Source organism: Miniopterus natalensis, chromosome 6 (genome assembly GCF_054644295.1).
Source record: "Miniopterus natalensis isolate mMinNat1 chromosome 6, mMinNat1.hap1, whole genome shotgun sequence".
NCBI lineage: Eukaryota > Metazoa > Chordata > Mammalia > Chiroptera > Miniopteridae > Miniopterus > Miniopterus natalensis.
The window spans coordinates 86,870,170-86,932,677 of NC_142086.1; the positions used below are offsets into that span (position 1 = coordinate 86,870,170).

The 62,508-nt window shown below is 51.1% G+C and overlaps 1 protein-coding gene across 2 annotated transcripts; it reads left to right on the forward strand.

Annotated features, from left to right (window-relative positions):
• The first annotated feature begins 19,924 nt into the window (after nt 1-19,924).
• Nucleotides 19,925-59,788, forward strand: ABCG1 (ATP binding cassette subfamily G member 1). Of its 2 annotated transcripts, none has more exons than XM_016221030.2 (15): nt 19,925-19,995; nt 25,667-25,916; nt 42,914-43,031; nt 44,032-44,164; nt 46,585-46,635; nt 50,554-50,699; nt 50,925-51,048; nt 51,840-51,954; nt 53,905-54,089; nt 54,199-54,300; nt 55,352-55,520; nt 56,346-56,446; nt 56,562-56,720; nt 57,504-57,622; nt 58,776-59,788. In XM_016221030.2, the coding sequence occupies exons 1-15, from the start codon at nt 19,954-19,956 to the stop codon at nt 59,002-59,004; spliced, it is 2,043 nt and encodes a 680-aa protein (XP_016076516.1). In that variant the 5' UTR covers nt 19,925-19,953; the 3' UTR covers nt 59,005-59,788. The 2 variants fall into 2 exon arrangements, with proteins under 2 accessions (XP_016076516.1, XP_016076526.1); XM_016221040.2 differs by having other exon boundaries at nt 53,905-54,053.
• The last annotated feature ends 2,720 nt before the right edge of the window (nt 59,789-62,508 follow it).

Consider the following 62,508-nt stretch of genomic DNA (forward strand, 5'->3'; position numbering starts at 1 on the left):
GGGATGCACAGAACACAAGAGTAATGCATCTAAGGACAGATCAATAGAGGATATCCAAAATGAGTCCCAGAAAGGAAAAAATTATGGGTAAAAACAAAACAAAGGGTAAGACAGGATCCATCTCAACACAGGTGTAGCCCAAGTCCTGGAAAAAGAAGGGAGAGGAGAGGGAGAGGAGCAACATTTGAAGAAATAATAGCCAAATATTTTTTTAATTTTATAAAAAGTAGCAACCCGCCCTGGCCGGCTTGGTCCGTGGTCAGAGCGCCAGCCCTCAGACTGAAGGGTCCGGGCTCGATGTCGGGACAGGGCACGCACCTCAGTCCAGGCTCGATCCCCAGCCGCAGCCGGGCGTGTGTAGGAGGCAACCGACCGATGTCTCTCTCTCTCTCCCCCTTCCACCCTCTCTGAAAAGCAATGGAAAAAATATCCTCGGGTGAAGGTTAAAAACAGCAACAACAATAATAATAAAAAGTAGCAACCTACAGATTCAGGAAAATAAACCCAAATAAGCATGAGTAATTTAAAAAAAAATCACACCTGACCACACCGTGGTCAAACTATATAAGTGCATCGATAAGCTGTCATCGTTCGTAAAGTATCTTAGGAAATTAATTTATACGTGGAAATTAACACCCATCTAAACAACCAACAGTCCAAAAAGAAAATCACGAGGAAAGCGGAATACGCTTCGCGATGAAGGACAGTAAAGCACAACAGGCCAGAGCGTAGGGGATGCGGCAAGAACAGCGCCGAGAGGGCAATTTGTCGCTATAAACGCCAATAGGGGAAAGAAGAGCTCAGGTCAAGGACTTCAACTTCCACCCTAGGAACCTAGGAAAGAACCCACAAAACCCAAACAGCAGAGGGAAGGAAACGACAAAGACCGGAGCAGAAATCAGCGATGTCAGCAAGGTTCCAAGATACAACGTCAATATGGGAAAATCAATTCTATTTCCACGTTCTAGCAACAAGCAACCGGACAGTGAGATGAAAACTCACAATAATATAAACTATCAAAGCGAAGGTCTAACTAAGGATGTAGTCAGTGGACGGGAGCCCCTCACCGAAGGCGTTAGAACATCGCTGAGAGGAACCAAAGCAGACAAGCAAGAGGAGCGAGGCCCCGTAGCCATGGATTTGGACAGTTAGTGCTGTTAAGATGTCTGTTCTCCCCCTTCTTGGTGACAATCGACAAGCCGATTCTAAAATAGACATGGAGCCCCGCCGGGCATGGCTCAGTGATTGAGCGCCAACCTAGGATCCAGGAGATCAAGGTTCGATTCCCGGTCAGGGCACATGCCCGGTTGCGGGCTCCATCAATGACTCTCTCATCATTGATGTTTCTATCTCTCTCTCTCTCTCCTTTCCTCTCTCTGAAATCAATAAAGATATATTTAAAAAAAATAAAATAGTTTAAAAATAAAATAAAATAATAGAATAGAATAGAATAGAATAGAATAGAATAGAATAAAATAAAATAAAATAAAATAAAATAAAATAAAATAATAAAATAAAATAAAATAAAATAAAATACATGGGAATACAAGGGATCCAGAACGCTGTCCTACTTCAGGACTCATTTGAATGAAGATGGTGTGATCCTGGTGTAAAGATAGACGCAGACCAATGGAAAAGAGCAGAGGGCCCGACACGGACCTTCCCCCCGTGGTGGCCGCTGGGTGACGTCGCGGGAAAGGATGGGGTTCAGCCACCTGGCGCTGCAGCAACGGGCCCGCGGGCACCGGGGATACGCGGGGGACCGCCGCCTGCAGCGCGCAAAGTCAATCAAAATGGAAAAACACTGTGAGACCAAAATTCCTAAACTCCGGTGTGAAAATGCGAACAATGGCCCTTCCAGAAGAAAACACAGGAAAGTATTTCCACGTTCTTGTGGTAGGGCGAGATTTCATAAAGAGGCCACACATGCAAAACCCCCCAGAACTATGAAGTAAAATATTAAAAAGTTAGATTTTACTAAAAGTAAGAACTTCGATTATTAAGAAAAAATTAAGAAACGGACTGGCCAGCTGCAGGGGAGAATGCGTTCTCAGTGCGTCTACGGGACAGTCTCATCCAGGGTGTATCAAGAAATCCTACAAATCAATACTAAAAAAAAAAATCCTATTTATTTATTATTTTTTGGTGCCCCGACCAGCGGTCGAACCGGTGACCCTTTGGTGTACAGGGTGACGCTCAATCAACTGAGCCACACCGGACCGGGCAAAAAAAGCCAATTTTTAAATGGGGGGAAAATTGAACAGATACACCGACTAGTCAGTAGGGAAAGGAAAATTAAAACCTTGGTGATGCAGTCCCCACACGCCTGTAAGGACGGGCACATTTAAAACGCTGAAAAGGCAGAGCAGTAGCAAGGACGCAGACCAACCGGAGCTCTTACCTGGTGGTGGGCATATAAATTGGCTTAACTTTGGAAAACTGGCTGGTAGCCTCCACGCAAGGGCAACAGCCCAGAGCTGCGCTGCTGAGGTTCGTCCTCAAGCGCTACGAGCGTTTCCCCACCAAGGCGCGTGTGCAGGAATGTTGACGGCACCTTCGCTGTCACAGCCCCGAGCTGGGAACAACTCAAGCGTCATCCACGGGGGAATGAAACAGTCCGCCGTGGCATAACGCATACGCGTAACAACACGGGTGAGTCTTAAAAACATGACGCTGAGTGAGAGAAGCGGGGCACGAAGTGGCGTGTGCCGTACCCCAGTCCCATGCAGGTCGAGAATCACCAGAGTCGTGTCCCCCCCGAGAGGCAGGAGTTGACTGGGACCCGCCGCGAGGACCATTTCACACCATGGAAATGTCCTCCCTGGTGACTGATCTGGGCGGTGAACACACAGGTGCATGGATGCGTAAAAATCACCAGGCTTTACGTTTAGATGTGTGTGTTTTACTCTAAACAGGAAAGAAGGAAAGAATCCTTTTTACAAAAAGAAAAGGAACACGTGACGCGTGGACCCAGACCTGACTGTCTTGGATCTGAGGTTGGCTACTTTCTTGCTCTGTGACCTCAGGAAGTCAAATAACCTCTCTGTGCCTTACTTCCCCGTGTGCACAATACACAGTGTCTGGCCCACAGAGTTGCGATGTGAATTAAGTGAGTTGGTGGCTACAGAGTTCAGAGCACGGTGCCTGGCCCCTACCCTGGCCTTATGGCTATTAATCCCTGTCACCAGCTGATGGCCAACTCCCCTCAAGCTCTGAGGCCTCGGACACATCAGCAACTCATTTTACAACAGGAATTATTGGCCAGAGCGATCATAATACGATGCTATTTAAGTTATTCTGGAATTTCCTCTAGGAAATGCTCACAACTACGACCCCGTGGGCCCCGGTGAATTTCCATTTCGGCTGTTGTCAGTGTGTGTTATAAAAAAATTAAACCCCACCAGGTTCACAAATGCAAAATCTTACATCAAGTGGCAAATCAGCAGACTTCGTAGTTGGCCAATCTGTGGACAGATAGGTGGTGGGTTCTCTGCTGTGACAGTAACCTGGGAGGGAGCAGATGCCCTTTAGTAACCTCGGCTGCTTCCTGTTTTCTGCGCCAGCAATTGCATTGGGCAATGTTATCATACATGTGATTGCATCATCCATATTTAAAAACCTGGAGCATAAAACAGAAACTGAATCACTGCTTGTGGTTTGGGCTGTCTCACATGTCTGCAGTGGTGCAAACTGAACTGTCCCACAGAAGGCAGGGGGTCCTTCCCTTTATGAACTGCAAGATAAATAGGCCCCACGGCAGACGCGTTTGCAGAAGGAGGGCTCCTTGGGGGTGTTTACACCCAAGCTGGTGGGTAAGTGACTGACCAAATGCTTTTAATTATAAAAATAGTTTGTAATGTGAATGTATGGGGTAAATGTAACTAGTTGCACATCAAAGGAAGGAAGTCATGCCTCTTATATAGGCAGCAAGCAATCATTTGGATTTAAACTGTGATGCAAAGTGCCGGTGGCAGCAATCAGTCAGTCAGTCAACAAGTATTGGAGAGCCAGTCAGGACCAGGCATCTGCTAGATATTGGGGATCAGTGAAAACAGGTCAGAGCTTCTCCAGCCTCTGGCCCGGACACTAGCGAGAAACGCAACGCATCTGTAAGTCTGGATGGGCTAAAGTAAGATGCCTTAGTACTTTTTCCAGTTTTATTGAGATATAATTGACATATGGCATTCTGTTAGTCCAGGGTGTACAACATCATGATTTGAAATACGTTTGCATTGCAAAACGATCGCTACGATGAGTTTCGTAAACATCCATCACCTCACGTAGCTACAATTGTTCTCTTGTGATAAGAACTTTCGTCTCTCAGCAACGTTCAAATCTGCAATACTATCTCGGTAACTGTAGTCACTGGGCTTACCTCACACCCCCAGGACTTACTTATCTGGTAACTAGAAGTTTTTACCTTTTGACCACCATGCTGATGTCTGAATATTTAATACTGAAATACTGTCGCTCTGGGGTTGGTGACCTAGGAGTTCCTTTGGACGTGTAATCTTCCCATTTTCCCTTGTAGAACGTCCCACCCAACGGCTCGTCGTAGGAAGCAAAGCCCAGAAAAGCCACTGGGGAGATGGTGAGCGGCGGGACCAGTGGGGGTGCAGTTAAGGGGGGGTGGAAATGTTGGATGTGCACAGGCCTCCTTCTCTCGTCTCTTCTTGGCTCCCACGTACCATCGCTACCCCACCTCGTTCAACTGTCACAGTGGTGGTCCTTGTGTGCCCATTTTGCAGAGGAAGACAGGCTTTGAGAGGTTAGGAGCTGGCCCAGCATCACAGACGCTGGCGACGGGGCTGGCATCTCCCCTGCGCTCTGCCTGCAGACGCCTGGCCATATTCTCCCTCTCTCTCCCTCTGTCTCCCGGTAAGGAGGAAGGGTCTTCACCTTATCAAGTTGACAGTGGACAAAGGACAGTCGCAAGCACGCCCTCGCCTGTGTTCTCCCCCCGTGCATCCCCCAGCCCCCTCCGCTTGTTTCTCACTCCCCACACTGCACATGGTGTCTATGCTCTGCTGCAGGTTTGGTCCGAGGCCACCTCACCCAGAAGGGCCTCACCGAGGACTGTCCTGTGACTTCTAAAGAATTATTTTTAATGTTGAGATCATTGTAGTGAGATCCCATGGACCCTTTACCCAGATTCCCCAGGGGCGGCATCCTGCCCAGCTCTAGGTCAGCATCACATCCAGGATGTTGACGTCAACACGGTCCAGGTAGAGAACATTCCATCCCCACAGGATCCCTGCTGCTGCCCTCCTGCAGCCATACGCCCCTCCCCCCCCCGCCTGAACCCCCACCAGCCACCACTCTCGTCTCCGCTCTATAATAGTGTCACTTCAAGAATGGTACATAAATGGGGTCACACAATATAGATATATAATTTCTCGGAATTGGCTTTTTCCAGGGTTCTCTGGAGACCCATCCAGGTTGTTGCGTGTATCGGTCGTTCATTCCTTCTTATTGCTCAGTCAGGATCCACAGTGTGGATGGATCACATTTGTTTTATGAGTCACCCATTGCGGGGCATCTGGGCTGTCGGCAGTTTGGAGCTATTACAAATGAAATGGCTGCAAACACTTGTGCGTGGATTTTGGTGCGGATGGAACTTCACACCCCTCTGAGATAAGTGTCCAGAAGGGCCACGGCAGGGTCGAATGGTAGTAGTTGCAGGTTTGGCTTTTCAGGAAACTGGCAGACTGTTGAGCAGACTGGTTGTACCTTTTACACTCCCACCAGCAGCGAACTGGTCCCAGTTTATCCGCACCCTCCAATGTGGGGTGTTGCACTGTTTGTTATTTTAGCCTTTCTGACAGGCACGCAGTGCCATCTGATCTGGTTTTAATTTGCATCTCTCTAATGGGCAGTGATGCTGAATTTCTGTTCATGTGCTTATTTGCTGTCTGCTTTTGACACAAGCAAGGAGATGTCTGCTTATGTCTTTGGCCCATTTTCTAATCGGGTTGTTTGATTTTTTTTCTCACTGTTGAGTTTCAAAGCTCTTTATACAGTCTAGGATTTTTTGTTGGGTATGAGGTTTACCCGCTCCCTCTTTACTATTGGTAATTTGTGTCCCCTCCCTTTTTTCTTTGTCAGTCTGGCTAGAGGTTTGTCAATTTTATCGTTTATTTCTAAGAACCAGCTTTGTGTTTCATTGATTTTCTTTATTGTTTTATTTTTAATTTCATTTCTTTTTTTCTTTTCATTTCTTCATTTTCTATTTCTTTTCTACATTCCTGAGGTGGAATTTTAGATTATTGTTTGAGACTTTTTCTCATCTTCAATGTATATGCATTGAGTGCTATAAATTGCCCTCTCCGTGCTGCTGTAGCTGTGTCCCACAAACTTTGATATGTGTACCTTCATTTATCTTCCGTTACCTGTATTTTGAATTGCATCTGAAGACTTTCTCTTTGGCTTGTGGGTTATTTAGAAGTGTGTCATTTGGATCCAAGTCTTCAGAGGTTTGCCTATTATCTTTCAATTACCAATTTCTTGTTTGATTCCATTTGGATTTGAGAACACACTCTGTAAAATTTCAGTTATTTTAAATTGGTTATTTTAAATTTGTTTTATGGTCCAGGATATGGTCTATCTTAGTATATGTTCCATGAACATTTGAAAATGATGTCTATTCCCCTGCGGTTGGATGGAATGTTCTATAAATATCAGTTGGATCCTATTGGTCAGTGGCATAGTCCAGCTCTTCTATGTCCGTGCTGATTTTCTGTCTAGTTGTTCCAGCATTATTGTGAGAGAGGAGTGGAAGTGTCCAACTGTAATTGTGGGTTTTTCTATTTCTCTTTGTAGTTCTATCAGTTTTTGCTTCACATATTTTGTAGCTCTGTTGTTTGGTTCAAACATACAGAGTGGGGTAAAAATAGTTTTACGATTGTATGGAAAATAATACAAAAATTAATAAATAACAATGCAAGAATAAACTCTGTGTTTTGCATACTCACAACTGTGAACTTACTTTTGCCCCACTGGGTATTTAGGATTGCTGTCTTTGTGGTGGATTGGCCCTTTTATCGTTATATAGTGTCTCTACCTCTGATAAGGTTCTTTTCCTAAAGTCCACTTTATCTGGTATTAATATAGCCATTCCTGATTTCCGTTGATTAATGTTTGCATTATATAGCATTTCCATATTTTTACTTGCATGCTGCCTATATCATTATATTTGAAGTGAATTTTTTGTAGACAGTATTTAGTTAGGACATATTTTTAGTCCACTCTACCAATCTCTGTTTTTTACTGGTATAGTTCATTTACATCTAATTGACATATTCAGCTTAACTATGCATTTTATTTTTTGTTTTCCCTATTTTTTTTCTTTTCATTTTCCTATTTTCTTTTTCCTGCCTTCTTGGGAGTTACTTGAACATTTTTTAGAAATCCATTTTGATTTATCTATGATGTTTGTGAGTGTATCTCTTTGTATAGCTATTTTAGTGGTTTCTCTGGGTATTTTATTAATGTACATGATTTATCAGTGTACTGGTGTCATAGTTTTACAAGTTTGAATGCCATGTAGTAACCTTACCTCTCTTTATCCTCCTTTGTTTATAATATAATTATCTTAAATATTTACTCTACATACATTTAGAAGCACATCAGACAGTATTGCAATTTTTGTTTTAACCATCAAATGTGATTTAGGAAACTCAAGAGCAGAAGAGAAGTCTATTTTATTTACTCATATTTTTTACTTGTAGTGTTCTCTCTTCATTCTTGAGATACAAAGTTTCCTTCTTTTACCATTTTCTTTATATTTAGAGAACTTCCTTTAGTCAGTATTTTTGGGTGTGTCTACTGGTGACCAATCTTGGTTATTTTTTCTGGATATAGGTATCTTGGTTGGCAATTTTTTCTTTCAGCAAGTGAAAGGTGTGCCAATTCTTTCTGGCCTCCATTGTTTTCAATGAGAAATCTGCTGTCATTTGAATTGCTATTTATCTCCACCTAAGATGTCATGTCTCGCTCACTGCTTTCAAGATCTCTTCTTTGTCTTCAGTTTTCAGAAGTTTGACTATGGTGTGTCTTGTAGTTTCTGAGTTTATCCTGTTTGGAGTGTGAACTTTTTGAACCTGTAAGTTTCTGTCTTTTGCAAAATTGGGGACGTTTTTAGCCATTATTTCTTTGAATACTTTTTCAGCACCCCCAAGCCCCTTCTGGGCCTGTTAGAGCTTTTGGTCCCACGGGTTCTCCAGGCTCTGTTCATTTTGGGTGCAGCCTATTTTCTCTCTGCTGTTAAGACTGGGTAATTTCTATTGTTTTGTTTTTCAGCTCATTGACTCTTTTCTGCCCTCCACTCTGCTGTTGAACCCATTGCTAAGTTTTTAATTTTGACTTGTATTTTTCAGTTCTAAATTTTCCATTTTATTCTTCTTTATATCTTCTATTTCTTTGCGAGAATTTCTATTTTTTTTATCTGTTTCAAGGGTGGTCATAATTGCTCATGAAGCATTTTATAATGACTGCTTTTAAATCTTTGTCAGGTGATTGTGACACCTTTGTTCTCTTTGTGTTGACATATACAGGCTGCTTTTTTTTTTTTTTTTTTCCATGTGGATTGTTACTTTCTTGGTTCTTGGGAGAGGAGTAATTTTTGATGGAAACCCAGATATTTTTGGTATCATGTTATGAGACTAGATCTTGTGTAAGTCTTTTGGTTTCTTCTCAGATCACTCAGGCAGGGCCACTTCCTCATTGCTGTTCAGTGAGGGAACAAGTCCAAGTTCCTCACTCATTCTTTACTGACATCCAAGAGAGAGGCTCCTCATTATTGCTGAGAAGGGTCAGATCAGCTCTCCACTTGGTCACTACCCATATCTCCCTGGCTGGGACAGATAGCAGGCCTCATTGTTGCTCCCCACGTGAGTAGTGTCCTTGTTAGCACTGGGCGGTGGTGAAAGTCCTGACTCTACTGGGTCTCCTCTGCCACCACCCAGTGAAGAAGGGAGGGGCTTCTCGTTACTGACTGGGGGTGGAGTGGGGTGGATTCCAGTGTCTCTATTTGGTCTTCGTGACACCAATTTGAGTGGGGGTGGGAGCAGGTTTGGGTGCCTCATTGCAACCTGAGGGAGGTGGAAATCTGAGCTCCTCACTCATCTTTGGCGTGCGTAGGGTGGGACCACAGTTCATTGTGTGGTGTTGGGCTGGAGCAGAGCAGTACCTGTCTAAACATTTTCCGTGTTGCTCTTCTTCCATTCTTGGACTAGAGAAAGCAGTGTTTGTTTGTGCCCATTTGCACTTCAAGGTTGTTGGCTTCTTCCCCTGAAAGTCTGAGATATACGAGGCAGAAAGAAAACAAAAACCCAAAGACCTCACCACAGTGTGGTTCCTTGAGTCCCAAGGTCCCTGGCCAGACTTTTCTTGTCCTCCCCACCTTTCAGAGGCTCCTCATGTTTGTTTATGTGTGTATTTTTTTAAATGTTTATATTGATTTTAGAGAAAGAGGGATAGAGAGGGATAGAGAGATAAAAACATTGATAAGAAACATCATCCACTGGCTGCCTGCTGCACACCCCCTACTGAGGATTGAGCCTGCAACCCGGGTATGTGCTCTGACCAGAATTGAACCAGTGGCCTCTTGGTTCATAGGTCAACACTCAACCACTGAGCCACTCCAGTCAAGCCCTCATGTTTGTTTTGTGTAATGTCCAGAGTTGTGCTCAGGGGGAGGAGTAAAGAAAAGCACGTCTATTCCATGTCCCAACTAGCCTGCCCTGAGACATGTAACAGATTGAATTTGGGGCTTCTTGTAGATCTCTCTCCCTATGTGAAATAGATTTGGCCTATTACCCAACACATATTTGACAGCTGCAGAAAACTGGTGCTTGGCAGGAGTCAGGAGTCTGGGTTTTTGCCTGGGCACTGTGGCCCTGGGCAGGTTTCAAACCTCATAGAGCCTTCGTCTCCTTATTTCCATGTGCCAGAGTAATTTACTGAGATAATTTCCGATACTAATTTTTTGCTCTAGCTATTTCCCCCTCCCCTCTCTTAAACAATAGACAAGTCTATTTAGAGATTATTTTTTAATCGAATTGTTTCTTTCTTGCCTTGGGGACTTTTGAGTTGCAGGGATGTGCCCAGAAGTTTCCAGGCATGCAAAAGATAATCTCCCTTACCATACTTTTGCTTTCACAAGCTGGGGCTCAACAGGGTAACTGCCCAGTCTTCCTGGAGGGGTGGGATAGAGAGCTGGGCTCTGAAGTAGAGAGGCAGGAGGTTCAGGAACAGATTGCCAGGCCAGGGAGGGGAGGAGTGGGGTTTGCAGGTCCCAGGAGATCTCAGGTGTCTCAGGGAGATGGTGACCAGGGTGCTGAGCACTCTGGACTTGAGCTGTGGTCTTTGGAGGCAGGAGAGTTGATCTGTGCCCAAGCCGGCATGAAATGAAGGCATTGTCTTCCAGGGGTGGACCAGAGACAGATGATCTGACCTATTGAGAAAATAAAACATGGCCTTCCCTGCGCCTGGGGCTGAGAAGTCAGATTCATGCGTGTTCCAGTGATGGCAGCTGCCCTCCTACCCTACAGGGTGTTCTGAGGGTCACATGGGTTAATACATGTTACAGAACTTTTCAAACCATTAGTGGCTGTTCAAATGCAACTCATGCCTTGGCCAGTGTTTCTCAGTGGTTAGAGCATTGACCCACGCGCCGGAGGGCCATGGGCTCCATTCCCAGTCAAGGGCACATACCTGGGTTGCAGCTTTGCTCCTGCTCCTGGTCTGGGCGCATGCAGGAGGCAAGCAATCTATGTGTCTCTTTCACATCGATGCCTCTCTCTCTCTCTCTCTGAAAAACAATGGAAAAATATCCTCAGGTGAGGATTAACAAAAAAAATACCAAAAAAAAAAACACCTCATAATTTTTATCAAGCACCCCTCTGCCTAGTTGCCATGCTAAGAATGACGCTGGAGGCAAAGAAAGATCCAAGAGATACTGGGACTTATGATCTCCTTGGGGAGATAAGACATATGCCGTGGTGAACAAAGGCTAAGGCAACCAAGGCTTAAGGGCTGACCTATAACCCATTTGGACGGATTTTTCCATAAACTGGCTTCTGACCCCTGACTTTTAACAACACTGGAAAACTGTCTTAATCACAGCTCTTTAAGCTACAAGTGACTGAAACTTAATTCATGCCAGCTCAAAGTCAGAGGGAGAGTACAGGGTCCCATATAGCAAATAAATAACGAGAGTGACCAATATCTATTCATAAGACACACTATGAACTAGATACGATTTTCAAAAATTAACTCGTTTAATCCTCACAATATTCCTATGAGATAAGCACAGTTGTTACCCGCTTCACAGCAGAGGTCTTGGAGGCCCTGGAGATATGAACCTATTCAAGGAGCCGGTTGCCTGGCTCCAGAGCCCAGAGCCTACCAGCATGCTGCCCAGCCTCTCGGTTGTTTGTTTGTTTGTTTTGTTAATCTTCTCCTGAGGATATTTTTTTCCATTGATTTTTAGAGAAAGAAGAAGAGAGAGAAAGAGCGAGAAAGAGAAAGAGAGAAACACATTGATTCGTTGCCTTTCGAACACACATGCACCAGGCTAGGGATTGAACCTGCAACCCAGTTACGTGCCGTTGACCAGGAATCGAACCAGCCACCCTTCAGTGCGTGGGCCGATGCTCTATCCAGTGGGCCATATCGGCCAGGGCATGCCCAGCCTCTTGGAAAGGGCCCTGTGACCTTCTCCATCTCTCAGCTCTGCCTCCCTCAGAGTGGTGACATCATTGTCACCTAGACACTCTCCTCCCAGCAAGAAAGATGGCCACTGCATGTGGCTGCCAACCCCAAAAGGGAAAGAAACCCTCCACATCTCGGGGCCCAGGCAAGTACCTGAGAGCTCTGACGGCCCCACTGGTTTGTAAATCCTTCCCAAACAACCAGTGGCCCGAGGAGGGAGGCGCCTCAGAAGAAAAGTGGGCTGCACAGAGCTGCCAGTTATTTCTCAGCTGGGACCTTTTATGGGGGTGATGGAGGTTTTATGTGGGCGAAAAAGGGACCACATACTAAACCTGACAAGTTCAGGGGAGGCCTGTGTGGTGGCCTTGCAAATTCAGAGACCGAGAGTGACCACATAGATGGTCTGAAATTAAAACTTTCTAACTAAAAATGAGTCTTGGCAGGTGGTTATATCCTAGGCCAGTATTTTTCCCTAACAAAGGTCAGTCTGGTCAGTCTTTGTCTTAATTGAACCTTCCTATTGCTGTCTTTTTTTTTTTTTTTCATCTAAAATAACATACCTGATAACATACCTTTGGAATATCACAGTAATTTCCTTTCTCTGGACCCCTCAAAGCACAACCTCCTCACCAGAGTAGAGACCACAAATCCCCTCATTGTTATTGTTACCATGTTAATTGTTAACTGTTAACTATCTTGTACCCGCTCTGTAAAAGCTGCCCATTTGTTTTACTCTAGTCAATCCCAGAGATCTCCCAGCTTTGCTTTTCTCGCCTCCCTAATCTACTGCCAATGAATTCGAGTCTTCCCACTTGATTCTGTTATGTAAAATAAGTGCTAAAACTGCCATTTTCCAGAGCATTTTCTCAATTCATTTAGATTTTGCTTCCCTGAAATTTTTGCTCAAATACCCTCATAAAAATTCTCTGCAGGTTCGGACAATTTTTTTTTTTCTTTTAATTTATCTTCATTGTTGAAAGTATTACAGGTGAACCATTTTTCCCCCCAATTGACCCCCTCCACCTAACTTCCACCCCTTCCCCAGGCCTTCACCCTGTCATTGTCTGTGTCCATGGGTTATGCATATATGCATATAACTTCTTTGGTTAATCTCTTCCCACCCTCCACCCTCCTTCTTTCTTTCCTCTGAAATATGATCGTCTGTTGCATGCGTCAATGTCTCTGGATCTATTTAGTTCGTCAGATTCTTCTGTTCATTAGCTTCTTCTTAAAGAAGACCCTTCAACATTTCTTGTAGTGCTGGTCTGGTGGTGATGAACTCCTTTAGCTTTTTCTTATCTGCGAAGCTCTTTATCTGACCTTCAGTTCTAAATGATAGCTTTGCTGGGTAGAGTAATCTTGCTTGTAGTTCCATGTTTTTCATCACTTTGAATATTTCTTGCCACTCTCTTCTGGCCTGCAAAGTTTCTGTTGAGAAATCAACTGACAGTCATATGAGTGCTTCCTTGTGGGTAACTAACTGCTTTTCTCTTGCTGCTTTTAAGACTCTCTCTTTGTCTTTAACCTTTGGCATTTTAATTATGATGTGTCTTGCTGTGGGCCTCTTTGGGTTTCTCTTGTTTGGGACCCTCTGTGCTTCCTGGACTTGTAAGTTGATTTCTTTCCCCAGGTAGGGGAAGTTTTCTATAATTATTTTTTCAAATAGGTTTTCAATTTCTTGCTCTCTTTCTTCTCCTTCTGGCACCCCAAGAATATAAATGTTTGGCCTCTTGAAGTTGTCCCAGAGGCTCCTTATACTATCTTCATATTCTGGATTCTTTTTTCTCTTCTGGTTGGGTGTTTTTTGTTTCCCCATGTTCCAAATTGCTGATGTGATTCTCAGCGTCTTCTACTCTACTGTTGATTCCCTGTAAATTATTCTTCATTTCAGTTCGTGTAGCCTTCATTTCAAATTGGTACTTTATTATGTCATCGATTTTCTGTTATTTTCATAAAACTCTTACTAATATGGTCGAGCATCCTTATAAACAAAATTCTGAACTCTGTATCTGTTAGCTTGCTTGGATCTATTTCATTTAGTTCCTCTTCTAGAGATTTCTTCTGTTTTTTCCTTTGTGACATGTTTCTTTGCCTCCACATTTTGAATGCTTCCGGGTGTTTGTTTCTATGTATTAGGTAGAGCTGCTATGTCTCCTGGAATTTGTAGGGTGGATTTGTGTAGTAGGTGTCTTGTAGGGTCCAGTGGCTCAGCTTCCCCAGTCACCTGAGCTGGGCCTTCTAAGTGCTCCCCTGTGTGAGCTGTGTGCACTGTCCTGTTGTAGTTGAGCCTTGGTTGTTGTTGGCATCACTGAGAGGAATTGCCCCCTGGCCAATCATCTGTGAGGACCAGCTGCAACTACAGCCAAAGAGCTGCTGTGTTAGACACAACCCTATGGAGCAGGATTTACTTCAGTGGAGCTTGGTGTTCACCAAATGTGCCCCTTGAGTGTGTCACTCATGGGTGTGGAAGGGTTGTAATCCAGCATGGTGGAGTCTGACCACCAGGTGCACTGTCTCTGGGGCCTCCCGGGAGGTGCAAATTCAGCCTGTGCCAGTGCCTTGCCCTGGACCACCCAGCATGAGCTACACAGCAAACCATAGTTGGCTGCTACTTGTGCTGGGCTTGGTGGTGTCCAGGAGAGGCCAACCTATGAGCCAATGCATGCTGTCACTAGTGCCAGGCCTGGGGCCACTTATCAAGCCATATGGGGCTTGTTTGAGAGATTTTAGGAAAGTCCTAAGCATGAGGCTCGAGAGGCCACTTGCACAGAAAAACCACTAGAAATGGCCTGGATGAGCTTGCAGGTGGGGAGGGGCTGGGCCTCCAAGAATCACGGGGTGGGGCCAACGGTGTGAGTCAGGTGCTGGCAATTCAAATATGGCACCTGTCTGCGGGCTGTGAGTGTTGGACTCGCCACAGGAGCAATGGCCTCTGCCTGCCCTTCTGCCTGGGAGGAAGCCGCCCCTCCAGCTGTGGCCCGGATTTCAGGCAAGTTAGTTCCTCCCCAAGTGTCCCAGGTCCTTCCAGGCTGCTGCCCAGCGCTGGGCTCAGAGGGTGCTCGTCCGAGTGAGGCCGTGAGGGGGCCCTTTAAGAGGAGCTGCTGAGCCTCCACAGCCTCCAGGACCCTCAGGGACAGTCCCCGCTGGTTTCACAGCCCGGAGTTGTTGGGACATCTCTTCCCCAGCCCTGGAGCCCTGGGCTGGGGGCCTGATGTGGGGCTGGGACCCCTCGCTCCTCCCAGAAACCTCCACAGCCAAGATGCCCTCCCGGGTTTACCCTCGGCACCGGCTGTGGGCCCACGGCCAAGCCTCCGCAATTCAGCCCTGATCCGCCCGCGTCTCCGCCCCTCCTACCGGTCTCGGTGCTTCTTCAGTTCCCTGGTTGTAGGGCTTCTGTTCAGCCAGGTTTCAGGAGGCTCTGAGCGATGGTGGTTCTGTATTTTAGTTGTAATTTTGATGTGGTTGCGGGAGGCAGCCGGTCAGCTGTTACCTGCGCCGCCAGCTTGTTTCCTCCCCCCGGACATTTCTTATGTGGACACTTAGGGTGGGAAAAAAGCCTCCAGTAACTTCCAGTGTCTGTCTCTGAGACTTCGGTCCTCATCTTTAGCTTTGAAGGTCATCTCAATGCCAGATGTGATTTCCACTTTCTCCATCTGTATAAATATTTCCCTAGATCTTTCATACCACTCTTTGTTCCGTGCTAATAGAGGAAAACAGAAACGAGCTGTTTGCAATACTTTGCCTCTTCCTAACTTAGTTTATGAAATAGCTACTCACATTTTCCCCTGAAAAAGTATCTCATTAATCTCCTTTTTTTCATTTCAGTCTCTGGGTACTTCCCCTCTTCCTCCCTCAGCTCTCATCTCCTGGCCCCTCCTCTGCCCCCACCTCCTGGCAGGCTGGGGGCAGGGCTCCCAGAGGATACCATAGGCGGGGTTTCCGGACATTGGAGACAGAACACCATGGCAGTCAGGCCAGGAGCAGAATCCTCATACCAGAGACCAAGTACTCAGTGTGCCCCTCTCCCCGACCCACCCTCCTCACTTCCCAGCCACAGTAGCTCAGTGGCTGGGCATCTGGCAGAGATAAAGTGGACTCTCCCTAAAAATGGAATTTGGGGGATAAGGTGCACACCAGGTAACTGAAACGATATCATTATAAGGTGCAGGTCGCAGGAATGGTGGCCACTGTTAGACGGGTGGGGTCAGACAAGACCTGGGTTCAGCAACCTCAGCACATGAGTCCTGGCCAAAAAAGAATTCAGAGACAAGACTCAAGCTATAAGAGAACATTTATTTATAAAATCACAGGGGTAGAAGAAGCAATTCCTAGAAGAAATGGGCTTAGGAAACAGTTATAGAGGCAAAGGAAGGGCCCTTGAGCTTCAGTGAGGATGGTAAAGGTAATGGGCCTGGGGGGTTGGGAGGGGGAAAGGAAAGGCCCTGTTGTGCTCTGGGGAGGGAGAGTACCTAAGGGTTTTAAGGGTGGAGTTTTTATGGGAGGTCCCAGGTGAAGATCTCAATTGAACATTTAGCAGTTTTCCTGGTGTGTCCTTTTTGGGGTCTCCACTGATGGACAGGGGGTCATTATCCAATGCAGCCGGTCCTGAGGTCAGCCAGTGGTGTCACTTGCCTGGTTTTGCTGCTTTTTTGGACCTGGAGCTGAAATACAACTGAGGCTTAGATGTTATTTCTAGGGAGGAAAGGTCAGAGGGTTCAAACAGCATGACCAATGATGTGCTAGGGGAAAAAAGGTCACCCAGGGGGCGAGCTCCCACCCTACAATTGTCCTTTGCAAGGCACCTAAGGCTTTCCACCCTAGTGACCTTCTGAATCTGGCCCATCGTCCTTGCTCTGCTGTTGTCTAACTGCCTATCGCAGAGGGAAATGAATGTAGTGGGCTGCTGATCGAGCACGTGGACCTGCATGCCCCCAGGACATCAGATCAGATCCTTGGTTCAGCAGCAGGGAGGCTTGTCCTTAGCAACAGTGTGAGTGGACTGGGGAGAGCTCGCTCATTAGCGAGGAGGGAGTACCCTGAATAGGCGTTCAGTGGTAGACCCCAAGTTTCACAAGGGGCACTGAGAAAATGGAACTCATGCAGAAAAAGGTGAACAGGAAGAAAGGGCATTTCCATGAAGCAATGCTGGAGGGACCAGGGATGTTTGGTCATGGAAGCAAAGGCCTCCAGAGAAATATGGTACCATCATTAAGCAGCTCAAGGCCTGTTGTGCGGCGGAGGGGCTGATGCTGTGTGACTGTGGAACACCCAGCACTGGGGTGACAGTGAGTTTAATTAGTTACAGGAACTCCTTGCTAACAATGACAGCTACTTAATACTGGAAACACTGCCTGTTGAGGCAGGAAGTGCCTCCTGACTGGAAATTCTCAAGCCCAGCCCTGCCCACCTGTCTTAGCAGAAATTCTCACTGGGGTTGGGGTCTGGACTGGACAGTCCTGGGATGAGCTGCTCTTGTGTTCACCTGCTTGGCACCCACACTTCTTCTCAGAGCACCCTAGAATGGCCTTGGTGAAGCACCCACATCCCAATCTTTCTGCACAGTTCTGTCAGGACTGACTTTCCCTCCTGCCCATTCAGCACATGTGACTCAAGCCAGGCCAATCGGTGTTTGGCAACGCCCTGGGCACAGTGGCTGGCTGCCAGCTGATAGGATACATGCCTGGACCTGCTGGGCAGGCCTGGCAGAGACAGTCGGGCTGAGGGAGAAGCCAGCAGAGAGAACATAGAGCCATGGAGGGAACTCCAGACCAGGGGCTGCAGACACGGAATGGGTGCCCAGCCCTGGCAGGCCTGGAAGAGTGCACCTGGAACCTCTGTCACCTAAGACCATGCACTACCTTTAGCATAAGCAGGTTGGAGTTGGGTTTCTGTCCTTTACAACCAGGAGTCCTGATACAGATGTCACATGTATGACCTACTCTACCATTTGTTTATCCCCTAATTCGGCACAGAAGGTAACATTAGAGAGGATCAGAATTGGAGTGCTTGCTACGTGCCGTGCATGGTGAGGGAGCTTGACAGGCATCACTTCCCATGTGGCTGAGATTATTGTTATCATTGTGATAATAGATGTGTAAGTGGGGGCCCTTCTGGGGGCCCATAACAGAAAAGCCAGCAGCTCAAGCCATGCCAACAAGGACCCAGTCTGTCACTGTCTTCCCTCTCTGGCTTAATCCTCAGGCTCTGCACACTGTCCCCTTGGCTATTCCCAGGAGCCCAGCAAGCATCCACCTCTGGTTCCTGACCAACCACTGCTACAAATCAATCACATGGCATAGAACGGGGGGGAGGGGGGGCTTCCCGGAGGAAACTCTGCATGTATTCTTAGGAGTGAGGAGACTAGATATTGGACAGAAAATAGATGGCAGCTCAACAGGACCAGTGTGGTGTCACTTGTCCAGTCACGTAGCTGTGCAGTGTTCAGCAAGATTCTCACAGCTGCCTTCTGTGTCATCCTCTCCTGATTTATGTCCTCTCTGCCCCTGGAGCAGGGCTGTACATGACCCCAGGCCCCAGAGATGAGGCACCTTGGTCTAGAGGTGGTTGCCTCCCCTGGTGAGTACGTTTAAGGTACCTCATGGCCTCCTGGGCCTGGCATGTGGAGAGCGGCACCTGGAAATACAGCAGGCAGAAAGAATTGAGGTAATGCATCAACTCTCCAAGTGAAACTATTCAGACAAAAGCAAGGCCGTCTCCCCTGTGAACTCATACCTCATACCCCCTTTGATTTGAGGGGAGAATTTGGTTACGGTCATCAGACCTGTGGGTGTGGGTGTGAAGTCCACCTGCCTGGCATGAAAAGCTGTGTTCTTTTCTAGGTGAGAAGAAAGACAGAGGCTTGCTCATCTGAGGTGGGGATGGTGATGGGAGACCCAGGTGTGCCAGAGGTGAGAAAAAATGCATTCCCGTGCACGGTCCCAACCTGAAAACTACTGAACAAACGGCATTAGCCTCTGAGATTGGGAGTAAAGAATGCCTTGTCACCATGGTTACCAAGAAATGGTCCCACTCATATATAATAAGGGCTTTAGCAGACGCCAGGACATCTGATATTCCAGTCTGGGGCTAAATGAGAGGGTGTCTGGAGTGTCATTCCTTATTCAGTTACATGAACACAGCTGTGGACCAGGTACTGAGCAGGGCATTGGAAATACCACTTTGCAAAAGCAAGCTGGAGTGGGGGGGAGGGGAGGGAGAGGGGGAGGACAGAGGCCTGGGCGTTGTCACCTAAGTTACCAGCCCTTTGTTACCAGCACTTAGTTCTGCAACTGGCACAAAGCAATGTTGCCTGTATGAGTGTGCATTGCCTCAGTGTGTGTGTGTTGGGGGAGGGGTTACACCAGATAAGGAGCTGTGGTGAGGAAGGGGGCGTTGGAGCTGTCATCTCTCTCTATTTAAAAAACTATCTTTTTTTTTTTTTTTTTTTAATATATCTTTATTGATTTCAGAGAGAGGAAAAGAGAGGGAGAGATAGAAACATCACTGATAAGAGAGTCATTGATCGGCCGCCTCCTGCACATCCCCCACTGGGGATTGAGCCTGCAACCCAGGCATGTGCCCTGACCAGGAATCAAACCACGACGATCTCTTAGATCACAGGTCCATGCTCAACCGCTGAGCCACGCCGGCCGGGCGATCATCCCTTCGTTAGTCTCCAGGGTCCTACCCCGCAGAGAGGTGCCCAAGAAAGAAAAAAGAAAAGAGAAGATCCCCTGTCCCTTCCTCTCCCTCCCCAGACTCCTGGTCTGGCCACAGCCGCTCATGCTTGGAGGTGACGGTCCTAGAGGGGGACCCCACTGTCTGTAGGAGCCTTCGGCCGCTGGCCTAACCCCTCGAGTTTCCAGACTCCGGCGCTGGGGAAGGCCCCACGGCGTCTGCTAGGCCCGGGGGCGCGGGTGGCTGGGGTAGGGGGATGCCAGGGAGCTGGACCAGCTGCCCCCAGCAGGAGCAAAACAAGAGCACGCGCACCTGCAGGCCCCGCCCACCCCGCCCCCTGGCCAATGGCTGGGCGTGGGCGGGGCCTGCGCGGGGCGGGGCCGGAGCAGCAGCAGCCCTAGGAGCCGGAGCCCGAGCCCGAGCCCGCTCAGCGCGCAGCGGCCGAGCCTGCAGCGAGCGCAGCCTGGTGCGCGCCGCCCATCCCCGCCCATCCCCGCCGCTGTCGCCGCTGCCGCCTGGTCCCCGCCGCCGCCTGGTCCCCGCCGCCGCCGCCGCCCCCGGGGCATGGCCTGTATGATGGCCGCTTTCTCGGTTGGCACTGCCTTGGTGAGTGAGCGCATCCTACGTCCCCGGGGCTTAGTCCCGTTTCCCAATAGAGCAAGAAACACAAAGACCCGCAGTCTCACCTCGACACCTGCCCCTGGGTCCCCGAGGAGGTGCCCGTCTCCCATCGCCCACGTCCTGGCCACCTGGCACTGCGGGATGCTCTTTGCACCCGCGGAGGACGCCCGGAAGGTGGAGGGGCCAGGAGTGGGCGGGACGGCCTTGACCTCGTCTCCTCTGGCGGAGGGGCCTGGGGCCTGGGGACCTGGAGCGTCCTGCGGAGGGCAGGGCGGCAGCGGGGCCTGAGAGGGTCCCGTCCCCTGCGGGCGCGGGCGGCCCGCGCTCCCGGAGCCGGCACTTCTCGCTCCACCCTCTGGAGCGCCGGGCAGGATCTGGGGGAACAAAAGAGGGAGCAGCTTCCCGCAGCCGGAGTCCGCACTGCCCCTGATCTCCCCGGGGCCTGCCTCCCTGGGACCTGCTCGGGAGGGGGCGGCGGAGCCCCGGGCTTAGGCAGGCGAGAGCGAGTCTGGATACCTGCAGGCCACCTTCCTGCACCCTTGAGAGACTGGGTGGGGACGCAGGCGCTCGTTTAAGGTCTCCGGAGGGTACCAGCTCTGTAGGGGGACCACCGGGTGCCGGCGAGTTCATTGCTAGATACAGCAAGTGCTTTTCCCAGGGGTGGTGGAGTCTCCTCGTGCTCGTTTATAATAGCTCCATAAACTCACATTAGGACAAAACAAACAACAAAGTAACCATCGACCCACCCATCCTAGGGCCTTTCATTTCTACGCCCAGCAAGCCGGCACTGCAGCTGGGTACTTCTGAACTAGATTCCAGGTCACCTAAAGTACAAATAGGGAATGTTATGTGTTCCAGCCCGTATCGCCCTCCCTACCCATCCCTTTTTCCACCCTCAGTGTATTTACTATCCCGCTAGTTCGTCCCCACGGGCTGTAAGCCCACAGTGCACAGCGGCGCCGATCTGTCACCCCCGCCCCGCGCCTTATTTCATTTTTAGCATCCTGTATTGAAGTCAGCGGAGCTCAGCGCTATGTGACCGACAGTTACCTCTTGCTTTAAGCTCAAGAAAAAAAAAACCCCTTGCCGGGTGTCTGCGCATGCTCCGCTCTGCCAACTGCATCCTATGATTCCAAACAGGTTACTGTAGCGCATGCCGCGCCCGCCAGCTCATTATATAATGATTTCGTGTAAACCCAGAGAATGGGGCCGGGCGCGTTAAGGAGGCTGGTGGAGCAGGGGACAGCGGGGGCCTCACGGCCAGGTCCTGTCCCTGGGCTTGCTCTGCCTTTTTTTTTACTCGGCTTCTTACAGATAAGAGGGGATGAAAAAAAACAGGAAAGGCAATTTCCTCCTCACAACATTTGCTCTGATGTGGTTGAGTGTTTGGGTCACACTTGGCAATTCTGCCTTTTACATCTGCCCACCTCTGGAATTCCTAAATTATGCGGACCATGGAAAATTAAGGAGATTATCACTGTTAGTTGTAAGTAAAGAAAGTTCCAGGTCTTTCAGGCGCTGGGTAACTCTTGAGGTCCTGTAACGCTGCAAGAGTGGCTTAAACATGTGGGAAAGAATGAATCTGAATGTTCTGAGGTACAGAGGCTTTCATGTCAAGATTGTTCGTATGTGATGCTGTGGTTGATACAGCCCCAGAACTCAAGCGTTTTGTTCTCACTCGGAGGTGCTAGTGGCTGGGCTCATTTTTTTTTTTTCTTCCTAGGGAACTTTTTTTTTTTTTTTTTTGAAAATCATTTTCCTCCCTGAAAACTTTGTACTTTTATTATTATTATTATTAAAAAAATTCTACTCAGGTCATAAACAATGGCACTGGAGAGCTCCCTAAGACCCTGAGGTTTGCTTTCCCATCGCCCTGGCTGTGGGGTTTAGCCCAGGCTGACTGGACAAGGGGAGAGTTTAAAGAGCAGCCAGTACCATCTGGGTAGTGGAGTCCCTGAGCTGGTGGGAGGGCTGGGCACGGGTTCCCAATGGGATCCTGGTATTCGAGGCTGTTGGAAGCCGGGATTTGGTTTGGGTGAGGTTGGCATCCCCAGTAACCATGCAAGTGGCATCTGCCCTTCACTTAGTTGAGGGTGTGCTGTTTGGGTTGTTTTCCCGCAGGCAGTGGCCTTGAGAATTCTCCTCAGTACATTTTTCTCTAACGTGCCCAGGGTACCAGGGAAGGATCTGCCCAGGTGGGAACCAAAGCCAGTGGTGATAAGCTGAGAAGTGAGAGAGTGCGTGCCAGCACCTGGTACCTCTTCCCTTCCTCCCTTTCCCACACTGCTGCTGCTGCATGTGTGTGCGTGTGCGTGTGCATGTGTTTCTGTAACTATGTTTCCCTGGGTAAATAGGCATCTCTATATGTTTGCATTCAAATTGAAACCAGCACCCCAGGAAATATGCTCACCAACAGCAGGCAGGATCACTCCAAACAGGGGCATTCAGCACCCCTGAATGGGTTTACTGTTACTTACCACTTATTATGCAGCACAAATTGTACGTGGAAGGGCGAGGTCAAGACAATGCTTCAGTAAGGTAGGGAAGCAATGAGGAGGAACCAGTGGGGAGGGAAGATATATTTCTTTCATTATTAATGAGCTCAGGAGGCTGAGGACGACAAGCTGTAACCTACATTGCTGGTTGCTCTCATCTGAGGGTGTTTCCAGAGAGCCGGTCTATTTCAGAGTGACAGCCACTGCCTCCCATCATACAGGATGCTGTGATTTTATTAATTGGGCGAGGCCGTGGACACCCTTGAAGGAAAGGTGGATGGATAGTGGTGTGCACAGCTTTGGTGTCAGCGTATTTGGGGGTGGGGTTGTATGGTTTTTTCTGTGTGTTTTTTTTTTTTTTTGTGTGTGTGTGTGTGTGTGTGTGTATGGCTTTCCCTATAATGGACAGGGGCTGCGATGACCAGGGTCACCTACAACTTGTCTGTTAAAAGCCAAGCACTGCTAGGGATGCTGGCTGGGACAGGGTGCAGGTATGGAAGCCACACAGAGCTGGACACTGGCTTGGCTACTCACTAACCGTGGGGTCCTGGGCAGGTCCGGCATCTTTCTGTGCCTTAGATCCGTCCTCCGAAATGGATGAGGGGGGAGATGATAATACCCCCTGCTGGAGGCGGGGAGATAGTAAGAGGCATAGTCTATGCAGCCTGGAGTTTAATGGGCACATTGTACTTGCTGAATCAATAGTCATTGTTTATAGGCACTTGCCTACTATGCAGGAGGCGCTATTCTTTAATACTTGAAATAGTGAGTCCTTGACTCTGGCTTCTCTCTCTCTCTCTCACTCCCAAATCACTTGGTCACCCAGTTTTGTCCTGCACAGCGTTGCACACCCCTTCTGAGTCTCTGCATCCTCTCCTGGTTGTTCTTGCCTCACAGTATTGTAACTAATTGCCTAAATTCTTGCCTGGGGCCCAATCTTGAACCGGAGTTTGCTGAGGCCATAGGCCAAGTTTGTGTGGCTGACTGCTAACCCCCAGGGCTTTATTTGGTGCTCAATTTGTAAATGAATGAGTGAGAAAAGATAGCCTTGGGCTCTGGAGGGGAAAGCCAGGCCCTCATCATAATACAAGCCAGGCATCCCCTACAGCGGTCCCGTCCTGGGTGGTTGGAGTAATGGTGTTCATTCCCGTGTTCATCAGAAAGGAAAGCTGTGACCTATTCCTGGGCCTCCTCAGGGGTTGACGCCTGTGGTGGGTTCTGGGGGAGGGTATGGATGGTCTGTGGCAGCCAGAATGCTGGGGTGGAAGTCAAGGGGGACCATCACTGGAGAGGTTGCTGGGTACTCCTCACCCACAACTGATTACAAGGCGATTCAGGATCCCAGGTTAGAGCCACACCTGCCAGCAGGATGTGGGCTTGACCACACGGTTAGCTTTTTCACTTGGGTGGTATGGTGAGGTTGAGAAGAAACCTGGGGGACCGGGCCTGGAGCTAACTGTCTTGCCCATTGCTCCCTCCACTATCCACAAGGCCAGGATTTGGTGTTTCAAGGGCAATTATGGAGTTAAAGTGGGTTATAATCCTGGGACGGCAGCATGTGCCCCAAAGGACAAGATGGGTGGGCAAAGGGATGGCATTTGGTGCCTGCTCTGGTGTCAGAGCTGAAGGTACATAATTTCTCCCCATCAGCCAAAGCCAAGAGCGTGCTGAGCTGTGGCAGGGTCTGCTATACTCCTTCAAGAGGCCCAGACACAGAAGGCCGGGGCAAGCTCAGAGGCAGAGTTGGCACCCTGTGGCTGCCTCTTGGGAGCTGGAGAGGCACACTGTCATGCCAAGGCTCTGAGGAGCCCCGATGTTGGGCCAACACAGACCTTCCCTGGTTTCCGGCGTGAACAAACCTACTTATGTTTGCATTTGAAACATTTCACATGCTTGGTGCCAGAAGCAAACCAGGCTTAATTTTGTCAGTTTTATTCTGCACTTTAATTTTTATCCACAGAGTGTTATAGTCAGTATACTGGCTGAGTTTTTATTTGGGTAAGCTTTCCAGGGGTAGGAGATGCCTGAGACGTGTGTGCGTGCATGCGCGTGTGCACCCGTGCCTTTTTCTGAAATGTCAAAGCAACATTTTCAAACATCACAAGAACCAGAAACCCCTATGCCCACATCTGCCCATCCCTCTGTGCTTTAGACATTTGAAACCACCAAGCCCTCTAAGACTTGTGGGCCCTTAAATACCACGATGGAAAAAAAGGCCAGGTCTTCAGGACACAGTCAGGTGCCCTCAGTAGGGCATTCCAATACGGGGACGGCTTGTTTTGGCCGCATGAGTTACTAGGTTTATAAGAATATTTCTCATCCACTCTCAAGTTTTGTTTTGGATGTTTGATTAGAAACAATTATGATCCAAAAGCTATCAGCTCTAAAGCAATGGCTAACAAACCTATGGGGAAAAAAAACCTCAAACAACAGCACCACGGTGTGTCCCCAGTCCTCCCGCAGTCACAAGGGCCCGAGTTACTCCAGACGGTTATCCATGGCCCCTTCCAATCAGGTCAACTGCCTTCAGCAGTATGAAGAAGCGTTGCCAGAGGCCCATGCTTTGGGACTTTTGGAATGTTCCCTCTTTAAAAAAAAAAAATATATATATATATGTGTGTGTGTGTGTGTGTGTTTTATTAATTTCAGAGAGAGGAAGAGAGAGAGAGAGAAATATGAATGATGAGAATCATTGATTGGCTGCCTCCTGCACGCCCCCTACTGTGTGGGAATCGAGCCTGCAACCTGGGCATGTGCCCTGACCAGGAATCGAACCATGACCTCCTGGATCGTAGTCAGTGCTCAACCACTGAGCCATGCCGGCTGGGCTGGAATGTTCTCTCTTGATTCAAGAGACAGCTAGAGAAAGCACAGTATAATATTTTCCCACCCCAGGGTTCCTCTGGGCTTTGGCGGGGCCTAAAGCATATTGATTTGCCCATGGTCACCGAACCTTTAGAAAAAGATATCTTTTTCTTCATATTGTTTTAATAGAGTAAAAAGCGGTGCCTAGAGATAACAGATTCCTCGAGGTGAGTTTGCTTCTCTTGCCAAAGTCACTTTGTGGTGTAAGAAGCAATGACCTTGAGCCCAGGGGTCAGTCCCCGGCGCTCTTTTCCCGCTGCGGCTTCTAACCTCTCCTGGCTCCCCCGTCTTTCCAGAACGCCAGCAGCTATTCTGCAGCGATGACCATGACGGAGCCCAAGTCGGTGTGCGTCTCGGTGGATGAGGTGGTCTCCAGTAACGTGGACACCACCGAGAAGGACCTGCTGAACGGGCACCTGAAAAAAGTGGACAACAACCTGACAGAGGCCCAGCGCTTTTCCTCGTTGCCTCGGAGGGCGGCTGTCAACATTGAATTCAAGGACCTTTCCTACTCGGTCCCCGAAGGACCCTGGTGGAGGAAAAAAGGTAGGGAGGAGGCTGCTGTGTGCGTCCGGAGGCGGGAGGGACCTGGGAAGGAAGCGACAGGCTGTTTGGGAAAAGCTAGGCCTGGCAGTTTCGGGCAGAGCCTCCTTCCCACTGTCACTGCCCCACTGTCACTGCCGCGGCCGGTTGACCTCATTGCTCGGTGCCTGCTTTTCCTCACCTATAATGTGAACAGGCGGATTAGATGATCCAAGGTTCGCAGTGGCTCTTAACTCCTGATGTGAGTACAGAGAATTTACAAAGGTCGGCCAGAGCCCACGAGTGCTGGTTTCTGGAGTGCACTCGGAGGGCCCCCTTTACTGGAGGCTGTTTACGTTAGTCTTTCAAGATGGGACTATTTTTTAATGTTTCAGAGCAAAATGGAAGACGAGGGCTCCCTCCCAGGTTTGAAGTGTTACAAGGTAGCCAGTGACTTAGCCTGACCCCTCAAAACCAATCATTTACGTTTAAAGATCTTTAAAGGACTCTCATGGGTGGCGTTGATGGGATATTAAAAAAACGTAAATTGTTGTCAAATATACCATAGAGATAAAAGTAGAAGAGATAGGGAAGAGGGAACGCGAGGGCTCTCTGGAAAGCCATACAGTCCAGGAGTTTGCCACAAGCTGGTTGCATGTGAACTGGAATTGACAAATGATGGTATTTTAAGTTTTCTTAGCAACCTGGATGCTCCTTTGTCAGCTCTAGATTTTCAGAGTGTGTGGAGTCAGTGCCCCTGGGTTGGTATTTCTGACCTATTCCTATGGCACTTACTCACCTCCCTCTGCTCCGGGCACCCATCCATCATCCCCCCACCGGGAGAGGACACTATACGTCATCAAGAAACGATGGTCCCTGGTTTCTAACGAATCATTTAAAACACCTTGAAAATCTATGAGGTATTTGGGACAATGAAAGTGACCTGCATACCACTGGAACATTGTAATTTTTAAATCCAGATCTGACCCTTCTTATTTTTAGAAAAAGACCGACCAAGACACTTTTTAACTTTTCTTTCCCTTTCCCCACTCTATTACATTTATTTTCCTCCTCTCTTGAAGCTCAGCGTTGAGGCTGTTGGCATGGGCACTCGGGACTTCTTGGTCACCGGGATTTTAGAACCTGGGCTGAGTGGTCGCTGGGACCTGCCAGCCAGGTTGGCTGTTGGGTGACTTCATGTCTGTTTGCACAACCAGCAGCAGATCCTAAACCTTCTCACCCGCTGGTTGTACAGCGTTGTTATCTGACACTTACATTTTCACAGTATCCAGCCTGTTTTGTTAAGAAATTCTATGACAGGCTCAGGGTGGGGCTCATTCATTTGAGCCTATTGAAATTTCAACATAGGGTTTCAGCCTTTTTCTCCTGAACTTGACAAAAGCTTTTACCGAAAACATGCACCAGGCGACCTTGTTATGGTTGGCTTGGTTTGTCTGTGTAGACAAATTCTAGCAAACCTGTGGGCAGCATAGATCAGCTTCTGTCCCTCTGACACATGTGGCCTTAGAATGTGTCCTGATGGTTGAAAACGCTTGGATGGCTCCCCTTTAAGGGAAGATAGCTCGCAATGCAGAAATGCAAACATCTGAAAACTGTGGCAGAATCTTGGCTTGAAACCCAACACAGCAGGTACTCAACCAACATCTGCAAGTGGAGGGTATCGTCTCCCAGTCAGGTGTATGGCTTGTCCACCCCGTATTCTCTGAATGTTAGAACTGGTCACACTAACTGTCCAACGTCCCCAACCCTGATGGGTCTTAATCAGTGAGGGAGGGGCCGCCACTTGGAAGTTCAGCTCAAGTGGCTGCTAGATAGACACTTGCCCTACAGTAACCCCTGTGGGCTCCAGAAGGGAGGCGGAGGCAGTGACCCCAGAGGGACCGCCCAGAGTCTGCTGTGGTTAAGGCCAGAGGAAGCTGGGCACCATGGGGCTTCTGTATCCCCGTGGCAGTTTGTTACCCAGCAAGGGCCAATTTCTGGCTTCCTCCCAGGCCCCCTCCTTAGCAGCAGCACCTGTGTCTGCCCTTCCCCCACTGTGTGCACCATCATTTCTTTTGCTCTTGGTACCCTGCAATTCAGAATTTAGATGGGTTTTCACTCCAGCATAAATTCAGGGTGGGAAATACTTGTCCACCTTCTCACTAAATACCAGGAAACCGAGTGGTTAAGGCTTGCCCATGTGGCCCAGCTAACCAGGCAGGCCTGGGACTGGGGGCAGTGATTTCCGACCCTGCAGTCTGCCTTGGGCCTTAGGGGTACCAGGGGCTCTGTAGCCACAGGGAAGCAGCGCTTTCTTTCCCAGGCTTGGTTCCCATGGGGCCTGCTCTGCTGCTGCTTGCTGGATTGGCTGCCCCACCAGACTAGAGGCCGCACCCAGGGAAGCCTAGAGTTTTCCTGGATAAGGGGAGTTCGCCACTGAGGTTCATCTCAGTGCCCACTGCGTCCCCTCACCAGCAGGCTCCCCAGTGCTACATCTCCAGTGAGCTTGTAACTTGGAGGCCATATTTCCCCAAAAGAACCACCCCCAGGACGAACAGTACAAGCCAGCATTGAGTCTGGGCCCAGGCACTGGGCTGACACCTGTGAATTCCACCTGTACCTTTCCCACCAGGTTCACCGTCCCCCTGCTTGCTTCCCAGCCCCCCTCAGGTCTGGCTACTTTCGCTCAACGTGCCTTTCTCCCTTTGTCCCTCTCACTGCTGGCAATTGTCTCTGTCCCCAGCAACAATGAGGTTGAGCTGAGAAGTCGGCTGCCAGCCTCTCTCTCATTTCCCTTTTTTCTCGATGTGCAACTGTGTATTTGGCACCACCTCAGTGTGACACCAAGTGTGACCGGCCTTTGGGGAAGGAGGTCTTTCTCTTACCTCTCTCACCATATCAGTTTTGCTGTCTCTATCAATTTGTTTTTAATTGTTTAAATTCAGCCTTACATGTGGAGCTCACTGTAATGGCCACACTGGGGTTGGGCGCCCCGGGAATCGCGCAGGAGAGGCGCATCTCTGGATGTGAGAGCTGTGAGAGCTGTAGCTCCTGGCTGCATAGCGAGGGGAAGAGAGCTCGAGAGCAGAAGGTCAGAGCCAACGCTGGGCTCTGGCTGTCTGACTCCCAGCCCAGCTTTCTTTCCATCACAAAACCCCAGGACGACGCCAGTAAATTCCAGGGAAGTCTTTTTCTCACATAATTTCAGCCAGAACATGGTGTGGGACACCGACTCGACACAGAATCCTATAGCAAGGCTTGCACTGTGATCAGAAGAGTCTTATAAACTCCTACGTAATTATTTTAAAGAAAGAAGGCAGAACATCATAGTCCTTAGCACAAAGGTGTGAGTGGTCAATGGCTTGTTGCAGGAGGAGGGGTCGGGCACTGGTTCTTCGACGTTCTTGAGCTTGACTGTTGCCAAGCAGTGATTATGGCATTGCACAAGGCATCTCGTATTTTCAATCGTAATTACATTTTCACCATATGATTAATGATGCCTTTGGAGGAAAAACTAGATCATATAATAGATTCCTAGTAGAAAGGAACCATTCCCCAGAGAAAAAAGTACGCCCCAAGGATGATTTCACGGGCTTCTCACAGTAATTACTATCCCTTGAGGAATTCACAAACGTAGCAGCATAAGTTGACAGGACGAAAGATTTGGAACAATATGGACTCTGGTGCCAGCACACAAGCTATTGTGTCGGGGACCCCACCTGAACAATCTAGGTTGGTTGTTGTCACTGAGCCCTTTGGACGGCAGCTTCTGCTTCCTGTAGGCAGACACTGTTGGGAGCGTTTAAGACCCGCGCTAAGAGAACCCGCATCCTGAACTTCTGAGATGATGTGGGTGGTGAGGCCTGACACTTACATAGCACTTTCTGGCTTTCGGGGCTCGTCACACAGGGGCCTCTTTTTATTAGGATGTAACTGGTCACAATTTACAAGTGGAATGCGCGGGGTCCTATGGATAGTGCTGACCCCCCAAAGGAGACCGGAGCACTTTCCATTTGTGAAATTAAGGCCGGTCCTGGGCTCAGGGGCTAATTCTGCCCTTTGTACCCATGGACTACATGAGGTTCAGAGACATATCCCAGGTCACCGGAACACACAAGGTGGGACGTGACAGCAGGTCTGTGGGATTTGAGGCTAAGGTCCAACAAAGAACCCAGTAGGCACCTGGCCCTGAGGAGGGCGCACCACTGGACCATCCACCATCACATGGATGGGCGGCACCCCGTTTTACGAAACTATTAGTGATTGCCTTGACAATTCCAACTGATTTCCCTTTTAACTGACCTGTTTTGATGTCAGTCACCTCTGCCATTCATAAGGAATCTCCTGGTCCTTTGGACAGTCTCCAGCTGTCCTGTCCCCTCATCAGGGAAGGGAGGCCAAGGTGCATGGCATGCTGTCACATACGCAGGTGACATGATTCTCAGAAATTAAGCACCCTTCCCAGGATTACCTTGTGATGACATTCAGGTTGAGAACAAAAGTAATCGTACCTGGGGCTTTAGCGAGTTCTCTCCACTAATCCTCAGCCAGGCTGCTGTCCCAACATGGTAACTCTCCGCGGGGATGAAACAGCATCTCCTCATTTGGAACCCGACCCTCCAGCCTCTTCCTTGCCAAAAGCCAGGGAGGAGTCAAACAATCTGGGCAGCCCCCCCCCTTATCTGTATTGGTTTGCATCTAAGCTCTAGAAATGTGTTTCAACACCCTTCTCAAATTCAAGTTTGCCTTCTCTTAATTTCCATAGCTATTTCCCAGGGCCTGTGATGACAGGCTGGTTAAAATGAGTGGAATGTGCCTTTAATAAATGCCTTTCAGGAATTCCATTAAGGGAAGACTGGAGTCGAACCAAGTGCCAGTGACTTGATCCAGCCCAGTGGGGCAGGGATGGGAAGGGTGGCCAGTTAGAGGGGATGGCAGCAATCCCAAGGCAGCGATGGGGTTTCAGGGGGAGGGCTGCCCAGGTTCGGAAGGGGTTTCTACTCCCCCAGCCTGAATGGATTTACTCCGTGCTTCTTGGGAACCATCATGCTCAGGTGGGGGTTTTTTTGGGAGTGTGAAAGGAAAGTGCTTTTAAAGACTCTGCCTTTGTCCTTGAGGCTGTGGCTGGTCTTTGATGTGGTGCAGTGTGGTGATCCTAAACCTCCCTGGCAAGGGCTCCTTGCTGGGGGCTGGGTGTTTATGAATGGAGCCAAGTGGACAACTCCTCTCTTCCCCTCCAGGGCCAGTTCTTAGGTTCTCAGTTCTTGGAGGCTCCCTGGGGAGGGCAGGCAGGACACCCATGCAGGGCGCTTTGATGATGGATCTTCCGGAACAGTTCTGATCTTTTGCCTTATAGGCTTGGAAAAAGGCTTTGAAAAACTGCTGAGGGTGGACTGGCTCTCACGGCAGACTCACGACATGACTGTATAGTGACTATGTATGAAACTAAAGGGTTTGCTAGTTTACAAGGAAAACTTTACATCCAAGGGGTCTAGTCACTTCCCTCTCCAGCCAGAACACCCTTTTCCTTTGAGCAGCTGCATGGAAGCCAAGCCATCACCCACTGGGAGCTGGGGTCTGGGGCATGGTTCAAAAATGTGCCACCGTCAGTCTCCACATCCCCCATAGAAATGGCTCAGGTGGCTCTGCTAACATGGGCCTGGAGGTCTCCCTTCCTCCTGTGCTTCAATGTCTGGCCAGCCCTGTTACCTTTCGACTGGCAGGTTCTTTACTCGGGCATGCTCACACTCTGTCACTTGCCCCAAGAATGTGCCTGTTCTTGAGCCATCTGGTCTCTTCTGTGGGACTTTGCAGGCCTGTGCTCTGCTCAGTGGGGAGTTGGTGTCACTGTTTCACTTTTTGAGGACATTCTTGCCACACTTATTCTTATTTTCACCTGCTGGGTGGGTGCCCCCCGCCTCCTTTTAACACCTCAAATAAGCTTGTATCTTGAAAACTTCACATTCTCCAACTAAAGTCCTCTCTTACAAACCAGAACCTAATCTGCCAAGGCCAGGAAATAACCCAAGGTGACATTTTGCTGAACATGAAACCATTTCTTTTGTTTATAAATTGGCAGGGGGGAAAAAGTTTAGTAACCATACACCTGCTCTTTTTTAGTTCAGTTCTAAAATCAACAGATTTGCTTATTTAAGAAACAAAGGTACCACATGGGTCAGATTAAATAGTATGTTTATAAAGAAGGAACCATACAAAGTAGGGGTTTGTAGAATGGGGGTGATTCTCTTACCAAACCCATGCTGATGAAGTTTCAGAACCTGTGAGGAAAGCTTACCTTCAAATAAAATATATTGAACACAAGTATTTCTGCCCAAAGTGTGAGCAAAGGCAGCCAGAGAAGTTTGCAGAGTCAGGGCTGGTGGCTGGTCTGCCTGGAGGGTCCAGTTGACCCCAGCCAATAGTTTCTTTTCTCACGTTGTTAGTGACCTTTCTGCTTTGTACGGTGACACTTGATGTCAAAATGAAAACATGCCAGAGTGACTTCAAGACTGTGGTTACACCTGAGACCTATATTTAGAATCCGAATCTTGGAGCCCAAAGGGGCCTTGAAGCATCCTTGGTCTGACCTCTCACCTGAGGAGGAGTCCTCCTTGAGCCATCCCCAATAGTAGGTGGCCAGCATCTATCTGAGCCCTTCTAGTAACCAGGGGCTGACACTTCTCTGGGCAGCCGGGCCCATATTTGAACAGTCTAATTCTTAGAAAAGGCTTCTGTCTGTTGAGCTGAAATCTGAATCTAAGTAATGTTCATTGGTTGACCCAAGTTCTGTTTTTTGAACTCTGCAGATTAAATCTTGGTCTTGGTTTTGAAATAAGCTCACAAATCGGAAGGGATAAAGCCTGACCAAGTACAAAATAGTATACAGGTGTGTTAAGAGCCGAACTAAGCCAAGCTAAGTCAAAGTGAGTCAAAGAAAGAAATAAGCATTTGGCCCTTGGAGGAAACAAGGAGAATCCTCTTTGGGAGCAGGCACCAGAGCGGCATCCTTGGTGGCGGGGCATGAGCAGGAGCCCCTGCTGGAATGTGCTGCTTCTCTGTTTGTAAACTGGTAAGGGTGGGGCGCCATAGACCAGCAGATGTGAGTCACTCTGTTTGTTTTATTGCCACTCAGGCAAGCTGTTCTGCTCAGAAAAAGTCCCTGGCCTGATATCTCAACTGCCTGTCTCGAAAGTAAACCTGTTAGCAGGAGTTTTGTGAGATTTCTCAGTTGTTACTTCTCTCCTTCCATTTTTGGGGGGAGAGTGCCTATTTTTAAATTAAGCACTATCTTTTACTAAGCAAATGCTGTTAGCTGCAGCACTCTGCATCACTGAGTGGCCATGGGAAAGCCGTAGGGGCATGTCAGTATGGGCTCTGACCCAGGAGGCAGGGAGGGGGCTACATTCGGCTGAAACCTCCAGGGTGACTACCTGCCTCTCCACTAGCTCACTGAGAACTCCCCCTTCGCCATTCCGCAGGCTCCCTACCATGAGCTGTGTTGGGTTTACTTGGCCCGTGACATACGCAACCCCAAACCCCCTGGCAGCAGAGGTGCCACAAAAGGCCTCCCACCTTTCCCGGGGAGGGGGTTCCCAGATGTCCTCCATGGGCTGTGCTGGGCACCTCTGCTGCCCGCTCCCTCCGCGATGGGGTTCAAGGGCCACCTGTCTGGCGCCCAGACGTTGCTTCCAAGGGCGCTGAGACTGGCTTGTCTCAAAGGGGCGCATTCATTCGGGCCTTTGTTCACCAGCAGGTTGTGGCAGAGGGGAGGCTCGGGCGGCTCTTCCGAGGGCCTTAAATGGGGAGTACCCCCCCCCCCCCCTTTCCCAGTGCGGTGCCCGCTGCCTCTGCAGGCCTGGGGCCCGGGGTGGCGTCTGCGCTGTCCCCGCCAGATGGCCGGACGCACCGGCTGCGGGTCTGGGGGAGGCTGTCTGGAGGACTTTCGTGCTCCTTGGGAACCCTAAAATCCGGCCGGCTGGAGGGGAAGAGCCTGGAGGTGCGGGCCTGGCGAGTGCGGGAGGGGCAGGTGTGCGCTGCCGCGCGTGCGCAGTGGCCGCCGCCCCGCCTCCGCCCGCGCCGAGGTTACTCCCGGTCAACGCTCGCGGGTAACCTCGGCGGCGCCGCGCGATTGGCTGCGCGCGGGGCGCTGTTGCTGAGCTGGAGCCGGGGAGGCCGAGCTCCTGGGGTGCGGGGGGTGCGGCCGCCTGCCCTGGACTGGGGCTGCCCTGTGGACCCCCCAGGGGTGCAGACCCCAAGCTCCACCCCAGGTCCGTGGAACACGTGGCCCCTGACAGCGCCAGGACCTTACTACAGCCAGATTTTACCCCAGAAAACGTCTCTGAATTGGATCCGATGGATGGAGATTTTTTTTTTAAACTTATTATTTTGATGTCTTTTTAAGCGTATTTGGGAGGCTTCACTGGAATGGAAACAGCATACAGATATTTAGAAATGTCATCCTAAGGAAACGGGCTGGCATTGCCCGCGGTGACTGTCCCTGCGTCCTTGCAGCTTCCAGCCGAGTGGGGAGCCTTCAGTGTTCCAGGCTTCTATTTAAAGCGCAGGTAGCACCACACGTTCAGGTCCAACACGTTTTCCAGAGACAACTGATATCTGAATCCTTATAAATGTTCTTGTTTTTGTTTTGTTTTGGGTTCACCGTGTGGGTGAAGTGATAAGAGGCAGGGCCTCTTGGGTTGGGTCAAGCAGGTTGGGCAAGAAGCACCCAGCCATAAATTTAAAAATGACTGGGGTGGCTTGTGGAATCCCGGAATTGCCCTCAGGAATCTGAAGCGGGGATCCAGTCAGCTGGCTGGAATCCAGCGGTCACGCTGCAAGGCGGCTGCTGCCCTGCTCCCTGCCAAGTCACTTCCATCCTGGGCGTGCCAGTGAGGGGTGTTTTCTGAGGCACCTGGTGCACATTTTTTGGTGACTCCACAGATGTGATAAACATGATCTCTGCCACTTGGGCTGCATTTTAACGCCTGGAAGGCCTGGGACCACCCTGGCGGAATAGGACGTGCAGTGCATTGCCTCTCCCGGGGGACCAGGGCCTTCTCTAGATACCTGGCAGGTCCATTACTTTGGGCTTAATTTCTGTGTGCTAATGAAAAGTCAAACACCATCATTTATATGCTTTGCTCAACCTTTTGGGTTTTTAAATAAGTGCAAGTTGCCAAGGGCAAATGATTTTTCTCATAGTCTTGGGTTTTACTTGCTTATTTGTTTTTTATTGCAGAGTTGACAGTTGTGTAAGCCTATGTGGAGATTATAGTTCTCAGGTCTCTGAGACTCACTGAGCTGGGGTGGAATACAGGAAGCTAGAGGTGGCAGTGGGTAGCCGACGTGGTAAATTCCCTCTATCTTTCTGAGGTTTTGCTGGTGAGGCAAGTAAAAACCGGTGCGAAAGGAAGGCAGTGCACTTGGTATCTTAGGCATTCCATTACTATAAACAATCACAATGCACGTTACTAACATAAGAACATACTCTATACAAAAGTCTAGTTAAAAAGTGGGAGCCCTTACATTTAGTTTCATATTTTATCAGTGTCCCCATTAAGACTTGTAGAGGAAGCTTTCATATTCTAAAGACCTGCATATCAGCTTGTCTAGAAAATAGTTAGGTCCTAAATGGTGAGCAGGAAGCCTCTAACCATATGCATCTAGTTGTCACAAATGTGTCATGTGTGCTGTGTGTGTCCTGGGTCAAACCATGCAATCTTTCCGCATACCCGATTTTTATCTGGCTTAGAGAGGAGGGTGGCAATTTTCATCTGGTCAGTTTCTCTCTTCCAAGTGGTGTTCTGTGCTTAAAAAAAATGTTTTTATTGATTTTAGAGAGAGATGAAGGGAAAAGGGGAGAGAGAGAGAGAGAAACATCTATGCGAGAAACATCGATGGGTTGCCTCTTGCGTGCTCCCTTCTGGGGATCAACCCTGAAACCCAGGCATGTGCTCTGACTGGGAATTGAACCTGAGACCTTTGATACATTGGGCGATGCTCAACCAGCTGAGCTACACTGGCCAAGGCAGTTCTATGCATCTTGATTTCAGAATTGGGTATGTCTCTAGAATATAAACTTCAAAGGTCTTAGCCTGGCAGAAGGGGTTCAAGGAGAGCCCTTTTCTGCCTGTCTCCCAGACTCTTTTCTCTGCAGCCACTCCCTGTGGGTAGCCAGGAGAACTGCTGTTAAGAAAGGGGTGTGCTCAATCAGTATTTCTGTGTTCTTTTCCTGGGCTGCACCCTCTGCCAGGAACCTACCTTGCCTCCTGGCTGAGGGAAGGGAGCCTGCCTTCATTCATTCTTACCTCTGTGGCTAGAGCCCTTCCCAGGTACCTCCTTTTGAGCTTCCCAGTAGGGACTGTGTCAGTATCCCTTGTCCCTATGGCACAGCTGAGGGCCTGGCACTCACTAGACATCTGCCAAGTGAATGAATGAAATAACAGAAACCTAAATTCCAGGAGAAGAGCGTATGCCTTTACCCCAGAAGAGATCTGAGGAGAAGTGGGGAGGAAAGGCAAGGGATTGGAGGAAATGGGATGTTTTGGTCTTCCCTTGCTGTGTCAAGCTCATGAACCGCCTCTGACTAACCATCTAGTTGGCAGTTTCTGGGTGCCATTTCCTTGGGTTAGCCCAACCACTGGCCTGCTCTAGGCATCATGGACAGGAGGGCAGGCAGGGTATGGGTGGTGATAAGAGCCTGGATTTGGGGTCAGGCGGCCTGCTCTTGAACCCTGGCTCTACCCCTAATTAACCATGTGGCTTTGGGCCTCAGTTTCTGCATCTGCAGAATGGGGCTGGTGAGAATCCTTCTCTCGGAGGGGAGTGGCTAAGATCCACTCACCAATACTCCAGGGGGCTCAGTGCATTGCAGTGTGTAGGTCAGTTGGCTGAAGGGTTGGTTTTTGGCTTCATTAAGGATTTTACTGAATAATAATAATACCATCAGCGTGGTAAGTTGTTCTCGTGAGAATTTCTATACTCGCCCTTCTCTACGGCTTCCCAGCTTTCTTGCTCATTGGGACTCAACCCCAACATTGAAGAGATGTTAATAAGCGCAGCTGCTTTAAGGCTGTGAGCTTTCAAGCACCAGGTGGGCACAGGCTTCATCTTTCCTGGGAAGCCCCTCAAGAGCTGCACACGCCCGCCCGCTGGTGAGTCGCTTTTCCATCGAAGCATCTCCATTTGTCGTTGCTGGATGGAAATTTCCACGGCCGGAACAAAGCTCCCAGCAACATTGTACTTCAGAATTTGGCCCAGGAGGAAGGCTCAGGGAGGTTATCTTAGGAGGATGTGAGGTTTGGTCAGGGCCTGTGCCTTTTAGTCTTGTGGCTGGATTTTCAGGGCTGGAGCCTTGCCGGCCTTGCCGGCGAGCCAAGGTCTCAGCGTGGCCGCAGCAGCCTGGTGCACGAACGCTGTTCTCGGATTTGCAGGTGTTTAATGTGAAATCGTCAGGTTGTAGTTTTGTAGAAAATACTAAATTAATGTGTAACAAGGAGGTTAAGATTAATTGAACTGTATGTGGGGCTTAGTTACAATTTTCTTTTTTCCCTCTTTTTCTATGTTTCTTTTAATAAAATGCTTCCAGGCCTAGCACCTTAGAGCAACATGCGCTCAGTGGAGGACGGGGTGGGGTGGGAACGTGGGCTCCAGGATGAGAGAGTCTCCGTAAACCCCGCTCTCCCACCTAGTAGCTGGGAGAAGGGCATATTAATAATGATAACCCCCATCTTACTGGATCAAATAACTTGTTACATATGAAGCACTGTGCCCGACGTGTACTGCTTAATAAACAATCCTTATGAATGGTGTGATGTGTGATATAAAATAATAGCTTAGGATCAATAGGACAGATCAAAGCCTTTTCATTGTCATTCTAAAAGTAAGTTTGGGGTAAAATCTTAGGCTTTTAAAATAAAAGGATTAGAACTAGTTCATAGTTGTAGTAAATGATGACTCAGCTTAGTGTTTCCTGGGTGCCAGGCATTGTTCCAAATGCCTCACCCCGATGGGCCCCATGAGAGAGGAGAGGGGAGACGTGTGGAACTTGCCCAAGGTCACAGGACTGCATGTCTTGTCTTAGAGGGAGGGTCCGGCCGGCCCTGTGTGCTCATCGTGGGTGGGTAGCCTGACCCGCCTCATCGAGTCCCCAACAACCGTTGGGCATTGTTCCCACATCATCAATGAGAAAACCAAGGCTGGAGAAGTGTAAGCAACAGGTTCAGAGTTCCTGTGAGGGCCACTAGGACCTCAGGATCAAGTGCAGCCTGACCGACCCTCACACTCCTCCTCAATGCCCTGTGTCATGTGACACAGACCCAGGGACCACCCAGGTGCACAGCTATTTTTAGTGAACTCAAAAGTGATGGCCTCTTGGGACGATAGGCCACCAGGTTTCATGAAAACCAGTGCAAAGTGGACATCCTTCCTTCATAGTGACGTCAGTGAGCTCGCCGAGCCTGAAATCCAGAGGGCATTAATAATTCCAGACTTTCTTAAGAAGTTCCACGGTATTAAGAATGCCCGGCTGCTTGGCTACTTGAACAGTGAGCTGTGTTTCTAAGAAACGTGGGGCCAGTGTTAAGGTAGATTCTGGTGCATTTTAAGCAAAATTATCAAAGCACGTGCCATACTTATTAGCGTATTTTGACTCTCTGAGTTTCTATTAGGGAAGATTGGCTTTTAAAAAACTGTACTATGAGAGGGGAGGAGGGAGCTGTAGCAGTTTAAGGGCGTAGGTGGCTGATGTCCAGAACCAAATGGTAAATGTAAGGGCGGGATAAATGCTAAGAGATAAGTCAGGTGAATTAGCTGCAGGGAGAGCACTGACTTCTTAGGGGCTGCTTCACTTTCCCCAGCTCTGTGCTATTTTGCACCTGCCACATTCCCAGTCCCTCTCAGAGCTGACCCTTGGCTCACGTTAGAAACTTCGGCCCTTTCCAAACAGCAGCTCGTTAAATGAAACTTGAGTGAGTGAGTCACTGGCTAGAGTCTGAGGGACAAGCTGCTTATTATTTTCTGCAGGTCACCAGGATCGGGGCCTAATGGTTCCCCAGGGGCCCGGTGTGCTGTGAGCTGTGAGCTGCTCCAAAACGCCGCTGCTGCTCTAATCCCCGTGGTTGGGCCGAGGTGGCAGGAAGCAGGGGCATTTTCATAACAAGGAGCCATGGGGTGCCCCATGTGAGTCTGAGGGTGTACATTTCCTCACGGATGTACCGAGGGGTCCTGTACAGGGTCCTGAACACGTCAGGGTTTGACAGAGGCCTGGCCACCCCCTGGCAATTTTTTTCTTTTTTTCCTTTTTTTCTGATTTGAGAATGTTCATAGAAAGAAAAGGAAAATGAAGGATGAGGGACGATCGGATGAGTTAAGAGCCCTTTGGGTAACGCAGGGCCTGTGGCCTTAGTGTTCCGAGCACCTTGCCACACCCATGCGGGGAGCCGCTCTGCCTGCACCCAGGTGGCAGCAAGGGCGAGGTGTGCACCGGGGCAGTTACCGGATGCCCGGGCTCCTACCGGGCACTCAGTTGGGGCTGGCTGACCTCAGGTGGAAAGGCTTGCTCGGACCTCTTCTTCAGTTCTCCCCATTGTTCAACTTCTGGAACCTCAGGCCACTGAGACCCGGGGCATCTGGACAGGCTTTTTCTGAATCTCGAACATTCTAAAGTAAACCCTGCAGGTGTAACTAAGGAAGCCCTTTAGTTTTCACTAAACTGTTCAGAAACATCTTTCTCCACATGGTTTTCAAAATCTACCCATGTATGTTTCCGTTCAGCAAATGCGCTAAGCACGCTTGCTGGGCAGGGCCGGGTGTCCTGAGACGGAAGGCCGGGTGTCCTGAGACGGAAGGCCGGGTGTCCTGAGACGGAAGGCTGGGTGTCCTGAGACGGAAGGCCGGGTGTCCTGAGACGGAAGGCCAGGTGCCTGCTCTGACAGCTTTTCCTTCTCAGCTGCCTGGGTTTGAATAGTCTTTCAGCCAGAACCAAACATCGCATTTTACGTTTGTGCTCTTTCCCATGAAGGCCCCTCCCCCAGTCCCCACTTGTAAAGCATCGGGGTCTCTGAGACAAACGAGAGCCTGTGTTTCCAGCTGCCCCTCCCACGGGGCCTTTCTCCTGCCCATGATCCCATTTGCCCCAACGCTCCTGATGCCAGTGTGGGCCCAGCACTCCTGCCTTCGGTCCCCTGTTTTCTCCATGCAGAGCGTGCCCATCCCATCTCAGAGGATGGGACCCTGTGTCTGAGCAGAGTTCTCTTCCCTGTGATGGTGGGGCCAGGGCACTGTCATCTCTTGTCTGTCTGTCTCCATTTCTCTTTCTCCACCTCTCCATCTCTCTTCTTTTCTCTGGTCTAGGTTTTGACTTGGGTTCTGGTCTGGCTTCTGGCCTGGCTGTTTTAACGATGAACTACCTGCACCCTGCAGGGCTGATGAATATCCATGGCCCTGCCTGTCAGGCGATCTTTCCATTATGCCAAGAAAATGAGCTGAGTAGGGCTCGTCGGTGGGAAAGTAGAGCAGCGGAGTGTTGGCATAGGTCTGTCTGCATCTTTCCTTATTATAAGGAGAAAAAGGCAAGACTCCGAGGTGAAAAGCAGCTCGTTACATAAAACTAGGGCTGTGCATGCACTGGACACGCTAACAGGTGTCCCCTCCCTCAGCCTGGCACTGGGACCCCACTTCTGAGTGTGCGATGCCTCCTCCCTCACTGCTCTGTGGGCCCACAAGATCGACGCCTCCTTGACTTCTGTTTCCAGGGTCACTTTTAAGTCTTAAATCCCAAGTGTGTGTTTGCCATTTTTAAAGAAAAACAGGTTTCTAATGTTAGAGAAGGGAGCCCCAAGGTAGGTCCTTCTCCACTACTGAACTCCACATGGGTCCCACACGTTGAGACCCACACGTGAGGACCCTTCCTGGGCGGCTCTGCAGCATGTCACACACACGCCCTCCCTGTCTTTCCACGTCACCCTGGAACCAGTGCCCCTCTCTGAGGCATGAGTCTTCGCTTTGTGAGTCCACGTAACTCACATGACCCAACAGTGTATCTGTTTAGCACCAGGGCTCACGGGCAGACCCACAACTCCGGTCTAGTGGCTGTAAGGGAGAAGACTATGGTCTGTCCCCCACTCTGGCCACTTTTCCCTTGAAAGGGCCAGATGCTCCCCCAGCTAACACACCTGTGTCTGTTCCTGACTTCCTAGCCATGGACATCACAGCCTTCCCAAAGCCGCTGTTATTATCTGTGCCCCTGTGTGAACCCCAACCCCAAGGGCTTGCACCAGGTGACGTCAGAGTGAGAGCAGTGCCCATGGACTCTGCCCGGAGGGAGGGATCTCTCAGAGTCCTGGAAGCAAGGCTGCCTCCGGCCATCGTGACCCACGTGTAGACTGTGCTTGGCCTCCGAGTGGCCATGGACATCTCAGCGATGCGTCGCCTTCCTCAGGCTGCCCCCCTGGTTTACAGGGGACCAGCTGGGGATCAGCCTTGAACTTTGAGAAAAAGAACTTATAGGAAGGTTTGCTCTGGAGTGACCCTGCTCTGGACCCAAACTGACAAGAGGCAGTAATGAGCAGATGTCTGGTGTGCCTGGCATTTAATGCTCCCTCAGTGATGTCAGACGGACCCCCTGTGGCCCAGGTCCCAGAGCCCCTGGCCCAGCAGAGCTCCATCCTGATTCAGAGCTGCTGCACTGGGAGTTTGACCTTGCAGAGGAGGGGTCTCTGCTCTCCCCAGCCCTTCTGTCTGTCCTTTGGGGTTCCTGTCCCCTCACATGCGTGAATCTCCTTTAACTCTCACCTGCCAGCGTTTGCTGACCTAGCGTCATGGATGTCCCATTGGCAGGCATCTGGCTCATTTGCAGTTCTGAGCTACTCTTCTAGGTGCTCTCCGGTTGTTCCTCTGCCCCTTTCCCACGGGGACAACTATCTCAGCCCTCCCCAGGCGACGGTCGCTCTCTGTAATGAGCCACATCGCAGGGCCACAGGCTTCCTGCCTTTGTTTCCGCTTCTCTCTGCCTGATTAAACAAGGCCTTGGGGACTCCCCATCTGAATCAAGGTGGCACCTGGTGACAGTTTGGGTGTTCAAGTGACTTATCAGTGGAAGACAGGAACTCTCCGGTCCCTGGCCAAGGCTCAAATAAACATTACAGGTCTGGGTCCCAGGGAGCATCCAGCCTTGAGCTGGGGAGAGAATGGGATCTGGTGGGGCACCCCCCGCCCTTTTCTCATCAGGCCTCTAAGCATCATGCAGGAGCAGAAAAGCTGCATTTGTGTGGTCCTGGTCAGTTAAGGGCATGTTCTCGGAATGTTTCTCAGGAGCTAAGAAATGGCTCTGAATTAGGAGTCTTGGTCCACAAATCCAGTTTCTTCTATTTTGTTCTTTATCGCACCTTCGAACAGTCCACTAAAAAAAGAATTCCTGTGGCTCTGGGTAGGACATGTACATTTTTGGTCCTTTTACAAAGCTTTCGGATGGAGACTTGGCAGAAACTCCAAAGACATTTGATGTGGCTGCAGAATGGTACACTTTTAATTATCAGTTAATTAATATATTAGAGTAATGATTTACAAATAAATCCTACATGAATAATTTGTATTCGCATAAATTATAAATAAAAATTCATAAATGAAAAAAATAAAATAATCATTTAGTTAACCACCATGGGAGCAGAAGCAGGGTGGCCGGTGGCATGGCCCTCGGTCAGGATCCGCTCATGCTGGCTGTGGGGGCCTGGACAAGCCCCTGGCCCCCGGGACTCCTGCTTCCTCACCCCGGAAGGAGAATGGTGGACTCCTGGCACCCCAGATAGTGCGTGTGAGAGCGCCTTGTCCAGTCTAAAGCACTGTGCACCTACTGGGAACTGTCAGTAACGTAGCCCACGAGATGCAGTCGAAGTGTGAAAAATCCAGCCTTTGGCCTGAGATCCACGGTCAAATGTACTGTGTGTTTACCTGAAGGGCACTGGGGATAAAATCGACAGGTCCCGTGATAGTAAGAGAGCGAATGTGGTCTGTTTTTTTTGCAGGATACAAGACCCTTCTGAAAGGAATTTCTGGCAAATTCAGCAGCGGGGAGCTGGTGGCCATCATGGGTCCCTCTGGGGCTGGGAAGTCCACGCTCATGAACATCCTGGCCGGATACAGGTGAGCACACCCTGCCGAGAACACGATCCCCGCCATAGGTGGCACTGTGGCAGCCACTGCAGTCTGCCCATCACTTCTTAAGGTTCTGTGTGGGCTCCAGTGAAGCCTCGAGGGGATGGGGGTGCTTAAGAGGCTTTGTAATCTGTGAAGGAATCAGCCCGGGGGAGAAAACAACATTGAAACATCCAAAGGCAGCACCTGGTCATTGCGACATGGCAGTGGAGACGGATGCTCCGCGCCCCGGGGAGGGAGGTCGTGGGACAGACTGGCTGTGGTTCCCACCGCCTCCCCAGGCTGAGCTGACGCACCCAGAAGAGCCTCTGGCCATGGAGATGCACCGGGTCTGCCAATGAGGGAGGGGAGCAGTGCCCCTTCTGTTTCCAAAGTACACATGGACGCCCAACCTGTCCCCTATGGTCACAGAGCACAACTTTTCCCGTGGAGAAGGACCGTGCACTTGGCCGAGTGGGTCCAGGGCGCAGGCCCCCTGCTCTTGGAGCCACGTGAGCCCAGGGACCCTGCTGTGTTCCCTCCCAGTCAGCATCGGAGCCGGGCCCTGGGGAACTGGGTCTGACGTAGCGGCCACACCCCTGACTGCAGAGTCTTGGCCTTTGGGGCAGCCAGTATAACCTCAGCTACATACAGGATTGCTCAGAAGCCAACCTCAGAACCACCCCGAAAAGCCAGGGGTGTGCATCTAACCTGTGGCTGCGTGCGGGAGCATCCGCTCCCATCGCTGCCTGCCAGCGGGCACCTGTTACACCTATGCCATCCCAGGGAGGCCTCCCTCCACCCCTTTCTGTGCCGGGCATTTTCTCCCTGTGGCTCCTTCCTGCGAGTGCTGAGGCTGTCCTGGGTCTCTGTCCTTCCTCCCCCGTCTCTGTGGCAAACCATCCACGTGGGAAGGGGCTGGGCGGGGCCGCCTCTCTCTCAGGCCCCCCAGCCCTGGGGGGAAGCAGGAGCAGGAGCTGGGCTGACCGGCCCTCTCCTGGCCTTGCAGGGAGACCGGCATGAAGGGGGCCATCCTCATCAACGGCATGCCCCGGGACCTGCGCAGCTTCCGGAAGGTGTCCTGCTACATCATGCAGGACGACATGCTGCTGCCGAACCTCACGGTGCAGGAGGCGATGATGGTGAGCTGCCGCCCCTCGGGTAGCGGGCAGGGCCCAGTGTGGGACGGGGCTCTGCCGGCCCCGTGCCTCCAGCGGAGTGTCACTCCAGCCCTGCTGGTTAGACAGCTGCACTGACAACTAACCCCCAGACCCTGGCTTCTCCTAGACCCTGGATGGCAAAATTAAGGTCAGATTCCTGAGAAAGCTATTGACCTGACTGATGTGGGTGACCCCTTCCAAGGTGACCCCAGTCCTACCCCTCAGACCGAGGGTCTGCCCTTCCAATCAGCCTGGTGCTGAGTTAGGGCCACGAGGGTGTCATCCCCTGCTGGGCGGGGGAGTGAGACCAGCGTTTGCTGACCACCTGCTGGATCCTAGGCCCTGAGCTCATGCAGCCCAATAGTCACCAAACATGTAATCCTTCAAAAACGTGTGAGAAAGGCAGCCTCCAGAGTGAGCTGGTGGCCCAGGGCATCCTGTACATTGGGGTTCAGTATGGCGTGGCCCTCATGCTCTTTGAACAGACCACGACCCAGCCAAGTGCCCTGACCTGAGCTTCCAGAGCCAGTTTTTTAAAGGCCCCGCCCACGCCGACAGGGACCACATTTACCCACCTGTGGACAGTGGAAGCCGCTAGAATGTCTCCCACTGAGAGGAGATGGGAAGGCCCATAAGCCCCTCATTGCTCATCACGGGGCGTTTGCCACAAGGCTGCTTGGTTTCCTGCTTTCCCCTCATCTGCTGTGAAAGGCAGGGCCTCTGGGTCACTCCTGGCGTGTTACCCACCATTCTCAGCCTGTCTGCCTTGCACCCTGGTCAATGGACGGGGTTCGCCTTGGTTTTCCAGCCTGGGAAAAAGGTCTTGCCCTGTGCTCTTCACTTCCTCTCCCTGGCATCAGAGAGTGGTGGCTGCCCAGCCTTTCCTCCCAACGCCAACTCCAAGGAGATCTTAGCAAAGGGAAGCAGAGTAGGGTGTCAGATATGTGATTTGGTCCCTTACCTGCTTTGTGGGGAGACAGAGAGAAGGGCCCTGCGGGGTTGCTCCTCCCGTTGTCCCTGGGACTCAGTGTTCTGTAAGTCAGGACACACCTCTCCCCTGGCTGGCTTCCCGAGAAGGCATGTGCCCTGGCGGCCCTGATTGTTTATCTGGCAAGAGCGCAGGGAACTTAGGAGGAGCTTGCAGACAGAGCAGTGAGTTTAGCAGACAGGAGCTTTGCACAGCCCATTGACTCCTGCCTTGCCACTGGTCTCATCTGAGGTGACGAGAGAGAAACCGTATTTTGATTTCTGGCTGACTTGCTGCTTTCTTTTGCAAACAAGATTGGTGACTCCTGTTGTCATCTCCCTCCTCCCCCTAACTTCTCACCAGGCTCTGCTATAAAATCCATTTATTTTCGGAATTAAATTAAATGAGATTTTAACATAAAGCCATGATATCTTTTACTTTTTGAGGTCCTGTCACACACGCAGGGGTGATATTGGCTACCAGCTGTGGGTTGTGCATTTGCATGTGTTGCATCTTACCCTCACAACCACCAGGCCAACCAAGAAGTGACACTTGGTGTCACAGGGCAAGCAGCTGGCTTGACCAACCTGACCTAGGCCTGGCTCTGTCTGACTCTGGGACTGTAGCCTCTTCCCTACTCTCCCCTGTGTCTCAGTTTGCCCTTGATCCTCATGGCAACTTTACCAGCTCACCAGGGGGCAGGTTCTAACCTCACCATTGTACCTGTGAGGAAACTGAGGCTTGTTTCCCAAAGCCACAGAAGTTGGGAAAGCAGAACCAAGGCTGACTTGGGGCGTGATGTTGACTACTCAAGGTTTTACCAAGCAGGGTGAAGGGCCCAGGGGTGTGCGGGCAACCAGGATCTCAAACAAAACAACAACAAAGCCAGAGACCTGTTTTGTAGCATTTGCCAATTTCTGTGGTGTAAATGCTCTCAAATCTGCTGTGTTGAGCAATGGATAGCTTTAAGCTATCAACAGTTTAACAGGTGGCTTGTGAAATTCCTAAATATACATCGATAGTCTTCAAGCCCCTGAAGCCTGAGGCTTCCTTATCTCTCAGTTGCCCACATCTAACTTCTTTCACGGGCACAGCAGCAAATTCGACAGAGAGAACTAGGCCTAGGCCCTGCACTCACATAGCCCAAAGACCCTGGGTTCTCATAGACCCTGGATGGCAAAATCAAGGTCAAATTCCTGAAAAAGTTATTGACCCCACTGATGTGGGGACCCCTTCCAAAGAAGGAAGCACCCCAGACACACACTGCTGTCCTAGACCCCACCTTTGCTGAGCCAAGGGAGGTGGGAAGCCAGGACCTCCTCCAAGAGTTTTCTTCCCGCCACTAGGGCTCTTGGCCTGTGGTGTGGCTTGTGAGGTTTGTCCTGCCAAGGGCCATCTGTTCTGACTCCACACTGTATCCCTGCATCCCGTGTAGGTGTCTGCACATCTGAAGCTCCAGGAGAAAGATGAAGGCAGGAGGGAGATGGTAAGTGTGTGCCTTGGGACCACAAGTGGTCCAGAAAGTGCATGAACTGCAGTTGGCAAACACGTTTTGGTGCTGGTGTTGCTGGTTTGTCGCCTTGCCTTCTGTGTGTGGGGGACAGTGACATCTCAGTGTGCTGCACTCTTACCTGGCAGCCTGGACTGGCCCTCTGCCGCTGGGGCCACGGCCTTGACTCTGTGTCCTGGCGCTGCCACAGGAACAGGGCAAGGACGCAGCGGGACACCAGCCTGAGAGCTTAGGTGGCCAGAAGGCCTGGCCTCAGGGTCAGCCTAAGCGCTGTCCCTTTTCGTGTTTAATATGCTTCATTCTCAACTGTTTTTATAAAATACTAGCAATGAAGATGGTTAGTCACTCATTTAAAAATAACCAGCCTCCACCCACACACACTCCCAAGAAGAAATTTGATGCTCACGTGTTATTAACCAGCCTTTAAAAAAATAAATTAAACAGGTTTCCAGGGTGAGTAGGACTGTTTTCTAATCCCTTTCACGGATTACTCCTCAAACCCCAGGGAGCAGGGAGGGCGCTGGGTAAGCAGATCGAGTGGGGAGCACCAGAAAGCCCCATTTTTTGGGGGGTGGAGACCAATTTATACATACACACATCTAAGGGAAACTCAGCCTCTTCCTCTCCACTCCACAGTGAGTGAGAGTGGCATTTTCAGTATAAGAATAGAATTTGGTAAAATTCCACTGATAAAATAGCATCTTGTCTTCTAAGGCCCTGGGGCCACAGCCCAGCAGCAGGAAGAGTAGGGTCTGTGGGGTTACCCCAGTGGTGCAACGCAGCTCTTCATGTCTCGATGGAAACTGGAATCACTAATAGAATACTCTTATGCACGCTAAGGAAATACTAATAGCAATTCTATTTATGGCCGCTCCCTCTCCTGGTCCACATAATAGTTACTGTTACATAAATGTGACCCTCCTTGGTATGGAGAGCAATGCTGGCATCTCTAGGCCCCCTCCTCACCCTCTCTGTCCTCTCCTCGCCCCACTGCAGCCTCCAGAACTCTTAGGGGTTGGCCCTGAAATCGAGGGAGGGAGGGTTACCTGTGCAGTGGGTGGGAGAGCCCACTTCTGTGGCCCGTGGAACTCGTTGCCGCTGAAGGCATAGCACGTGGAACTCTTCTATGCTGAGCTGGAAAGGAATAGTGGATTTAACGGAACCCGAAGCAGAGATGTGGGAAATGTGGGAACCACGCGTGTTTCCGTCCCTTGACAACCGAAGGCCGTTGGCGTCAATTTAACACCAACAGGAACCCCCAATTTGGGGTGTGGTGAAGAAGGAAACTGGATTTGGTGCAAATAGCCCAAAGGGGGCACGGCACGGCAAAGGGGGTCCCAGGACCCACTGGTGACTTCGAGCCACTGCCTGCAGCGCGGGCTTCCCTCTGCGAGGAGGGAGTGGGAGGCTGGCCCCAGCTGCCTTTGGGGCGGCGCGAGGCCATTTCAGAGGGTGCCCTAAGGTGTCTGAGCTGCGGGGCACAGGAGCGAGCCATAGTAAGCAGGCCACGGAGGGCTGCCCCGCGGCGGGACCCGCATGGACCAGCCTCTCCACGTGGGAGAAGGGCTGAGGAAGGCAGTAGCCTTTGCTGGCTGGGAGGACGAGTGTGCCCCTCGGCTGACTTGCTATATTGAGAGCACAGCGGCCTCCCTTTGCCCCTGCACCAGCTCCCTCTGTCACATCATGACCTTCAGAGGCAGCTTCCAGCCCCATCGGGGGAGCTGATGTCGTCTAATCCGCCTCACGCCGCCCCGAAGGCAGGTTGGCCTGGCCTCCCACTCCCTCTTACCGACGGCAGCCCAGAGCGCTGAGGCAGTGCCCGAGGTAACTGGTCAGGGTCCCGGGGGAAGGCCACCGGGCCCTCTCTGCCTCCTCGGGCGGAAAGGACAGGCGCGGTGCAGTTTTCTGGTCGGGAATGGACGTATCTCCTGGGAGGGCCCGCCCGAGAGCATGTCCCCCAGGTGCCCGGCCTAAGACACAGCCCTGCAGAGAGGCCCGTGCGGTTCCCGCTGCACTCACTCATTCTGTCGGACCGAGCCCGAACCCTCCCCAGGGAGGGGGCCTCGCACCTCTCTTCAGATTCGTCTGATGAGGCTTGAGCAAGAACGTGAGCCTCCCCAAGGGCCAACCGGTGTCCTTGGGTCCTGCGCACCTTCTCACTGGAAGTCTCCAGCCGGGCCAGCCGGGCCCCCAGGATCCTTCAGGGGGACTGTGTGATTATTTTAAGGATAAGAAGCCCGTCAAATGCGCTGACTCACTTTCCTCCAGCTCCCTGCGTGGCAGCTCCCTGCGTGGCCGGAGCATTCCCGCCCAAGTGGAATGTGTTGCCTGGACTTCAGCATTTCCCAGAAAAGCAGCCTCAGCCCTCAGCCTCCAGGGAGGGGCTTCCTCAGGAGCCCCTCTGACTAGTTTTGAAACAAAACTGATCTGCAGAGTGTCACTGTTGGGGGCCCACTGGAGGGAACACTCTGGATGGGCGGAGAAAGGGAAGCATCGGCATTCGGCCTCTCCACTCCCAGCATCCTCTCCATAGCGGCTGAGGGGCGCTCGGCCACAGCACTGAGCCCTCCAAGGAAACAGATGGACAGGCAGAGGGCATGTGCCATGTTTGTGATGGCCCCAGAGTGAGCCTAGAATGACCAGCGTGGTTATTTGTCCTGTAACTGTGGCTCGTGGCTCTGTCTGCACAGGAGGGAAGTGTGCCAGGAAGAGCCATCCCCACCTGCCCCACCCTGACAGCCTTTCCTGAGTGACCTCACTGACCTCATTTCTAGGTTGGTGTCCCTCAAAGACACAACATTCTAGAAGAGGCAGAGGAGTGGGGTTTAGGGATCAACAAGGGAAAGGATGAGCAGGATTCAAACCCAGGCCTGTCCGACCGCCTGCTTCCCAGCCTGAGGAGCAGCAGTGTCCTGGCTCTTTCTGTCACCAAACCTGAATCTTGTATTGACTCTGCTTAAGTAATTCTAGAGCCGGATGGAAATTTTCTTCCTTGTGAGTTCTTTCTCTTTTTGGATGACCTCATCTGCCAGAGAAGCTGCTGGACTGGGTCCACCCAAAAGGGCTCAGGAGCCACCAAGGGCTGAGATAACGGCTGGGCAAATTGTGGTGGGACCCCCCAGGAGGTGAGCCTGGTGTGGAGGTGGGGAGGCCACCAGCTGACCTCTGAGAAGATGCTGGGCTGCACCTGAAACCGGTGCCACCGCCTGCCCTGAAGTCTGCTTGCTCTCTGTTCCCTGAGTCAATACTGGATCGATAATCCTGTCAGACAGTGGACTGTTTGTACCTCAGTGGCCAGCCTGCAAGCCAGGCGGGCACTGGGGCTGCTGTGGGAGGGCCTGGCTGCTTCAAGCATTTTCATGGTCTTGCTGCTCCTGCAGAGACCTTGATTTCCTATTGACAAGTGCAAATGGGGCTCCGTTCCTTCTTTCCAAGAGGCCAGGCCTGTATGGTTGTGTGTCTGCAGGAGCTGCTGTCGACTAAATGCTCACATCTGCCAAGCACTTTCATTATCTCATTTCACCGTCTAGGTGGTCCTCTCTTTGTGCTGGTCAGAAACCTGATCATCTCTTTATCTATGTGTCCACCGATCCACCCATTCTACAGATGTTTACTGTGCAGATTTACAAGTGAAGGCTCACAAGTGGAGGTCACAGAAGGAGGCAGGACAGGGACTCTGCCCAGGCGGGCCTGGCTTCACCACTGTTTCTCAGCTTCCCAGGGCCAAATCAGGACCTTAGACTTGGAAATGGGCAGCCTGGGGTGGGAGTTGCATCGATCTGTGTGTGTCTGGAGCTGGGTGGGGGAGGCAGCAGGTTTCCATGTGGGCGCTGGAGGTGATGACATGTGGTGGAAGATCCCTGATGGCCACTCAGGCTCTGCCCCGTCCCCCAGGTCAAGGAGATCCTGATGGCTCTGGGCTTGCTGTCTTGTGCCAACATGCGCACTGGAAACCTCTCGGGCGGGCAGAGGAAGCGCCTGGCCATCGCGCTGGAGCTGGTGAACAACCCTCCCGTCATGTTCTTCGACGAGCCAACCAGGTACTTGGGCAGCGGGGGAAAGGGCCCTGGTCTCCCCCGGCCGCCCATCTTTTTCCCCAGCTGCTTTGGGGTCACAGAGCAGAACCTGACTTGCCCCACTCTCCCTGTCTGAGACTAGGAGACACCCATGGGCCCAGGCTTGCACCCAGACCTACGCAGTGCACTTTGAATATGGGCATGGTTTGGGGGCCCCACAAAAGTCTCATGGTGCCCCTTGACTTGCAGCGGCCTGGACAGCTCCTCCTGCTACCAAGTGGTCTCCCTGCTGAAAGGGCTGGCTCAAGGAGGGCGGTCCATCATCTGCACCATCCACCAGCCCAGCGCCAAGCTCTTCGAGCTGTTTGACCAGGTACGCAGACGCTGCCGTGAACAGCCCCTGGGGTCTGAATTCAGGTACTCAGCTTCCCCTAGTTCACGGGGCTGTCTTCATTGCTGAGTGGACTTCAGGGTTATTTTCATAAGATGTTGGAGCCATAAGCAACTAAGGACAGGGATCAGAAGAGCTGGCCAGTGTCCTCTCTGGGGCTGGTGTGTGGCCACTGGGACCTGGATGAGTCACTGACATTGCTGAGGCTTCATGTTACAGTGGGGAAATACTTGTTTTACTGAATTAAATGACAGTACTTTATTTGTATAATATCATGTTTTATAAATCTTAGGTTTTGACATTATGAGGGGAAAAAATGTCTCAAATGTTGAAATATGTACAGCTTCAGAATCTTTCCTGAGCAGGTGGTTAGTTAATATGAAAAAAAGGCAATATGTTAAAATAACTCAGGGCCTCGTGATATCCTCAGTTTTCTCTGACTTATCATGGTTTTCCCTGGGAACTTTAACTGAGTCTTTTGGAGGTAATGGAGAGAGAGAGGGAGAGAGAAGATATATAGATGATAGTTGATAGATTAGGTAGATAGATAGATGATAGATAGATGATAGATAGATAGAGATAGATAGATAGGTATGGTTGGATGGATCGATAGAGGGTGGATGGCTAGGTGGATGGAGGTGTGGGGGGTGGATGTGTGGGGGGATGGATATGTGGATGTGGGGGGGGGGTGGTATGGATGGGTGGGTTGAGAGCGCCCACTGCTTTACGGAGACAGGCAGGGTTGATGTTTACCTCTCCCTGCTTTCTTCCAGCTTTATGTCCTTAGTCAAGGACAATGTGTGTACCGGGGAGAGGTCTCCAATCTTGTACCATATTTGAAGGATTTAGGTTTGAACTGCCCAACCTATCACAACCCAGCCGATTTTGGTAAGTAGAACCTTGACCAGGAAGGAAAAGAAAGGGGTGTGTGTTTTGCCATTCTTGGTGGATTTCCACTTTTACCAGAGGCCCCCAGTCAGGAATTACTTGAATATTCCTCAGATGGCTCAAGTGCCATCCTGTGGTGGAACTTTTAAGGGCAGAGAAAAAGAGATTGTTTTTCCTCCGGGTAAAATATCTGGAAACTATAACAAGGGAGCTGTTGTTAGGAGCGATATTTTCTAACATCTCTTGTGTTGGTCCCCGTTTAAAGGAAGTTATTTCTAACAAGAAATTACCTTTTCAAAAGGTTTTAATTAATGGAGATGTTAAAATGCCAATTTAAATTTTGACTAAATGTAACAAAAAAGGTGACCTTGAGCCCAGCAGTCAAGCTAATGGTCCCAGTTGCTTCTCTTGCTGTGAAGTTCCGAGGTCAGCAGGTTGTGATGCTGAGCAGCTGATTGCGTCCCCACTTGCAATGGCCTGAGATCTATGACCTCAGATCCTAGACACTGACTTGCTCCCAGGGGTCCCCCTCTGTCTTCTCCCCATCAGTCACTGTCCTTGGGGTCCAGTCTTTGCCATTGCACCCCACCTTCCTAGGGTGGCTTTAACAAAGCACTGCAGACTGGGTTGCCTAAAACAACAGAAGTTCACTCTCTCACAGCTCTGGAGGCCAGAAGTCAAGGTGTCGGCAGCGTCCTCCCTGCCTTTCCCAGCTTCCCGTGGCTCCGGCGTTCCTTGGCTTGTGGCCCCATCACTCTGATCTCTGCCTGTGTCTTTACATGGCTTCTTTCTGTGTGTGTCTCTGTGCCCTCTCCTCTGCTTATAAGGACACCAAACACTGGATTCAGGGCTCATCCTAAATCCAGGATAGTTTCACCTCAAGACCCATAACCAATTACATCTGCAAAAAACTTTTTTCAAATAAGGTCAGTTTCTGAGGTTCCAGGTGGACATGAATATTTGGGGGATGCTATTGAACCCACTATAACCCTCCCACTTGGTCTCCTGGTCATCAGCCCTTCTCACTCAGTTGCTTTTCTTTCAAACATCTGGCCACACTCAGGATTTCATATTTTCTACATTATCTCCCAAATTGTGTTCCACAAGACACTGTCCCTGGGAAATGCTTCTCTCTTTCTCTCGCTCTTCAGAGAAAGGAAAGGAGAGGGAGAGAGAGACAGAAACATCAATGATGAGAGAGTCATTGATCGGCTGCCTCCTGCACGCCCCCTACTGGGGATCGAGCCTGCAACCCAGGCATGTGCCCTGACTGGGAATCAAACTGTGACCTCCTGGTTCATGGGTTGATGTCAACCACTAGGCCACACTGGCTGGACTGGGAAATGCTTCTCTTACAAAAATGAGTGTGAGAGCAGGAAGGTGAGGGGGCAGAGAGCTTTGTTTCAAGGCAGTGGGACGGGTCCGGTTTATAGTCACATATTCACTAGAGAGAAGGATGGTTGGGGACAGGTGTGCTGAGTAGGGAGCGGGGAGTAAGGTCCAAGGCCCGCAAAGAGGAGAGAACCTAGAGGGAAGGATGGGCAGGAGGAGAAATAGGGCACATGGGGCCTCCAGGAGGTCCCAGAAAGGTTAGGGTGTGGCTTCTATCTCCTCAACGTCACCTGGAGACAGGACTGGAGGTGCAGAGAGAGCGGCCGTGTGGGGAGGGACGGGTGTAAGTTAATAGGCAATGAGCTAATTATTTTCATTCCCAGGCTCCTGACATGGGAAATGGTCTTGCTGGGGGTTTAGAGCCGAAAGAACATTGGTTGCTAAATGATTTTATCATAAGATCATGGTCATTCAACTTGTATATAATCGGTTAAAAATATTCCGGCTGAATCCACTGCTCTGCAGTTGCAAAAATGAAAGAGGCGCACCGTTCACCTGGGCGATGTCGGGCGCCTGTCCCAGGGCCTGGCCGACCACGCGCGCTTGTGTCTCACGCAGTGATGGAGGTGGCGTCTGGTGAGTACGGCGACCAGAACAGCCGCCTGGTGCGAGCCGTCCTCGAGGGCATGTGCGACTCAGACTACAGGAGAGAGCCTGGGGGGGATGCCGAGGTGAACCCTTTCCTCTGGCACCGGCCCCCTGAAGAGGTAAAGCAGGCAAAACGAGTGAAGGGGCGGAGAAAGGTAATCCCACGCCCCTGCGTGTGCCCCTGCGGCGGGGCGCCCTTTCTCAGCCTTGGGACCCGCGCTCGGGGTTGGGCCTCACCTCCTCTCCCTCCCCGGGTGCCCACAGGACTCCCCCTCCACCGAAGGCTGTCACAGCTTCTCCGCCAGCTGCCTCACCCAGTTCTGCATCCTGTTCAAAAGGACTTTCCTGAGCAGCTTGAGGGACTCGGTAAGCGTGCCTGCAATCGCCTCTTGTGGCAGAGGAAGCTTCGGGCGTTTTCGGGTGTATCCGTCCTGACTGTTGTTCCTCCATCCGCATCAGTCAGCATTCGCTCCGCGATGCTGCTGTGACACACAGCCCCTCAAATGCTAGCGGCTACGACAGTCAGTACAGGGTGTCCCCCCCAAAATGCATACACACTTTAACAGCTGGTAGCTCAGTTTTGAAAATGAAACGCATTTTAATAAACACTGCCTTTATCATTATTCAGAGTGTGTGTATACATTTTTTGGGGGGGGATACCCTATATCTATGCCTTGCTCGTGTTAACTTGGTGGCTGAGTGCTGTGACTCTGCCCCATGTTTCTTCGCATCCTCGGGCTCAGATGGAGGGACAGCTCCTTTCTAGAAAGTGACAAAGGGAAAGCGCAAGGGGAGAAACCAAATGTAAAACTTCTGGTGGCAACTTGTCACTTTGTGCTCACGTTTCTCCGGCCAAAGCAAGTCGCATGGCCAAGTGTGACGTCAGGGAGTGTGTCGCCACCTCGGGAAAGCACGGCAAGGCATGGGGCACTGGGGCCTTGTGGAGGATTACTGGGAAGCAGGTGGCGAGTGGTTGAGAACTGTGGTAATGTCCCCCTCTAAAGCAGGCAATCTGACAGCCTGCCCAGGAGGCGCTGAGAGCTCAGTGGGCCTCTGGGACCTAGTTTGAAAGGTGGAGGGGCTTGTAGCAACCGCCCTGGAGCTCTTCAGGGGTGGGCCTCTGATATATGCATCCACTGTCCCTTTCTCCACCGTCGTTGTCACTCGTCCCCTCCTCTGAGGGGACCTTGCCTGCCATTTCCGAGCAGTTCCGTTTTGACAGCAATAAAAGGCTGCCCTGTGTTTGTGCGCGCGCGCGCGCGTGTGTGTGTGTGTGTGGTGAGCTGGGTTAGGGTCAGAGGTTTGTTTTTCTGGAGGAGAAGGGGCGGGATGAAGCCTGAGGCCTCGGCCCCGTGGTTCCATCACCGCCCGTCCCCACAACTCCCAGGCCCCCGAGTAACAGCCCTTCTGCCCCCAGGTCTTGACGCACCTGCGGGTCGCCTCGCACATTGTCATCGGCTTCCTCATCGGCCTGCTCTACCTGGACATTGGGAACGAAGCCAAGAAGGTCCTGAGCAACTCCGGCTTCCTCTTCTTCTCCATGCTGTTCCTCATGTTCGCGGCCCTCATGCCCACTGTGCTCACATGTGAGTGCCCGCTGGCCACGGGCCCCCCACCTGCCTTATGTCGTCCCAACCACGCGTCGGGGACTGAGAAGAGATGAGTTTTCTGAACGTGTACAGTGTCTTGTTTTTTAAAATATCGTTCTGCAGACAGACGGAGGTATCGCTGTATTTTCTGTTAGACAAGAAAATACCTACCATATTTAAGCCAAAGGAATGAATCACTAATGGAGGATTTTATGCATGGTGAAAGGCTGATAGAGGGATTTCTAAAAGGTTTTCTAATCAAGAGCCCCTCAAATTCTGCTGCTTCCCTTGTTTGGTTCCTAAGACAGCCCTGGCACAGCCAAGTTTGTGAGTGGATAAAGCCATTCCAGATGGATTTCTGTGCAAGTCTAGATCACTTGTCGAGTAAGCTGCCCTTGGTCACTTTGGTCTGATGGTGTAGAAACCCTTTGCTTCCACCCAACTCCAGCATAAACACTTCCTCCCATGATGCCTCCTCCCTAAATTGCCCAGAATTCCGACACCAGCTTGCGAGGTCTTGCCCACGGGAAAGAATCCCGTTGTTACAGTTACTCAGTGAGAGTAAGTTGAACAATAAATGTTTATATTAATAACTAAAATAATATTCAGGATTTGCATTGACGTTCTCCACTCGTTGACTCCTCAGGCTATAAAAATGGTCGGCAATTTTCCCAGGCTGGTCAACCAGTCCTCATCTTTCCCATCCAAACCCCGAGGACCAGAAGCTGTGAGGGGCCCCCGTCGCGGCATAGGCCACCTGTGCCAGTGTCTGGCACACTGAGTATGTCTGCTTGACCCCTGTTCTGTTCCCCTGTCTCCTAGTTCCCCTGGAGATGGGTGTGTTCATTCGAGAGCACCTGAATTACTGGTACAGCCTGAAGGCCTACTACCTGGCCAAGACCATGGCCGATGTCCCCTTCCAGGTACGTGTGCGAAGGGCGTATATTTGAAGGGGGGCAGGAATTCTCCATCGCGCCCCGTAGAACGGGGCGGACAATCCCGATTTCCACGAGAGGGTGACGGAGCCTGTGTTTCCAGATCTTGTTCCCGGTGGCCTACTGCAGCATCGTGTACTGGATGACATCCCAGCCATCCGACACTGTGAGGTTCATCCTGTTTTCTGCCCTGGGCACCATGATCTCGCTGGTGGCGCAGTCCCTGGGCCTCCTGATCGGAGCTGCCTCCACGTCCCTGCAGGTACCAGCCAAGGATACGCCTCCCTGCTGTCCGGGGGAGGCTCAGCACCACCCCTCCTCCTCCTAATTCTGCCCTAACTTCCTAGATCGGCTGCACCAGGTCAGTCTTTGTGTCAGGACTCACATTGTCCTGGCTAGTTGGGATTGGCATATCAACAGCAGCAGGTGCCCTTATGTGGCACTTAGTGTATGCCAGCTGCTGTTCTCAGTGCTTTCCACATAATAGCTCATTTAGTCCCAAACATACCTCCAAATCAGATGCTGTGCTATCCCCATCTTACAGGTGGGGACACTGAGGCCCAGGGAGGCAACGCGGTTTGGTCATGGTCACACAGCTGGCTCAGAGGCCAGGCTCTGGATGCCTAAGTTTTGTTGCCTTAGGGGATCCACTTGCCCATCCCTTCGACCTCCCTTGCACCCCCACATCGACACCCCATCTGAGTCTCTCCACATGCCCCTTCTAGACTCTTGGTCCCACCCACCCACCTACAACGTGCCAAACCCACGTGCATTTGCCATTTCTGCACCTCTGTGACTTTAGGGAGCTCAGGCGAGGCCTTTCCTTAAAAGCAGAGCTAGAACTCGGGGGACTCGTGTATACACGAGAGCAGGCTGCTCACGCCCCCAAACCCGACGCTTCTCTGCCCCCTCCTGGCCCTTGGATGACCATCCTGAAAACTGGCCCTTTCCCAGTGGTCCCAGTGACTGTCCAGGAATGTGGCCCCCAGGGAGCACTTGCGGAGGGAATTATGTAGGACTGTGAGCTCTCTTTGTGACCCCCCAGGTGGCGACCTTCGTGGGCCCCATGACGACCATCCCCATCCTTCTGTTCTCGGGGTTTTTCGTCAGCTTTGACACCATCCCAACCTACCTGCAGTGGATATCCTACATGTCCTATGTCAGGTAGCGCATGTGTGTGTTGGGGGGCAGCCTGTATAACTCGGGGGCTTTACTGTGGCAGAGGGAAGGGGACTCTTGTCAATGTGCACACAGACACTCAGGAAAGCCACGTCTTGGCTTTCAGCTAAATGCCAGCACAACTCCTAGATCTCGGATCCCAGAGGATCGTGGGCCTTTTATTTTTGTCCCAGTTTTGTGTGCCCCACCCTCAATGACACACACACAACAAAGACAAGTTAAGCACTAGCCGCTTGTACCCTGAAGGAGCCCAGGTGGGCGCCTGGTCTCTTGGAGAGCTGCCACTGGGGGGCGCTCCCACCCCCGGGCACTTCATTCCCCTCTGAAATAACCATGCTCATGACGCGTGTCTGCACATTGTAAGCCCAGAGAGAAACCCGGTGGGAAACGAGTCATGACTTAGACATCCTCTGGGCACGCGTGTCCTGGCACGCAGGCACTGGATCAGATGGCACGCTCCGCGCTCGGGGGCGTCCACCCGCACATCGGCCTGGGGGCCGCGCTTGTCTTCAGAGCTTTTCTGCCCAGCGGCGGCGATGCCGCGTGACACGCAGATCTCACGTCGGAACAAGCTTTTCCCCTCTAGAATGTCAGTTGAGACCCAGGTGTATTGTTCTGGAAAACAAATGGGATGCAGAGCCCTGGTACAGAGTTTCAGCGACCTGTGTGCACGCCAGTGCCCGGAAACCCGAACCCGGGCCTCTCTCCCCAGAATGAGCGCTCGTTCCGACAGTGTGGGGCCGGCACGGAGCAATAGCTGGGCAGAGGTGTTTGCTCGAGTGCCGTCTGGGGCTTGGAAGGCTGTCAGACCCTCTGTTATGTCTAACGTTAAAAAAATGTACTATCAGAAGTAATCAAAGTGGTTTTCCATTCATTTCACCAAACAAACACCTACGATTTGTACAGTTTAGAGGAAACAAAACTGGAAAAACATGTAGTGAGGCTGCCGAGGGAGACGCCGGGAGGCTGGGAAGCGTTTCAGTGAGGAGAGACTCGGGCAGGGAGAGGCGACTGGCGACTGCGGAGAAGGTGGCCGGTATTTGGTCTTCAGCAAACGGAGGCAGAGTCAGGGCCGGCGGGGAAGTCGCCTGGTCGCCCAGGGCAGGGCCTTCCTCACGCCCGGCGCTTTCCTCCGCAGGTACGGGTTCGAAGGGGTCATCTTGTCCATCTACGGCCTGGACCGCGAGGACCTGCACTGCGACACTGACGAGACCTGCCACTTCCAGAAGTCGGAGGCCGTGCTGAGAGAGCTGGACGTGGAGAACGCCAAGCTCTACCTGGACTTTGTCGTGCTGGGCATCTTTTTTGTCCTCCTGCGCCTCATCGCCTACTTTGTCCTGCGGTACAAGATCCGGGCCGAGAGGTAAAGCACCCCAAAGCCGGAGGAGAGGAAAAGTAGACACTGCCGCCGAGGGCGACTTGTAGGATCGCGGCGGCGAGCCTGTGCCTGCGGACACAGGGATGACTGTGACTCAACCCCTGGCCACCGCGTCTGGTCCGCGGGCGCCAGGCGTGCGACAGTTCCGCCCGGGGGTCGGGTCCTCTCCCCACTGCCCTTTCCAGCTTGCACCGGGAAGACGGTGTAGAAAGGATGATTCCCACGCGCAGAATTTAAACTCCCACAGCTGGGGCGGAATTTAAACCTGCAACGGAGCTGGTGACAAGAGGCCTCCTCGGTACGCTGCCCCCGGGAGCCGGGAGCTCTGGTCCCGGACGGGAGGGGGGCGCGGGCGGCCTCGCGGCTGGTCACCGCGCAGTCAGACGTCGCGCCGGGGGGGACAGGCCGAGAAGGAAGCGATTCCACTTCCCGCCTTGGTTTTCACTGTTTTTCTGCAGTTAGTCTCTTTTTCCAATAAGGGGTCATTTCCAAGCCCCAAATCGGCGCATTTCAGTCACTTTAAGAAACTGTCTTTTTAGTGCTTGTTGAAGCGACGGTTCTGGGTTCCCTGGCTTCACCGAGAGGCAGACCCTGTGCAAGTGCCACTGCCAGCTCCGGGTGGAGGGGAGACTCGGGAACTGTATGCGCTGAGTTTGCAAAAATCCTAGGAAGTTGTACAAGTTGGAAGGCGACGCTGGCCAGCTCTTTCGAAGTCTCATATTTTCCCCCATGCTTTTTATTTTAAGCAAAATATATCATTTCTTTCTTCCTAACTTTCTGAGCACCTTAATTTTGCCTAAAAAAATTCCGGAAGATCCACCCTGTTGAGTTTTTACAAGCATTTCCCCTCCTCATATTCCACATCAGCTACCTCCACTGAACGGGGAGTGTGGGCTGAGGGGCGCCCGGGCGGGGATGCTGAGGGGTCCCAGGTGCAGCCCTGAAAGGCGAGCTGACTGCCCGAGGTGGGCGGTGCTGAGAGCTCAGCATCCAAGGCCTTTACGGGGACCCCGCCATGTAGTGCGGCCGAGGTGTTTGTAGCTCCGTTAAACAAGGCTGAGGGTGAGCCCGTCTCCGGGGGCTGGTCCTGGTGGCAGCTCAGCCGGGCCACCTTGCCAACATTTGGTTTGTGTAGACCGTAGGCCGGAGCCCCTTCTTCCCAGTGACTAACCACATGAGTAAACCTCTCTAGGGCAGGAACAGTGCTATCTGCAGGGTAAACAGCCTTCGGCTTCCTAAGAGCGCCGTGTGCCTGTCCGCTGCGTATCTGCGGGGTGTATCCACAGGGTGGAAGTGTATCTGCAGGGTGGAGGGTGCTTCTGGCCAACGAAGGCCACCTGGAAGAAAATGGAATTGCTTTCCCCTCCTAGAACATCGCTGTCCTGGAATCAGGGTCCCCTAATGAAAGATTGTATTTTTGTGGGCAAACTCATGAACCTCTCTGACCCTCAGTCTCCTCTTCTGTAAATAACGGCACTAGCTAGTCTTCAAGGCCATTCCCGCCCTGACAGATTCCTCGGCTCTGTCCCCTAAACTCTTATTTCCTGCTTCAGGGAGTGAAAAGAGTCCGATTCTTACTTGCACACGGATTTGACTTATAGATGCTTAGAGGTCCCCTTCTCACCCTTAGATCCTCTTTAGTAAACACAATCGAGGAATATTAAAATGTAACGTTAAGTTTCCTTGTTCGTCACAAATACAGTGGCATTGCCTTCCAGACTATGTGATTTAACCAGGGTCAAACTTAGCCTTTGTAAAAAGTCTTCTTTTAATTTCAGATGGATTTGCCTATAAGACATCACAGCCTAGTGCAGTGCAGAGGGGGAGGGAGGAGAGAGCCTTCAGCGTGCCTCCGAATTACATCAGGGGACCTCAGTGTTTAAAGGCCTCTCCCCCTCCAGGGGAGCCCTTCAGCTGTGGCTCTGTGACCCTCCTAATGACGTGCATGCCAGGAACTGCCCTGAGCCGACCTACGGGCTCATTCACGGAGCCCGCAGTGTCGTGTCCCAGCCGTTTCACAAGGAAACAGTGAGATTCCTTTAGATTGGAAAGCTCACCGCCAAGCACACCTAAGCCCTCGGAAGGAACTATTTCTGTAGGAGTCCGTGCTCCCTGCATTTCAGCTTTTTACTGTCAGCAGATTACGTTCATCCCTTAACAGATGAGCGACTGGCTGAGGTCTCCCCCTGCTCAAAGGCAGATCTTTGTGGACGTGAGGGCTGTCCGGCTGCTAGAAGGGAAACCTACATGCGGAGTAACCAGGGCCATTGTCAGAGGAGGCCAAGTGGAGCGTAGCAGGTGCACTAAGGCAGCACCCAGGATAATCTGCCTCGGGAGACCTAAAGCCATGTCGAGTGAGGATTCGTCTCCCCTAAGATGCTGCCTTCACCCCAATTCAACTACTGTATCCGCAAGTGCCCCCTGCTTGTACTTTCTCATTATGAACCCCTAACAGCTTTTACTGAGATGCTGCTGTTCTGTTCGGGTCTCCAGATATTGGCCCTCAGCTCTTGTTTTAGGAGAAAACACCTTATTCCAGTGGCCTAGGGCAGCATCCAAGCCACGCACTGATTTGTTTTTCTAAATAGCTGTGGTGCACAGATAGGTGGTAATGTGCTGACTCTCCTACGTGGGAACTTAAACCAGGCCAGCTTCCCAAATCCAATGCTTTTAAGTAATTTTTTAATGTAGTGGCACTGACACTCCTGTCGCCTTTGGCTGCTTCTTGCTGTCGAGAAGGATGGACCCTTGGGGGAAGACGCACGGCTTCTCCAGCGTCTTCAGATGTCAGCAGAGGGGAAATGAAAGCTCAGAGAATTTCACTTTCCCAACGGAACTTGTCAGGAGAGAAGGGGCACCTGGGATTCTAACCACGGTCCTGGCTCCGGCAGCGTCAGGGCCTGGTCCCTGCTGACCAGCCCCGTTCTGGGGACCTTTCCTCTCTGTCCCCGCTGAGAGTATTTGGAGGCCCCCTTTCTCTTATGCTTGTTGAATATCAGCTAGAGAATTAAATCTTTCCAAAGTCCCTGTGGGTGCAGGAAGTTCTCCCCGGAAGAGGAAGAAACATGGAAAAAATGTCCACGGACACTTACACGGGAAATGCTGGAGTCAGATCGTCACCTTGGGGGAGGGCCCTTCAGGACCAGGAACTTAGACGTAAACTGTTAGGTAAAAACTCACCCACAGTGCCCTGGCCGGTTTGGTTCAGTGGTCAGAGCACCGGCCTGCGGGCTGAGGGGTCTTGGGTCCCGGGCACATTCCTGGGTTGCAGGTTTGCTCTCCCGCCCAGGAGGGTGCGTGCGGGAGGCAGCCAGTCGCTGTGTCTCTCTCACATCAATGTTTCTCTCCCTCCCCCTCCCTTCCACTCTCTTTAAAAATCCGTGGAAAAAAATATCTTTGAATGAAGATCAACAAAAAACAAAACAAAACAAAAAAAAATCCACAGGAAGGTCATTTTTCCCTCCCTGAGAAAGGCGAGCCGTGAGGTCCAAGT

What these genes read in the sequence shown, in the direction of transcription:
- ABCG1 (XM_016221030.2), top strand. Translation starts at nt 19,954, where the DNA reads ATGGCCTGTATGATGGCCGCTTTCTCGGTTGGCACTGCCTTG. An exon ending in TCTCGGTTGGCACTGCCTTG is followed by an intron (nt 19,996 to 25,666) that starts GTGAGTGAGCGC and finishes CCGTCTTTCCAG; the next exon opens with AACGCCAGCAGCTATTCTGC. An exon ending in ACCCTGGTGGAGGAAAAAAG is followed by an intron (nt 25,917 to 42,913) that starts GTAGGGAGGAGG and finishes TTTTTTTTGCAG; the next exon opens with GATACAAGACCCTTCTGAAA.